At 39.9% G+C, this 72,089-nt stretch overlaps 2 protein-coding genes across 2 annotated transcripts in view; both read right to left on the bottom strand.

Moving 5' to 3' along the window:
* Window positions 1–8,829, bottom strand: part of GHRHR (growth hormone releasing hormone receptor) — a gene marked incomplete at its 3' end in the record, with an annotated part of 17,127 nt that extends 8,298 nt beyond the window's left edge. The window contains exons 1-6 of the mRNA XM_082306647.1: window positions 8,730–8,829; window positions 8,158–8,265; window positions 6,842–6,942; window positions 3,407–3,504; window positions 1,524–1,656; window positions 472–625 (exon numbers count right to left, since the gene is read on the bottom strand). Coding sequence (XP_082162773.1) covers window positions 472–625; window positions 1,524–1,656; window positions 3,407–3,504; window positions 6,842–6,942; window positions 8,158–8,265; window positions 8,730–8,802 — 667 coding nt within the window. The 5' untranslated portion in view covers window positions 8,803–8,829. The remainder of the gene's footprint in view (window positions 1–471; window positions 626–1,523; window positions 1,657–3,406; window positions 3,505–6,841; window positions 6,943–8,157; window positions 8,266–8,729) is intronic.
* Window positions 8,830–45,133: 36,304 nt separating this feature from the next.
* AQP1 (aquaporin 1 (Colton blood group)) lies at window positions 45,134–65,583 on the bottom strand. The gene is made up of 4 exons (XM_082330207.1): window positions 65,113–65,583; window positions 49,017–49,181; window positions 48,524–48,604; window positions 45,134–46,982 (listed from the first exon to the last, which is right to left on the bottom strand). Exons 1-4 carry the CDS (start codon window positions 65,500–65,502, stop codon window positions 46,803–46,805), a joined length of 816 nt encoding a protein of 271 aa, XP_082186333.1. The 5' UTR covers window positions 65,503–65,583; the 3' UTR covers window positions 45,134–46,802.
* Window positions 65,584–72,089: the final 6,506 nt, after the last annotated feature.

Genomic DNA, 72,089 nt, shown 5'->3' with positions numbered 1-72,089 from the left:
GGTTAGAGCTCCTTTATTCACACAGTTGTCCAATGCAAGAGATGGGCTGTAGCAATATCAGAACTACAAAAATGCCTGCTATGCCTCCAGATAGACCCATTCTAAGAAGACTATGTAACTATATTCTTGCATGAACTGAGGCAAGGTACACCTAACTTAGGTGATTGGGATAGCTCCTTAGAGGAATCTGTGTTTTCAATTGGGAAAAGAAGGTTAAGTGGACTGGATCTCTCTCTATGGGTTCCCAAATGTACTTAATTTTGCACTTCTTTCATAGGGACTTTAATGCCGTATTTAAAAAAAAATTATTTCTCCTCATTAGTATGCATGTAAAAATAAAATCAAAGCAATGCCCAAGTTGGGCACTTCAGTTAGGCAGACTAGATTCCACATCCGGTATTTTTAATGGCATGGATAAAGCCTTTTGTAACATCTTGCCTTTTATTAATTTCATGTAAAAGCCTTACTTACCCCAGCCAAAGAGAACAAGCCACCAAAAATATCTTCTTCCATGAGAAAGAGATGAGAGTAGCAGACAGTTTAGGTAAAGAGCCTCTACTAACAGCCACATGAAATTTGTCATCATGAAGTAGTGGCAAAAAACAACTGAGATCTTGCATTCGGTCTAGGGAACAGGAAAGTCATAGTTTTGGCATTATTTGTGCATACACGTGTTTGATTTGCAGTAGCAGTAAGCATCTGCAATTCTGGCTGAGATCTACAAAGATCTCACAATTACATGCATGTTTAAAGGGAAAGCTTCAAATGTAATATGGCTTTCTGAATAGTAAGGCTTTAACTATCATAATAGCTTGGAATCTCCACTGTATTTTAGTTTATATCTTTATACTAGAAATATAGCTTTGTCTCCCAAGCATGTGATTTCTCCCACAAATGCACTCCCTTCAGTGTAGCTTATACAAGTAGAGTTAACTGCTCCATAGCCCTTGGACAAAAAGGACCCATCATATTTCACTTTCTTACTTAAGCTCAGTTTTAAATTTTTGTGTGACCACGAGCAATGCGGAAGAATCATCCCATAAACCTCTGTTTGAAAACCATTGTCATGTTGCCGATATTAGTGGCTGGACCAAAGCTAAGTTGATTTTCTAGTACCATGTGTGTCTTGTGGTTTACAAGTCAGAGCTTCCAGTCAGAACATGAAATCCAAAATTTCCAGAAGAAACACCTTTTAAAAGTTGTGTTATGAGGTACTCGGAGATCTTCAGTTTTAGGCTTCAGATTATAGAAGCGTAAGAGTGTAATGATAATACTTTTTTCTATGGCAAAGTCTATATCTGATTTAGAGTACTACAGGATCACAAATTGATGCATTCATATAAGTTCTGAGGTGCACACTTATGGAGGTAAAACATACTGAATAAAAGAATTATGTGATTTTCACTACCAGGTGAGAAGAAAAAAAAATTAAGTAGTAAAAAAGAGCAATGGAAAGTGAAACCATATATAGATGGTATGCAAAAACATCAAGTACCACAGTATCCTGCTTTTCATGTGCTTACTGTAGAGAAGCTGCAATGATCAATGTCTTCCGCTTGGAAAAGGACAGCATCCTTAATGAAAATGGCAACAGCTTTTAAGATAAAAGTAAAAAAGAGCTGTACATGGATATAATTTCTGGGACAGCGAAGCCTCCTGGAAGAAAAGAAGAAATGTCCTTCTGAGGTAATTAACTGACTTGTACTGGCAGTAGTTTAAATATGCAGTAAGTCCTTGTTTCATCTCAGGTACTTCCAGGCACGTATAGAAAGAACGCTTCCATCCACTCAGCTCTTTCTGCAGGCAAGCAGAGATAGAAACCTTCCTCATGTAAAGCAATTCAGCCACAATCTACATCTCAATCTCCTTCCTTGTTAGGTGGTACCCTGGTGATGTTTCTGCAAAATTCCGGGAACTTCAGTTTTAGTTTGTGTTCAGTATACCTGAGCCGGGCTTTTTGTTCACATTATTTTGGGGCCAAGAGAAACCTGCATTTGAGGAATGATCTTTACTGATACAATTCTGACTGTGGCTAAACCACTCCCAAGAACAAGCACGCAGCGATATCCTGGACTAACCAGACAGTTTTCTCAATGAACAGGATAACAACTACTTCACAAGTTTTCTATACAGCAAAATGCTGTGGGTGAGTTAAATTGTGTTAAATCCCTGTGCAGACAGCCTTATCCAGAATTAAAGAATTCTTCCTTAATTGACCAAAGTTACTCTTATAACTTAACTGAATGCAGATAATTGCTTTAAAACAATTTGGCACATGCATTTTAAATTCTCATGTTCAGTTAATTCAGATTAAATTTTTTTACTGTTATTAAACGCAGACTTTTGGAGGAGTTATACAGTTTCAGCTTTATGTTTTCATTTGGAGCTGAGGACTTTAGCTAATTAGCAAAGAGCCCCCATTAAAAGCTGAATTCCATCCAGATCCAGTAATCTCAGGGTCACCTAATCTTAAAGCTCACTTAGAGTGTGCAGAATTTTATTATTGAACTCAAATGCCAACCCCATTGTTAACTAGAACTTTTTCCTCCCTATTGCTAAGTCTCCTTATGTCCATTGTTTCTTTCTTTCCCCTTATTTGGGCTGGTTTGTTTTCCTGAGGTCAGAGTGGGTGTCAATAAACATATCTGTTGACTTCCAGACATGAGCTAGGAACCAACAGAGGTCAAGAAACTTTCCCCAGAGAAACCTGATTCTCACAGCATACTAATAAAACTCTTTTTTGTCCTGCACAAATACAAGAAATAAACAAAGATTAATAAAATAAATCCTACATGGCAGCAAATACCAAATCTACATTAAATGAGAAAATAAACAGTCATTTTTACTCTAGATAATTAAATTATACCTTAAAATGTCTTATAGCTCGATAGTTCAGTAGGAAAGAAATCTTACCAAACATAGCCAAATTCAGAGCCTAACTTTCAAAGCATGTCTTTAGTTGTAAATGTTTCAATAGTAATATATACAATGCCACAGGAAAGTTGATTGAGAATCGAGTTCTTTGTGTATATTCTTCTTATTAATATAAGATTCACCGAAGCCATAAAAGGCAAGCACACATAGTTTATAAAAATATATCTTCATTCCAGCTAAAGCAAACAAATTTATCTATTGGTTATTTAGGATCAAAGTGAGTTGCTGACTTTTACCAACAGATGATCAGGGTTTATTTCCCAGTTCTGATTCTTCTTGTGTCTGGCCCACTCTCATCACTTTTCATTTCTAGCCTTAATTTATTATTATTAAACCAATATGGCCAGAAATTTTTCTTTTTATTCTTCTGGATTTCTATCTATATTACTTTGTTATGTCTAATGTTGTCTCATACAGTCTAAGATACTAAGAACTATTAAAAGAATCGAGGCGAGAGGATAACTTTACATACCTGAATGCAATAAGAACTGTCACAGCAATAATGAGTGAAGTGATAGATACACTGTATCCTACAGTGTAGATGATCTTTATAGTAGAAAAGTAGGATTGCTATAAAAGAAGAGAATTATTTGTCACGTAACTTGCAGCCAAATGACAGCTGTTTTACTGATTCTGACAGTTTTGCTTTGGTTGGTGCTTCCAATCTGTTCAGAACCTTTTTTTCCCCTTTTTAATCCCACAGCAAAATTCAACTGAAATCACTCATTATATTTCTTTTGTGAAGATCCATTCCATACCTATGTGGATACAGCCCAGTTTGATAATGACACAGGTATTGACTAGGATGCTTTCCAGCTCATTCATAAACCCATAAAAAACTAATCCAGTCTTCCAAGAAGGCATTGTAAAAACTCTTATGAATTTTTATAAGCACTGCATTTTATACTGTGTTTTCTCCACAGCAATAGTAGGACAATCCTGGTGGCAGCTGGCTGCATGATGAATACAGAATTCTGTCAGCCTTCCCTTATGTTTCTCCACTTTCCTTCACTCTGCTTCCTTACTTACAATTTTGCCATCTATTCTTCTTTTCCATTTTTTATTGTGTTGGTGTTTTTTTTCCTGAGGTTGTTTTTGTCCTCTTTCTTCTTGCTTCCAAACTCAAACTGTTACTCAGTCAGAATGTCAATCAAAATCCATTTCAATTTAAATGGCACTTCTATCAGACATGATCTCTGAGTGAGGATACGCTGACTTCAGCTATCACATATGGAAACAGAAAATAGAATGAATAAGCTCTAGGCTGAAAATCTTTCTCTTCAATCTAACATGGTCTGTCTCTTGGGTCCCATTTCAATGTTTTTATACCCTAAAATCTACACAGCTATGAAATGCATTGCTACAGTTCACTGTGGCGAAAGGCAGATACTTGTTTTGAGCCTTAAGTATCACTTAAAGCATTATAAGGCTGACATTGGGTAGGATTCATTTCATTTATTTTAGGTGCTTAAAAATTAGCTGCCTAAGTATGAGCAGCTGAGTCTATAGTAAAATGAGCAGTGTGAGAGCATGGCCACAGGACTGTAGTGTTTAACTCTTAACACAATCCTGTTTCTTCTTATTCTGTTTCTTTTCTAGTTAATGCAGGGAAACAAGCACCTACAAAAGTCAATTCAACTCATTGTAAGATGGGGCCTTGCCACTTTCTGTCAGCAAGAAGAAGGATCTACCACTACACCTGCCTTAACACGTGCAGGTCGATAGGTCTGGCTTAGTAGAGCAAAACCTTTGATGCTGAGGACTCTACACCCATGTTGTGTGCGTTTCTCACTAGCCATAGTCTAATCCCGTGGGATGAACTTTTATTATTGGTCAGAGCACACTAGGTGCATCCTGCGTTTGTGTCCCAGGTTAGTTTCATCCATAGGAAGCCAGATCATCCTTTCTGAGAGCATTCCTCAGCGTAAATGCAGCAAGTGGGGATAATCAGGAGATTGCCTTTAAAAGCTCACACCTGACCCCAATCAAAGCACTAATATAGATACACCATGTAGTGATTAGCTTAGACTTATATAATAATTTTTTGAGATCAATGAAGTCAAATGATGTGGAAACCATGCGTAGCAGCCTTTTCTGTCTGGTGGATGAACTGTGATTACCCAGGTACCTGACTACGCACAATTCCAGCCAGAGCTCAGAGAAGTCCGTCAGAGCTACAAAGCTAGCCAGTAAGTCTGGAAGGCGCCATTCCATAAGGAACATATCAAAGCTGTGTTAGGCTGACCTTAGTTGGCAACCTCCACTTACAAATCAGAGATGAAAAACACAGAAAATAATCAAATCCTTAGGTGAATAAACCTATAACTGCAAAGTTTACCTTGTGGTAAAATGTAGGATACTATTAAAAGAATCCATAGACTCATTTAAGATTGTTTTTACACCAGAAATGTAAGGAAGCAATAAAAGAAGGAAAGAAAGAAAAATGTTGCATTTCAGTGTGTTTATTTATAGAGAACAGCAGGTACTGTGGCTTAGAGGCTGGAAAGGAAGTTTGAGTTAAACCGCGTGACAGCAGGCAGTACAAAAAGTAGTGGGAAGATGAGAGAAATCTGCCCATGATGATATAAACTAAATTCTCTCCAACAAGTTGATTGGACTTCATCAACTACAGTATAAATGTTATTTTCATTCTCTGTACCGTGGACAAAAAAGCATAGTATTCACCTAACTTGTACAAATAAAGACAAAAATGCAGTGTTTAGCCTCTACAGAGGAAGGGCAGAGTTAGACTAGAGAGGTAATTTTTAATCACTTACAGTGATTTCTACCTCCTTTCTATCAGTTTTAACTTAGTGGATATTTCTTCAGATTCTTTCCACCGAGTTACTCCTCATTTTCTCCACAGTAGCTAATAAGACAGCAAAACCTGATCACAAAAGAGGCTTTATGTACCCATAAGAGTTTTCAGGATTGTGATATTTTTCACTAAAATACGATATAGTATTTTGGCTTGCTTCTTTTCTCTGAAAGAGGAGTTACAGGAAGCTAAACACATCGATACAATATGTTTGTATCCTTATTAGTTAGAGATCAAGCACTATTTTTTTCCATGTACAGATAAACTTTAAATATCACCAATTGTGCAAATCTAACTGAAGCAATATGTCAAATACCGACCTGCATTACAGAGATGTAGATTTTGAAACACTTTTTATTTTTATTTCCTTGTTGAATTAGATATTTTATGCTAGGCAGGATGAGAAGCCAGAAAACTCTCCTGTTCTTAAATATTGCTGAGTTTGGAATAGTGGTGTTATGACAGCGCATTTGCTGTACTGATGCTGTGATGCCACAAAATCATCTTGATCACTGATAGGCTAGATATAAGGAAGGATTTCAGACTAAATATAAGGAAGAAATTTTTTACAATGAGGGTGGTGAAACACTGGCACAGGTTGCCCAGAGAGGTGGTAGATGCCCCATCCTTGGAAACATTCAAGGCCAGGCTGGATGGGGCTCTGAGCAACCTGGTCTGGTTGTAGATGTCCCTGCCCATTGCAGGGGGGATGGACTAGATGGCCTTTAAAGGTCCCTTCCAACCCAAAGCATTCTATGATTCTATATTATTGAAATGTCTTAATTCATGTTTTATGAACATTGCGTGATGTATCTCTAGCTGTTATATCTGCGAGCAAGTTCAACAGAATTGCATGATTATACAGAATCTGCAGATGGCTTTATTTTTATTACACTCTTATACCTGAATAATAAAACACCCTTAGTAATTCTCCAAAATAAGTGACTACAGTAAAATTTGAGTTGCATTCCATACTTGGTAAGAAATTTCAGCATCAGCTAAGTTTCCCTCCCCAGTGGTCTTCAGGAATAGAAAGGAATCCTATAACGTCAGCACAACACTCACATATATTTATTTAATTAAACTTACTTCTTCAAGCGGAATCTCATCTTCTACTGGACAAGCAATATGGTAGGGAGGGAAAGGGTCAGACCAGCCTTTCTTTGTGCAGTTCCTTTTTACTATCCCAGCTGAAACAGAAGCACTTATTTTTTCCGATGAAGAGCCACATACCACAGAAAATAAAAACCAGGAGAAGATCTCTTGCTGGTACACAGGTTATACCAGGAGGAGAGGATCATCTCCATTAGCATCTCACAGAGTTGATAGGACATTTTACATGTGTAAATTCAGACAGTCAGATACAAAACTTTTCACTTTATCTGGAGATAAACAATGGGAAGAAGTGAGAGAACCAAGGTGACAGAGGTAGAAGTAGGAAGGAGTAAGGAAGAAATCATATCAGGGACAATGAAGTCCACTGAAGAAGATTGGGAAGCACTGTTCCATCAGACTTCTGCCTCATTTCAGCACTCACCCCTCTAATGTATCCCTTCTCACTCCCGCCTTCCTTGGGTCTTACTCTTTCTTTGCAGATGAGAAGCTGGAATAAGCAGTTTGTTCTATGAGGATAGCATGTTTCCGTAAAAAGATTTATGGTTCAGATGAAGGATAAGTAAGAGAATCCGAGGACAGGAAATGAATCTGCACAGATGAAAGGGATCTTCCTTATCCCTCATTTATAACTAGCATGTGTTGGGTGAGGCAGAGGTTGGGCTTTGCAGGTTTTTTTTCTTGTGGAACTGCCAAATCTAGATCTTTCCTGTAGGCTCGTTTCCTCCTTATGGGTTTGCAGTCTGTTCCTAGCCATATTCACCCAGAGAGAATAAGCGGTCACAAAGGCATTAGTTTGCACAGTCTTGCATTTGACCCAACACATATGGTACTTCAATGACGAAATTCTGCTTTGTATCTCCAACCTTGGTCTTAAAGAACAACTGCATTATTCATTCCTTTGCCTTTCATTTCATCCCACACTAATCAGAGCATAAATCTCATAAAGCCCCATGCTTAAGTTCTGACCTAGACAACCCTCATATGAGCTCTAGAAAACTCACGCAACAAGTTGATCCCAAAGCCTATGGAAACCAATGGAAATCACTCTATGGATTTCAGTGTCCTTTGGCTCAGGGACTCATCACAGACTATGGGATTATATCCAATTGTGGATAATGCTTAAAATAAGAACTAAGGTCCCTCAGATCCTACTGAAATCTTTGCAGTAATGGTCTGCTCCAACTAGAGAGCAGGTACTTGAAGTATTCTGTCTTCACCCCCCATTTTTAGAAATGCTCTTTCCAGGCATGCAACACAACAGTAGGAGTACAACCATGACACCACATCACCTGGTTCCTTCATGAAGTGAAAGAGGATGTTTGGGCATGGCAAGGCAAGAGTCTCTCCAGCATCTGCCTCTGGCCAGCACAGTAATTTGTCCCAAGTTCTCTTGCAACCTCAGACAGAAAGTGAAATATATTTTTTAAGCATAATTATATTTGAACAACATTAAAAATAATTTTAAAAAACTTTTTAAACTTTGACCCTCCACCCTTAACATAGCATAAAATAGTTTAGCCACAATTTTTATTCTATAGTGAGAAATAAACACCTTCAGAGGACTGTTTAATCGGCTTTAGTTAGACTGGGGTGGAGTTTTGGACATAATGCAATAAATGAAAATGTATTGTGGAAATGGGAGTAAATGGAAGAAGATGAATGTAAATGGAAGAAGAGCTGACCAGAGAACAGAAGATGAATGTAGCAGAAGATGAATGTAAATGGAAGAAGAGCTGACCAGAGAACAGGGATGTGGGACAATAAGTAAAACACTCAAACATGCATTGGCAGCATGGCTGTGTCCTGACCCTGGCAGGGTGTTGCTTCTCTGTCACTCTTTTCATCCCCCACACATGGATACCTGGTGGTGTTGCATTCCCATGTTTTTCTGAGTCCTCCAGACATTCAGCCTCTTTTTTCTTCAGCTCTGTCATAAAATCACATTCTGGGTGGACATTCCCAGCAACCTATCAATGAGAGGAGTTTCAGCTGATTAGTAAGAAGGGGTTGGGTAAGATCTCATGGGCCATTAAGTCCAGACCCATTTTTGCAACTAACAAGGCTGGGTTAAGGACATTGAGCACTAACTTAGGGTTTAGCAGTCAAAGTGTGCCACTGTCTCTGCACAAATTGGAATGCTTTCAGCAGAGGAACCCAGCTGAGCTCTGTCAAAGGCAAAGCAAATCCTAAGGTGTATAGCTGTTGGAAGATGATAGCTACAGTTCTGTACTGGAAAGTTTATAAGATTTTCTGGCTATTTTCAAAGTGAAAGACCTCTTTGCTAGGGCCCAGGTTTGAGAGCAGGGCTCATTTTCACCCTGACTTTATCCCCTGCCAAATCTGGGCCCAAGGAGACAGAGTACACTTGGACGAGCTCCTTTTCTTAACAGTGAAGGGTCCAGCACTGCAGGGCATGCTGCAGAGCCCCCCTGCTCCTCAATATAGACATGTCCCTGCCAACCTCCAAAGAAACAACATCTTGAAACCACATACAATTACTGCAAAATTGTCTTCTGAATGAGCTCTTCACTCCAAAAGGAATGAATCTGTTCTCTCCCTTCTACCATCTGCCTTTATTTACAGAGTGTGGGAGGCAAAACTCCTTTCTTTGGAAAAAAACTCTGTACCAAAGCATTTGTTGGTTTGGTATGCTTGTGTAAAGAAAAAAAATGGCACCAATGCTTTAACAGCAGGAACCTTTTAGTTGCTTTAGTCCTTATTTAGACTTGTGCTTACATGGACACCACAAGAGAATTAGAAGGGATCCATAATACATTGGCCACCAAAGGACTCAGTCTGCAGCAGGCTGTTACACACCACAACTGCTGTGGGTGTAGCCACTGTGCAGAAGTGCACACATCTATTTTTCACAAAGAAAGCAATATGTGCCTTGTCCAACCATAGCCATTGTCCCCAGTCCCAGGAGGCCAGTTGTCTTCAAACACTCTCATCTTAGCTCTACGCCCTGGCCACTGGTGCCAGTGTGCTCTGTATGTGTGAATATAGATATAAAGACACAGATACACACAACAGAAAATAAACTCAGGATGAGACACGCATGGTGAACAGGTGGCTGGCATATGGCTCAGTTTTGTTCCACCCAGGGAAGAGTAATATTCAGGGAATTTGGAAAATAAATAGCTGGCTTTCGGTTCATTCAGAGGGCACATCGTATCTGTTCCAATAAGTTGGTGTCTCCCCTCCATGTTAATGTCCATATCTCATGTTGGTCTGCAGAGCATTTGAACTGCATATTGAGGCTCTCAGGCTGCTGGAGAATACTGGATTAATTTTAACAGCTTTTGCTTTTCTGGGGTTTGGACTCTTGCAATTGAAAATGGCATGTATCCACATGTATGCCCTTCAAGGACATATTCTGCTTCCCATTTACTGCACTTTTAGGAGAATGTGATTTTCCTGCCAAACTGACAGACAGCAGTGCCATGGACCAGTTTAAAGGCAGCAATGAAAAGGAGGGCCCCATACTCAAGGCTGAATGAAGTTTGGTGTATGTGAGAGGAACGTAACTATGAATGGGTGGAGCAGAGGCCAGACATTGCCTTAGCCCCAGGGCATGGAGATCTGATGTGTAGAATGCCTCAGTGACATCAGCCCTGATCAGTAAAAACAGGTAGTCTAGGGAGCCCCTCAACTCCACTTCGCTAAGGTATGCAATGGTAGGCAGGATGACAGAAAATTAGCATCCATCTTGAACACCTTTTCTCACTTGATGTCTCTTCTCATGCCAACATATATTCTTCCACCCTTATACTCACTGTGGATAATGAAAGTCATCTATGCTGAAAAGCTCACTACCCATCATGTATGGCAGCTATTACAAAAAATAGCTTTATTAGTCAGTAGAAAAAAACAGTCAACCCATTTACTGAAAAACTATTTTACAACATTCTCTTGGTTCAGTGAACTGTGCCCAGAAAAACCTCAGTAGGCAGGAAATGTACCCATTTGCATGGACCTAAATTATTTCTCCTGGCAAAAAAATGACTAGATTTTGCCTGTGAAAACTCTCTTTGCTCATTGAAGTGTGCATGGCAAAAGCAAACCTTGTTTGGCTTATTCACCGCTCCAGGAAACCTTTTTTTTCTTTTTCTTTCTAAGTCTCCAGACTTGTGAAAACACTTTATCATATGTATCTCAAATAAAAAGGTGAGGCTGATCAAGTGCTAGGTATTTAAATTATTACCTCTTCCTTCAAGAAGACCTGACCTTAAGAGATGCTCTCACAGTTTATATTCCAGTTAGCACTAACCACTGCTTGAATAAACACTGAGGGCAAGATCTGCTATGATAGAAACTCAGGTAAAATAAACTAAAAAGATTTATTCCACTCCTAGGCTGTGTTCTAGATATATGCATCCCCCTAGGGCATTTGACTACATCTAGCAGACCCTTATACTTTCTGAACAGCTCTGAACACTATTCCCAAACAAGGTGTAGAATCAGGTTCCAAACTACTCTGAAAACATCTATAGACTTACTTGTTTAATCTCATTTTCTACCTTCTTCGCTTCTGCCCACTTCTGGAAGCATCAAATAATGGGACAGAGGTATGAGCCATTCTTTAAGACAAGAATAAATGTCTGTGTATTTGATTCAGCTCCCTTTGGTGTCTACATCTACAGAGGCATCATTATCTGATCTAGTCATCTTAGGTTCCTTTTATGAGGATAACACAGAGAAGTTAGCACTTTTGTGCATAGATCAGTTGAATTATTTTATACATTTATTTTTGGATGGAATGAGCTATGATCTAGACTCAATTCACTAGGATTCCCTCGACTGTTAAATCCATGGTTACTTTCCAAAGAAATTAAGCTCCATAAAATCTTTTAGTTTGCCACTTTGGTAATTCACTTGTCTTAGGAACCTCCCTACAGCAACTCCCTCTATAGCTCACAGATCACAGAATCACAGAACGGTTGAGTTTAGCAGGAACCCCTGGGGATCATCTAATGCAACGTTCCTGCTCAACACAGGGTCAGGGCTGTGTCCAGTCAGGTTTTGGATATCAACAAGGATGGGGACTCCACAACTTCTCTGGGCAGCTTATTCCAGTGTTGGGCTACCCTCACAGTAAAAAGTGTTTTCTGGTGTTTAAATGGAATTTTCTGTATTTCAGTTTGTACCCATTACCTCTTGTCTTTTCATTGCATACCACTGCCAGAGGACCATCCATATTGCCTAGGAGCTGAGCTGTCCTCAGGAGAGATGTGTCTCTCGATAGACTAGAGGGAAAGTCCTGAATAAGTGCCATCTTTAGGGTCTTCAACAAAATGTTTTATATTATGGTGGCTAAATGTGGGCTCTTCCACCACAGCTAGCCTCTTGTGTTGGGTAGATGAGGCAAAACAGGAATCCAAATTTTGCTTGTTTCTTTTTCTGAATTATAGTAATTAGCAGAGGAAACACGAAGCAGAGGTTCTAGCAGTTTTCATGGTCGTTTACATCCATGAAGATGGACAGGTGTAAAGTACCACTTTGCTGAGAGCCACTTAACATATAGCAGGTGAGATCTGCAGGCATGCCAGTACTGTAGGCCTGGCTGAGTAGCTACAGCCATTTCACAAAGCTGAGCAGAACATACGTGTCTCCTTTTAAAGACTGTGCTGTCACCAGTTGAATTGCTCACATTTGTAAGAGTCTATTGGTTGAAATGTTCATGTGGAGCACAGTAAACCTAGATTCAATTCGGTGCCAAACCTGAGAAGTTTCGAGTTTTTGTTTCTCATTTTTTGAGGAAACCAGTATCCCAATAAGGCTTGTTTAGGGAGAAGTCCCCAATGATGCAGCATGAAGCCCTTCTGCATCTGCACATGCAACTTTCAAGCAAAAAAATAGGATGTGCCTGATGAATTTTGGTAACTGTTAGCAGAACTTGAAGGAGGAGGAAATGGAAGGAGAAAAGAACAGATGGATGGCAATTTCAGAATGCTGCTTCCCAAGTCCATGCCAATCTGAAGATATCAAATTTGGATCAGTCTTTTAACTGATGCCGTGATAATTACTTTTTGGCATTACTGATGGGCAAATCACAGGGCCTCATAGTGGGCCCTGATTTTCCAACAGCTTTGCATTCCTGGAACTTCCATAACAATTCACTAAGGCAGAGCAAATTGGACAGCAATTTCACTGGGCACTAGATACCTTTAAAGGACTTTGATGTGTGGAAGTCAGCTACACTTTCATGATGCTTCCACTACCATGAGACAAAATAAAGGAATAATGGCTTAACTCCAAACTGAGTTGCTGTCAGGGTCCTGAGGGGCTTCAATGATCCTACTCAGCCTGCGCTGGGGCCTTCCCCTACCCCGCCTATGAGTCCAGACCCCCTTTTCAGCTCAGTCTCTGAGCTGTAGATGTAGGATGTGGGAGATCCTACAACGCTGTAGGATGGTGGTTGCAAGGTCCACCACAGCTCCACCCTGCACAGCTGTGGGCCCTGCTGATGTCTCAGCCTGACCTGAGCCCATCCTTGTCCCCATGGCCCTGTCCAATCAACCTCGGCTATATCTGACCCTGAGTCCCCTCACCAGGCCTGATCCTGACAGGTTGATATGCCCCCCAGTCTGCTGTGCCCCTTCATTGGAGATGGTGGGATGGGCTCTGGCTGGCAAGGTCCGGCGCTGCTGGTATAGAATCAATATAGCTTAGAAAAAGTATAAGTGCTTTTCTTGTGGTCATATTTGCACCTCATTTGGAGTTAAGATAAGGAAACAGGTATTTCCCCAATATTCTTTTTAGAAGGGCAAAAATGATAGGAATTGTGCAAGAGGAGCCAAAATAGAAAATCTTCTTGAAAGGACCATAGCTAGTATTTCAGGTTGCCCTCTTGAATAACTTTATACAAAAATCTTCTTGCTGATGAGGAAAACTAAGTTACAAATGAAATAAACACTATTCTATTCCAAATAGAATATGAATTTGCAGTTGGTATATCCATCAGTTAATGTACTAAATAGAGCTATGGGTTAACATAACCACTGAAAATCAAGAAAATCTTTACCCTTGTCAGAGGGCCCCTGCTGAATATCTTGTTAATATGATAAAAATTAAAAAAAAAAAAACAAGAACAAAAGAAAACCCTCTTCGAGATCAGACTCTGAAGAGGGACGTGAAATGCACACATAAGAAAGTAAATTTGTCTTTTTTTTAAATTATTCTTAGTATTTTCATAACATCATGCAAAATTTGCTGCTTGAATGATGCTTTTCCTCTGTTTTCTCTCATATACATCAGAATGGATCAATATTTGCATTCTTTTCACATTACAGTAGGCACCATGCAAGCAATGACAGCAAAAAAACCTCGGTTTATGGAAGCTGAGAGTCAGCTCCTTAAGCATTTAAAACCTCTCCAAAAGTTGAGTTCAGCTCTTCCTGGGAAAACATACTATCAAGTTACATGAACAATGAAAACAGATGTCCGTTTTTCCACCATTTTCTACTCAAATAAGAGTTGTTTACCTATCCTCTATTATACTAAAATATGTAACACACACTCGGAAATGTTTATTATACACTTACACATAAACTTGTTTTTGATCAGTGCATAATCATATTATAACCAATCCAACTTTATAGAAGAAAGTGTTATTTCTCTTGGGTAAATGGGACAGGTTCTTACAGAGACCTTCAGTGATATTTTGAACTATTAGCACTGGATCCTGATATTCTACGTATCAGCAATCATACTTATCTGCTCCCGCTACAGGGAAGTGGAGTTTGTCGCACAGGTGATACAAAGGAAATCATAGCTTCACATCAGTAAAAAGTCTTTTTGGTCATTTCTCAGTGTTTTATTTCTCTTGACCCAAAAAACCCCAAGCTGCTATGCCACCCCTCATGAAATGCTCCTTCAGGGAAGAGATTCCCAGGGAAGAGGAAAGGATATAGCAGAATGATCACAAACGAAAGATGCTGAAAATGCAATTTCTCTCAAAAGCAAAGAAAATATCCTTCCCCCACTTTTCACAGACCATTCCTGATACCTGTGTGATCCTGAATGCTGGTTTACTAATTATTGTCCAAAGCAAAATACCAGCAAGACCTTTAGGCTTTTTAATGCATTTGGGTATTTCTAATTCTTCCATAAGCATCCCTGCTGGTTCGGCTCATTTGTTACCTGTAGCATCTCAGTTGCTCATGTATTAAATAACATTAATGCTACCAACAAGGCAGATGAAATTGTAGCTAAGAAGACTGTGTAACCTGAAATTTAAGAAAACTCTGTCAAAACTCAGCTGCTCTGAAGTAACAGCTCTCCTCCAGTTTCTTCTTCTTTGTCACTGTCTTTTAAAGCCTACACACAAAAAAAGGGGGGTTCTGCCAGTTATGTTGTTTCTCCTTAGTGAGTGTGTGGTAAGAAAACAGTGAAATGCATTGATATATGGATCCTACAACGTGCGTCCCTTCTGCCGCTGTTCACACTTCTCATAGCATCTTGCCTTGTTTAACTGGAATCCAAGGCAAATACAGAGAAAAGAGCTCATGCAAAAAGTAAAGCTGTAACTGACCATCTGCTCCAAAAAGAAAATGAACAATTATTGAAAAACAATGAAGTAAAAGCTTTTTTTCATGCAATTACTTACAAGCATTGCCAGACTCAGGGTGTAGACAGCACAGTGGTATAAAGCACTAGAGTTCATGTTCCAAAGCAAGAGTCAGACTTCACTTCTTTAGCCTTTCTTAGCATCTTTCATCTGCTTTTTGACTCCCCTTTCTCCTGTCAGTTGCTGATTTGAAGCATTTATCTTTTTGCACAGAAGTGACGTAACAGTACAGTGAAGAGGGAAATAAATATTAACAACTCTCTAAGCTGTATTTAACCTGCTTTCCATCTCTTTGACTTTGTTGCATGCTCAAAGACTGGACTGGATTAACTGAGTGATCCCAAGATTATGGGAATCCTGTACCTCCTGGCAAGACCCTTATATCTTTCTTTGTAACACAAAATGATTTTAGGAGGGATGGACAGCTCTAAATATCGCTAATCCTGTATTAAAACAACAGGGATGGCATAAGAGAAACTCTCTTCTAACAGCTAATGTTAATGTCAATTTGTTCTAATAAAACACATTTCATAGTGTGGCTTCAGTGTATCTGTGTGCGGGTGTGTTTGTATGAAGTATAATGACCATGGTACTATATTTTAAAATACAGGATAAAAAACTACTCACAAGCATGTGAACGCAAATTCTGTTGGGTACCTGTTGGACATGGATTTGAAGGCAAAATTCACTCACTTTGCTTCAGTCTTCTGAAAGTTCAGTGTCTAAATCTGAACAAGTCAGCTTCTCTAGCCAAAGTATAGAAATATGTACACTCAGCTTATTCATCTCATCCTAAGCTTTAAGACACGCCAGATGAATCCCACTCCAGAAATACCCAGTCTCACTCAGAGATAAACGTCTAATGTCTAAATGTCATAAGGTCAGCTGTACTCCAGCCATGCTGTGTATATATGAAAGCTTGTCTATCAATTTATACTATCTTGAAGGACTTCAAATTCCATATCAACAAATTAAGCAAATGTTATCATTGCAAAATCAGAGGCACAAGATACGAAATACCTTTAAAATATTGTTCTCCACTCTTCTATCATGCCATTCCTCAAAATCAATTCTTAATCCCAGCTCTCATCTTCCCACAATGGTCCATCCTACAACCCTGGTTTTGCCTCTGATGCTGCTTTTTGTCCATCTTCCCCGCTCATCTTTCTGCAGTTACATCAAATGACCTCTTACTTCTTATCTATACAGGTTAAGTAGGGGAATGGGAAGACCTTGGAAAGGAGCCTTCCAGCTCCTAGAGTCACCACAGCTATGAGGAACTAAAGTTGTACTTATGCAGGGCTCAACTACATTTGGAAACATCTGTGGGGAGGAAGCCTTCAGGGCTTGGTTGTAGGTTGGATCTGCAAGGGAACTGAGTATGTGCAATGCAAGAAGGTGTCTTTGGAGAGCTGAAGTTGGCAAGCTTTCCTTTCAGTGTATGCATAAGGATTTATTTTTTTTCCCTAAAGCCTTATACCTTGCCTAAATTAGGCAAGCTTACACAGGTGTGTCTAAAACAAAATTAGAGCTGTGTTCCTGCCAATTTTCATCACCTAGTTCCAGAGGATGAAGCTCTAGACCTTGTAAATGAATGCTTATAACTGTATTTATCATGGGCAAATTCTCATATTTTTCCTAACCTCATTTCAGAAGCTGCAGAATCTTGAGAACTGAAAGATTTTCTTGTAGAGGTATAGCATGGAAAAATTTCAGCCCATAGTGTTAAATTTACTTTTTAAGCTGGTAAAGTTATGAAAAAAGCTGGTAAGAGAACTTAAACCTACAGAGTCTTAATTCACCAGACCACGGGCCTTCAAAATAATATCTGGCAACAGTATTCAATTCTTACCAGTGTTTTGCTGATTACCTTATACTACCATTTGAGGAGGTAGACAACCTGAATATTTATACTACCCAAAGTGCTTTCAGGAGTAAGACTACAACAGGGAGTTTTAGCTGTCTTACAAATATTTAATATTGTTATATTCCTTGAAAATCGTATAAAACCATAGTGACTAGTGCTGTCATCACAAGCTCATGCCAGCAGAGGCCGTGTTACAGCACTTGGACACATTCCCTCTTCTTTCCTTCCCAAACAGATTCCAGATTAAAGAAAAATCTTTGGCTGAGCATCCATCATGTTTCCTGTAATGTATCAGTGCTATCGAGGTTAATAGTCTTTAGGCTATCCCACAAATGGTCTACAAATCATGCACCCTGCAGCCATCTCAACTAGTGTTTGAAAAAGAATCATAAACAGTCCTGTTTCAAATGAGTAACACCTCACATTTCATGGGGATGCACTTTTTTGGTCCATGTATTAGAAAAATATGTTGCCTATGAGTAAGCTTTTGGTTTACATATCAGAATTTTCCATTTCAGCCACCACATCTGAACCATCATATGTGTTTATTCAGCGCTGTTGAAGTCATGCCTATAAAAACTGCAGAAGGCATTGCTTACCACTTTTCAACGTACCAGAGCACATAGAGAGCCCTATGTAAGACATTTGAAAAGGTTTTCATTTTTCAGGGAGACTGAGTGTTGATATAGAGGGGTCTCATGCTGAAATCCACCACCTAGGAACTCTGATGACCATGGGTCATTTTGGAAAACCTGGCTTTTCTGTATTTTCAGCCTTATTCTGCCAATCTGCAGCACAGACATTCCATTAAAATGAGTTCCTTCCTACTGTCGCTGTTCTGTGCAAATTTCCAGCTGTTTGTGGTTAAGAAGGACATTTCTAAAAGAAAGCAATGAGCTTATGGGTCTTTTTTTCCTTAAAAAAACCCTATTTTTTCATTTAAACAAAAAAGTTACCTCAATAACTTACAGAACTTTGAGCTTGTTTTCACCATAAAAGCACATCTGAAGGATCAGTATTCCACAGGCACAAAGTTATCACTTCCTACCAGTTCTAGCCAAGTTTTTCGGTCTTGAATACCACCACCCCTGCAGGTCTGCTTCCACACTACTCTTGAGCAGAAGCAAGTATTTGATAGATCAGTAATTACTACATCTTCTCTCCACTCATCACCTCCACGATCAAAACACTCCCTATTGCATGCAGCTCCTCTGCCAAGTTGTTTTTAGTGGTGGCAGTTTGCCTTTAGGAAAGCAGAGCTGCAGAAGAGAGATTGAATATGCAGCGGAGGAAATGTGCTTCTCCCCATGGGCTCTCCAAAGGTGAAAGTCTGACATTTTCACAGCTCTCTCAAGGATTCTCTTGCTGTTCTTTGCAGAATGATTTTAGTTTGTGCTACCAACTTGCGTAGTTTGTAAGATGCTGGCTGATTTCACAACAGCTTGTTGCCTCCTCCCAGCCTTGCCACCCCTGTTTCTGCACTCTTCTCCCTACACATAGAACAGCATCCCAAAACTTACCTAAAAAGTCATTTTTTCTGCCACTTTTTCTCTCTCTGCAAGATCTCCTCCATTATTTTAGCTACAAGGATGTTTACACAGAGATTAATCTTATACAGTGGAAGTGTATTTATTTTATTTATTTATTTTATTTTATTTTATTTTAAACATTTTTGAAAATATCTTCAGAAATCTGCATTGTTTGGACACGATTAATCGGATTTGGTTGCTGAAGGTTATGTTACAGTGGGTAAGCACAAAAAGAATAAAAGTAAGCTACCAAAGCTAGATGGCCTCACTGAACAGAGTAGTTGGATTTCCCCAGGCAACAAGAGTAAGGTCGTAATTATTTTAGATTACTCTTGTCCTCTCTTCATAGACTTGAAGTGCTCAGATACACCTGATTTACCTTAAGCAAGCCTCAGGTTCATATCTCCTTTTACCTTAACCACCATGCTACTGCAGCTACATGTAAACAGATGAGAGTAAATGTCTCTTCCACCAACACACACAGCTGGACACTGTCTGACTCCTAGAGCACAAGGTGCTGGGTGGTGGTGGTAAAGCTAAATTTCACCCATGGTATGAAACATATACTCCAAAAGTTACGAAGAACATTTCCACAGCAATTAATAATATCTAATTGTCTTATGATGATGGAAAGCTGGAGGAAACAATACTATAAAGAAATATTTCACAATCTTACTATTTACCTAAATCTTAATCTTACTATTTACCTAAAAAAGAGAGTAACAACAACTTCTTTTATTGACATAAAAAAAAACCAAGGCGCTTCCAAAGTTTAAAAAGTAAACAATTTGAGTTAAATAGCCAAGGCTTCTGAGATGACATTGCTACAGCTTCATATTTCCCAAGGATCATGCCCAGAAAATGGTATTAGAATTCAGCATTAGAATTCAGCATTGAGAAAAGGGCTACAATTAGCATTTTGTCTTGAACTTGTTAATCCAATCGCCAGGGTCAAAAGTGAAAATGGAGTCAGGACTGCTTCTGTGGTCTACCAATGTCAGATCTGTGGGCACACACTGTCATGATGAAGTTTGTAATACAGAAGGCAAATCTACTGTGGAATAAAGGGAAATTTCAGTCTCTACCATTGTCTCCCAGAGGCTCTTATTGCCATGACAATTCTTTAAAGCTATTGAAATTTAGAGGAAAGGTGTGGGAGGGGAGGGGGGGAGGAAGGCTGGGTCTAAGTCGTTTAACCACAGCTCCAAGAATAGGCAATTTTGTTGTGCAGACGTGACAGATAAATGTTTAGTTTCTGAGGAAAAAAGGAATGTTTGAAACAGGGCAACTTTAGACAATCCAGAGCTTCAAAAAGTTTTATAAATGGGGCCTTGAATTATCATTTAAATACTGAAGATCAAAAATATGCAGAGTCATAATTATGCAGTGGAATTAATTTTTCTTTGCAACACAGTGTAAAAGGGTGATCATTATGCTCGCACCATGTAAGAAATGAGTGGATGGATTTTAATTAAAGCTGTTTAAACGTAGTGCAAAGTGTAGAGAATTAACTCTTGATCACGTTCAATTACGTTAAATCTGTTTAAGCGCCTGTATACTAGGAGTTTGCACCAGTGTGCTTGATTAATTTTGTTTCCACTGGGATAAACTTTCTAGCTTGGCGGTAAGGCTATGGCACAGTTACTTGACCACAGTACTAGCTTCAGCACTTCTTTCCTTTCCCCTTTCAACTTTCTTTGGGCTGCTTACTCCCTGCCAGAGCTATTTGCGGGCATAGTGGGGAACTGGAGCAGGGAGCTGATCCAGACTAGAAATAAACATTTTTTTTTGCCTGGGAGAATCAGTTCCCCAGGCCACCTCACCATATCTTGTAAATGCTGTCAGTGTAACAGAGAAGGCAGCCCCTGGTAGAGGAGACGGGGCCAGTTTTAGGAGAGGGCAGGCGCCACAGAAACAAACGTGTAACCATGTCTTGCGGCTACCTAGGGAACATCAGGTGATGTTTTCAGACACACATCTTGTCATTTGAGTGCTGTATTTAAAACTTCTCTTAAGGGGGGAAAAAACAAAAGTTTTTGCATGCAGGAATAGGAAAACATAAACTCATGCACATGATTCGTACAAATGATCGAAATAAGCTGCTTAGCTTTTTTTAATGGCAGCTTGTTACTAAAAAGCTATAGATTGAAGCGGATTCTCATGCACATTTATTGCCTTCATCTTTGGTATGGTCAAACGTTTAATCAGTGATATTTAACTTGATTTCCTTATTTACAGGTAAAAAGATTCCCCTCCCATTTGCTTGTTACAAAAAGCTGAGGCTGCAACTCAATCGTGGGGCTGTCAGTATACATATAGTAACGTAAGAAGTACTTTTTTGTTCTGCCAGGTATTCTACAAAAGTCCTCACTGATACAAGCACATTTCATAAATTTATATATCAGACATTTCTACAATCACCCAGAGCTGGACAAAGTTTTCTATATTTTTTTAATAGGGCCAACAGATGTTTTGGAGGATGGTGGTTTTCTATTTCAGAGAAAAAGCAAAATTGAAAGAAAAAACCCCCCAAAACAAACAAAAATACCCCAAACCAAACAACAAACAAACAAAAAGCTGAACATAAAATTAAAATACTTTTTTTTTTAAATAAAAAAAAAAAACAAAATAAAAACAAAAATATAAAACAAAACTTCAGGTTGTCTTGTAATGATAAGTAAGAAAAATTAAAAGATTGTTCAGCTCTAGTAGGCTTATTTTGGATTTTGAGGTGGGAACACCATTATCGTCTGAAACAGGTTTGAACGATCATTTGGTTGACTTGTCCATTGATTAACTATTGTCTAATGTTCACCATTGGTTGTCCATCATACCACAAAAATTACCAAAAAGTTTAATTTAAATTTTAATAAAAAATAATTTTTAATCAAAAAGATCAACACAAATGTTCTTTGAAGCATCTCCATGTATCTTATGAGTTCTACAGAAGATAATTTTTGAATTTCTGGTATAGTCCATGAGATATCTTCTGTCTTTAATTGTTTATGGTTTTCTCTTGATTTCTGTTATTTGGGCTTGACATTGATAGAGGAATGCAACAAACACTCACTTCTAAATCTAGTTGTCATCTGAAATCAATATAAAAGGCTCTGAAATATTTCAGTTAAGGAAATTTTATTTCCTTCTTAAGTGAAATGTTGTCTCAGCCAAACAGAACATTTATTTCTAACACAAAATATATCGATCATTTTTCCCAGCTGTACAGACACATGATTACTGTGCGGTCCAAAACGGTGCTCTCTTTTGGTTCTCGTTTAATCCAGTGCTCATTAAGACCTTGCAAGATCTAAAAATGGTCCTTACATTCATCATCCGTCATTATCTGCTGGTCATACTCTACCAGTGCCTTACATCAGAGAAGGAAAGTAATCCACTTTCTCCATTAATAATTTCAGGCTATAGTATAACAGAAACAGCTGCAAAAAGCGATACTGGCCTGGAAAGAGTCAAGCACACAAACACAGTCTATGAAGCTGCTGTTTACAGAGCAGGCCTCCAGGAAAGCATCTGAGGATCAAGGTGGCTAACAAGGTGAGTAAATGATGTCAGTGATGTTATAGTACTGGAGAAAGGCAAAATTATTACGTGTATAAATGAGGGTATTATTTATTTCCTACATGAATCAATACTTCATGATGGTAAGCAGTCAAATTGCTAGAGCAATTGCTAGAGCAATTTGACTGGTCTATGATGAGGACTATTTTTGATGTGTGTCTCAAGAAGGCTTTGGATCTGCTGGAAGTAATCTAGAGGCAAGCAGAGGGTTTGAGGAGAGGCCAGGAAACCGCAGCGTAAGGGGAAAGGTCAGAAGGAAAGCAACGGTTTTGCCAGAAGAGAAGACGAGGGGGATACATGACATGTATTATAAAAAGACCTTTGGAAAGGAGACAGGAATAATTTTGCTGATGTCAGAGAGGACAAAAAGACATTGGCTAAAGCTGCTGGAGTAAAACTGTGGATGGGATGTCGGGAAAAATCTTTCTGGCAGTAAATTTGGTAAAGCCTTTGATAAATCAAATGAAGAAAATGTGGAATCTCCATCTTTGGAGGGTTTTTGGAAAAGATCAGACAAACATTGATGGGAGTGATGACTGAGACTGCCTTCGGGCTGGACATTGGATTGGCTGATGTATTGAAGTCTCTTCAAGTTCTGTTCCCCTGTACTTTGATGGACTTCCAGCAGTCACAGGAGATTGATCTTTGAAGTGCACTGCCAACAGAGCTGTCTTCAGGGGTGGGCAAAGTAAATGGCCTTTGAAACAAATGAGAATTTGAGGGGCAAAACCAGACAGTTTATAGAAGTGTAATATTTTCTTTTCCATACCAGTAATTCATTTCCTGGTCAAACTGGCAAGAACAATGGATTTAATTCTTCTACTTTCTTTTCTTTTTTTTTTTTTTTTTTTTTTTAAGAGGTTCAGAAGCTAATGGGAGAAAAAAGCCAATTTGCTTCCCATTTTTTACTAGAAAACAGATTAAAAACTGCCACTACCTCCCATGCCCTTGAGATTAACTTTAGTATGAACTTCATTGTGCAAATGTTACAAACCTTGTAAAATCACAAAATGTCTTCACTGAAGAGAGGAATAAGGATAAAGTATAAACATGATACTACTCTTCTAAGTTAATGGAACAGTTCCTCGCAAAAAAAGTGCTAGTCAGGGGGAACAAGAATGTCAGTCATGCTCTTAGTAAGGAGCAAGCCCATGTGCACTTGATAGACAATAATCTGAAAAGCAGCATCCTGTTCTTACCTCTCCCAGAGTTGTTCTCCTCTCCTAGAGGTTCATCACCTAATCTCTTTCATGTAGTGAATGTGTATAAGGGGACCTTGTTTGGAAAAGTTCAACGCGACGATATTGCTAATGGACACAGAAGATGGTGCTGTTCTTGGGAGAATTCTGCTTTTTGGCCAGGATAACATGACTTTTCTGCATTCTAAAAGATCTTGTGGGAGCTCAGGTCGATATACTGACTGAGCTTGCTCCTAAACCCTTGCACAGCACATTCAGGCAGGTATCAAAAATATCTGTGCCTCTGTTCTCCCTTTTAATGGTGAGAATAACAGTGAACATGAAAAGTGTGGAGGAGATATGATGTCACATTATGACGAAGAAATTTCTGTGTTAATGGAAGTGGTTTATGGATTCTTTATATACATTATTAATAGAAAATGTGGGAAATAATGAGACAATTTTCTATAAATTTAAGACAGATTTAGGAAAAATGTAATTACACTAGGCTTTTTGGAATGTTAAATACCAAATAATGGCAGAAGATTGTGCAACAAAAGATGTCCTAGGTATTGAATGCTAAAGCCTAATAAAGAATAGGACAATTATTAGTACAGTCACATATGATACAGAGAATCACATGTAGCAGTAGGATGTTAATAATAAACTAAAAATCCTCATAGAAACAGTTATTAGTTGCCTTTATATTTTCATTGAATAGGCTATTAGTGAGGTATTATTTTCCTAATTATGCTCTAATAAACTGCTGCTGTCCTTACCAGGCACTAAGCAAAAATCACTGATGAAGGAACATGTGTATGTAATTAATCAGGTGGATAGTTATTTCATTACCAGACTCTAATCACTATTAAAGATTGTCATTACTCTTGTCCATGAAGAAATTTTGTCAATTAAAGCTACATTGAAAAGTATAGCCTAAAGTATAACCCATTCTTTTACAAAATTACATTTGTTTCTTTCTAGCCATTGCACAGCTTATTTTACCTTGGGAAGTTCACTGACTGTTGATTGTATTTTTGGCCAGAGGTTAATATAATAATCAAATCCCTGATCATTCTAATTATGGGAGAAAGTGAGAAAAAGTGGACCAATGACCAACACCTGTAAGGCTCTTTTTTTTGTCTTTGTTTTTTTCCCTGACAAATGGCAGAACCTGAGTACTATGCATAGAAAAAAGGGATTTAGTTAACCATGGCTGCTGGGAAAGGCAGGACTCTGTCATTCTGCTTTAGTCTCTGTGTTGCCCATTAACAAATCTTATTCTTTATATTGCGAGCACACAGAGTACTGCTCTCTCATGATCTGGAGTGAGCAGCAGTGTGATTGGACTCTTGCCTATTAGGGATGGTTGAATATCTTTCTTTTGGCAGTGATGGGGTTTTTTTCCTTCTTAACAGAAAATTGCCTCCTGACACATTGAAAAGGTCTTCATGGACTTTAATGTAAGTTCAGACATAGAATCATAGAATCACAGAATAGTTTGGGTTGGAAGGGACCTTTAAGGGTCATCTAGTCCAACCTCTCCTGCAATGAGCAGGGACGTCTTCAACTAGATCAGGTTGCTCAGAGCCCCGTCCAATCTGACCTTGAATGTTTCCAGGGATGGAGTATCTACACTTCTCTGGGCAACCTGTTCCAGTGTTTCACCACCCTCATGGTAAAAAATGTCTTCCTTATATCTAGTCTAAATCTACCCTCTTTCAGTTTAAAACCATTATCCCTTGTCCTGTCTCAACAAGCCCTGCTAAAAGGTTTGTCCCCATCTTTCTTGTAGGCCCCCTTTAAGTACTGCAAGGCCGCAATAAGGTCTCCCCGCAGCCTTCTCTTCTCCAGGCTGAACACCCCCAGCTCTTTCAGCCTTTCCTCACAGCAGAGCTGTTCCATCCCTCTGATCATTTTTGTGGCCTACTCTGGACCTGCTCCAACAGGTCCATGTCTTTCCTGTACTGAGGACCCCAGAGCTGGAGGCAGGGCTCCAGGGGGGGTTTCACCAGAGCAGAGCACAGGGGCAGAATCCCCTCCCTCGCCCTGCTGGCCATGCTGCGGGGGATGCAGCCCAGGAGACGGTTGGCCTTCTGGGCTGCGAGAGCACATTGCCAGCTCATGTCCAGCTTTTCATCCATCAGTACCCCCACATCCTTCTCCGCAGGGCTGCTCTCAATACCTTCATCCCCCAGCCTGTATCTTGGACAGGATTCAGTTACCTGAACATATGTGGCTATTGATATCCGAGATGTTCTGGTTCATCCTACTTAACTTCGGAAGCAAAGTTAAGCCCAGGAAGAAAGGAAGGGTGGAGGGAAGGTGTTTTTAAGATTTTATTTCTCATTGCCCCACTCAGATTTGATTGGTAATAAATTACACTAATTTCCCCAAGACGAGTCTGTTTTGCCTGTGATGGTAATTGGTGAATGATCTCTCCCTTTCCTTATCTCAACTCACGAGCCTTTCATTATATTTTCTCTTCCCTATCCAGCTGAGGATGGGGTGTGATAGAGCGGCTTGGTGGGCATCTGGCATCTAGCCAGGGTCAACCCACTACATTAATTTAAAAGTCTACTTATGATATGCTGCTTCTAGAATAAATGAAAAGCCATCCACCTCCAGAAGAAGGGTCAAACCTTGAGTGAGTTCAATGACCTATTCTGCTTGCTCTGAGATCTTAATCTCTAGAGACTTAGAAATTATTAGTTATATTTATACAGTGCCTAGCAGAATGGAAGCTTGAACTGGAAGAAGAGCTAGCCCTGAGCACAGTCAAATAGTTAAGTCAGTGATACCCAGGTGGTGGTGATGGTGTTGACTATGCAGTGTTAGCAGCAGCACAAGATGAGTTGTCAAATGTTCACTCTTGGTGGTCCATGGACCACAGATAAGCCTGTGCCTGTGTTTATTCTGCAGATGGTTTAACACTGTAAAATGCTGGGCCGAAAAGTAGGGTTCCTGGTTGCATCGGTTACAGTAGTAATGAGAAAAGTAAGAAACATATTATTATTTTGATTGCACAGTAGTAACTGAGTAATTACAAGACGTGGTAATTCAGGAATGACTAAAGAGAAAATGGAACCATAATTAACTACTCTATCTTGCAACATAGACCCTTATTTGAGGAAATGACATAATAACATGGAAGTAATCTCTCCTTACAAACCTAAGTACTATAGAAACAGTTCTCAGCTCAGACAATTTGTTCACCTTAGGGAAGTACTGGTGTAGTAACATTTGAAGGAAAACAACAAGAAATATATACATATGAAAGTATACATGAGTGTGTAAATGGGCTAAACTATGATGATTATGATACATTTTCAAGTTTTTTGGGAGAATAAATTCTGACTAACTTTTTTCCAACTAGGCATCAGATTCAATGTCTTTTCATGTACAGTTTTGAACTGCCTTTCTAGAAAGCTCAGGGTTTATTTTAATTTTGAAGACTAGATATTTTGAAGACTAGATATTTAGAATCCTGAAACCATCTTCAGGACTCAGTAGAAAGACCAAAGATGAGATTAACCCAATAAAAAAACCCCAAACCTCTGTTTTAGCCATTCCAGCCTCTTCAGAGAGTTCAGGATATCTATGATCTAATTGTTATACTGAGTCTGACCCCTGACTAGCTCCAGCATTTAACCGGGACTCAAGGGTTTTCTCTGTGAGAAATTATTTTTTTCTACAAATTCTCTCTTTTCCCACTCTTTAGCACTATCTTTAAAAATCAGAATTGGTCGACATTGGTTTTTTTGCTTACTCCACAAAGCTTCCAGTACCTTCCAAAAATATGTATCTTCCTAGACTAAAGCCCTGAGTGAGGAAAAAAAAATCCATACTTGCAACAAGGAAAGGAAGAGACATCTGTCAAAACAGTGCTATTTGTTAAATTAGCTCAAGAAATTTACCCATGGACAAGTTTTGAGCCTTGTGTCTTTCCCACAAAGTTGAACTGTCACATCTAAGTGAATCTCCTCAAAAAGAAGTTGTCCCATACCTGATGAATTTCTTTGAAGTATCTGTCAGCATGTTGTTATATGAGTCTTAAAGATCCTCTTTTTTTATCATCTCACACATGTATCTCCTCTCTTAAGATGCTGCCAAACTGTGACCATTTGGACAATACTGGATGGTAACCACGGATAAACAGAGAAGGGACACCTCTCCATGACATATCTTTCCACTGTCATTTGGACTAACAAGGCATATCTGCATCTCTTTTCCTTACAAGGGAGTATCAGATTGCCTAGTTTAGTGGGGTAAAAGCAGATTTTGGAGGTTTACTGAAATTACCACAAGATATATTCTCCACCTACCCCAGTATATTTGCCATGCTGGCTTTCAGTGATGGATAAATAGGAGGAAAAACAAAAAGTACCATTGTTTTATTACACAGTCCCTCATAGACACAGGGCATAAAAAAACCCCAAACCAAACCAAACTAAAACAAAAACCCAAACAAACAAAAAAAGCAGATTTCTCTTGGATTATCCATAACTACAAATACCAGTTATGCAAGACTCACTCTAGCTACAATAACTGAGGTAACTAAGTATTTTAACCCTAATCTAACACTACGGCAATGAGGATTTAATTCTATGACAGATGGCTTTTTAGCGACAAAGATCTGTGCTGATAGTGATTCACATCCTCCCTTGGCAACCAGCTCCACAGCCTAGTTTTTTCTTGTAGTTATGAAGTTTTTCCTAATATTTGATCTAATTCCTCCCTGCTGTCTTGTAAACCCATTTCTTCTGCCCATGATGATGAGAAGGAATAACTGATGCTCATCTCTTATGTAACATCTTTTTTAGCCATTCTCAGTTAATCATCAGTCTCCCTTTCTCTCTGGAATCACACGCCCAGTTCTTTAAGGTTTCTCTCTGAGACCTTACTTGCCCATCTTCTTCCTTCTAACAGCTTTCTCTGAGCTCCTTCTGGTCCCTCTGTCTTATTTAATAGCAAACTCGCAGTGTTTATAAGCATATTGTGACAAACAGAAAATATAACAGAATTTTAAAAATTCTTTTGGATGCCATGTAAAAGCCAATGTCATGTCCAAGGCTTCTCTTCCATTAAGACCTAAATGTGACCAACAGGGCCATGACACTTCATCTAAAGAGAGTAAGAAACAACTTGGAGAATTTTATGCATTATTTCAGAATACAAACTGCAGCTACAGCTCTGCCCAACAGACACAGAGTAGTTCATGCAAGGATTCAACGCGTACTGCACATCAGTGCCTTCATTCATGCGAAGTCACTGAACTTGAATCTGCAGTAGCTGAGGTGTCGCAAAAACTGACAGAGAAACTTATGCTCAAAAAAGAGGAAATGAGATGCAGCCTCAGGTTTTTTATTTCTTTTAATGTCACGTTCTCCGCAGTAGTTATGCCATCAGGGATTTGGGATGTAGTTTAATGTGGATGAAGAGACACTGCCTGGGAAGAATCACCAGCTTCTATCCTCCACCTACAAGAATTTCTCTCATTTTGTTCCCTAACATATCTGGGGTTTGTGGCCAACAGATCTGCAGATCAGCTGGCCATACCTGTAGCATCATGGACATCAGCTGACTTGAGCCTGCTGCTTTTCTGCATCTCCCTTATCCCTCCTGCTCGCTGAAACGATCAGTTTTTGTAGAACTATAGAATTTCAAGATCAATGACTTGCCTAGAAAGATTTGACATTTTTGTTGTAAAGCAAATGACTCTACCATTATTTTCTCCTATCTGATCAAAACCCTGCAGGAAGTTAAACTGAGGCCATTATCTTGATTTTATGCTTGTCTGAGCTTTGTTCCTCAGAAAGACAAAAGGAGAGGGTAGAGGATGACTGACCCATAGTACTGGGAATGGACAGTATGACCAATTGACCTCTGAAATAGCAAAAGTCATCAAACTTCCCCTTTGTTCTCTGATCCGAAAGGGGGAAGTGTAGTAATTTCCCTCTCTCATTCCCCTCTCGTTGTGTTAGAATACCCACATGCTAGCACAACACCACTTCCATATCAGGGTGGGGGCAGAGACTTGTACAGGAAGAAATAAACAGCAAACAAAGCAGAGTTGTGAACTTATCGAAGAAGTCTTGCCAGAAGCAGGAAACCATTTATAAATCTAGTCCACTTCTGGGAAGTTGGTGGTGTAGGATATAGGGATGGCAGAACTTGTGACAATAGCGATTCTCCTCTGGCATGTTCTGGGAGGATGAGCAAGGAGGCTCAAAAATTTCCTTATTTATGTGTGTCTTGCTCATGACACGCAGCAATGAGGTGCAGTAACCAACGTGAACATGCAATAATTTAAGATTCAGTATTCATTGTGTAATAACAATAAACATCATTTTGAATGCCTGGCAGTTACAGTGAGATGTATTAGTTTGCCCTGCTGAGTGCAAAGAAACGCACATTTCCCCCTTACGTGAACAGTAAGGAAAAAGCAGAAATCTGCCTTCTAGGCTGATTCACCATTTCTGTTAATGACACTCTGCGTATCTCATTTCCCGGGAAGTTCCAAGTAATGAAATCATTCTTGACACCTTGTCCCTACACAAGAACTAAGTGTAATTTTCACACAAAAGAGATTACATGATCTGAAGTTTCGGTGAGGGTTAGAGGGCAAAGTGTCAGGAACAACTTGATTTGTATGACACAGGATGCTTGAATGACTGGAATGAGTGTCTCCAGAACTGTAGACTTTGGTGTTGACAGCAGGCATCTCACCATAGTTATTAGATCACTGCTTGCCCCTGATCACACACATTTACATGGTGTTACTGAAATGCTGAATGAGTATCAGCAGAGAAAGAAGTTGTCTCCAGATGGTAAAATGTGCAAAATAAATTTTGAAAATCTTCTAGATTAAGGGTTTGGTTTCTGATTTTGGTGTGGGGTTGCCTCCTTGCCGCAACACACATATAATCAGTTTTAACTTGGGGGGGGGGGGGTGTTGGTTGTTTTATTGTTTTTGTCTTTTTTTTAAGGAAATATTTTTTTTTTCCTTTGGGTGTTACCATAGTATGCGTTGGCCATACTCCTTTATAAACCTTTTTCCAAAGACTGTGTGACTAATAATGATTTTTTTTTTCCAGTCTATTTTCCACTTTCTATAGAATAAACAGCTTTTTTTTTTCTTTTTTTTTCTCTCTTTTGGAATCTTATTTGCCCAAAAAGAAAGCAAGGCTTGACCTTTCAGCTGCTGCCCTGATAAACTACACCTCTTGCTTTCATATCACTTCATTGATAGAAAAGGGCAGCAATTTACTCTTAGGCCATGTCACTGACCCTCACCTCTATCATAAGGCATTTCTTACTCTTTGAGTGAGAAAATCTCAGAATACCCCAGTCATAGTGTTCTGTGAATTCTCACTAATCAACTGGAGTCCAATGGTTTTCAAGCAGAAAAGGTTCTCAAACTTCAGTTGTCGTACCAAGCTCTAGTCCATGGGCTAAAAGGTTATTGTGCTCATTGACCTTTGTGCAAGATGCAATCTGGTAGATGTGTTCTCACCAGCTATGAGTGCGAGGTAACTCACTCTTCGATGTGTTGATCTTACTCACATATATGGGCAATTACTAGTTATTGGGTGACAAATTTGCAGCCCTGCCAGTTTCACAAGAACGTGCTTGTTTGTGCGTAAGTCCCTTACTACAGGATCTATCTTCTAAGCATTTGAAAAGGTCAGAAGTTCATTCCACTTGACTCAGGCAAAAAGGCAGACTTGTGACAAAAGACGAGAGTTTGAGCAATAATTCTCAAAAGGGTGAAGAGGAACAGTTATGAAGGAAGACAGAGAGCTGTTTATACAACATGATCTATTGTAAACCATTGGTGAGATCAGAGCAATGCCAGCTTAGTTGTAAAAGGGCACAAATGAGTTGAAAACTGTATTTTAAAAGAACAAAACAATATAAGAAGTATCTTCATTTGCTCTGAAGCACTTATAACATTATGAAAGTGAGAGAGTTATTAAAAAAATCTTCAAAAGGCTCAAAGAGGGCAAAAGTACCTGAACAGAGAAAGTCAGGCATCTTAAATCCTCAAATATATGAACTTTATTGGTGTTTATTTATTTTCTATCCTTCCAGCTTGGACAAGGAAATTAGAGTAACTCAGCTACATACTTCTTCAAAGCAACATTGTCTTGTTTCTTCTTTTTTCTTCCCTGATAATAGCTTTCAAGAGAAGAGTGGATACGACATTCAGCAAGTAACACGTTGTGGTCTTTTGTCTACAGCCACTACGCAGAACACTTTTTGAGTAATGAAAAATTATAGATAGGATAGCTGAATTTTTTTAAAAAATGAGTTCTGCACAATGTGGAGAGGAAAGAAGAAATCTCGGATCAAGTGGGACACCAGGGTATCCTTTTAATGAGTTACACGTTATATTGTATGATGTAGATCTTGCTAAGGCATTGCCCTTATCTTTGCCATACCTTTTTATAATATCAAAAACACCTTCACAACTACAGTGCAACAAGGACCATGTTTAAAATCTCAAAACCAAAGAGATTGATATTAAGCTAGAAATACTGGCTATAACTTCATCCTGTGTAATTATGTCAATAAAATAATGGCAATAAACATGATCTGAAAACTATACCTCAGAGTATTGGCAAGTCAGTAAGTAATTAAACTTCACAACACCTTTGTGAGGTAATAAAAAGTAATTTTTGCAGTTTTAATATTAAAGTATTCAGAGAATGCTTGCTGCCAATGCTGTAATTGTTGTAATTAATTTCCACACACATACCTCTGCTTCAACATAGAAGTTCTGTCCAAGTCAGAGGGAGGGAAACTGAGGCAATGACATATCATAGGCAAGGTTTTCAGAAATATGAGTGAATTAGGAGCAGAAGACCCCAGAAAACAATGTTGAGATTTGAGTTCCTGATTCAGACCAATGTCTTTGAAAATCTCACCTCAGGGGAAGAAAAATCAAACTTGGGTGTTGGTTTTCTACATCCATACTTAGGTGCATGTTACGGTTTGACACTAGAGTACTCAAGTTCTGCAAACATCCTCCATTTTTTTTTTACCAGCTTTTACTTCGACATTGCTTCTTTTTTTCTTCAGGATAACAAATATTGCCTAACATGATTTATCTGAGATCAGAAATGGAATTGGTGGCTGGGCCAGAAGCAAAATCCAGGGCCCTTCCTCTGCTCCCATTTTCTAGACATTAGCTCATGTTCTTTGAAAACTACATGCTGCAACTTCATTGCTATCACAGTCTGCATTAAGCTTTAATTTGGGATGACTTGGCTTCTGTTGTAATTAAATTGAACTCTTATCATAATCCAAATACAAGCTCTCGTTGTGTGTTTTCCCAGAACACAACAATATTGGCTTAACACCAAGCTGGCACTCTGCACCCTAGACCTTGGCTAAGAAATTATATCTGTAGATAAGTACACATGCACACACTCCTATATACACATGCACGCACACCCTCACACGCGCACATCCGCACACTATTTCAAGCACTAAGATATGACAATGACAGAGGACACTAGAAAATCTCCAGAAGACATACGGAAGCTGCAAATTCCTTTGAGATGTAAAAACCACCTTGATCCAGTTTGAAACACCAGTACCTACTCCTGGTGGCTGTGAGGCAACTGAAGCCTTTCAGAGACCAGCATTAAGTGAGTCCATAGAAGAGAGTTGTCCAAGTCTTTAAATGAAATTTAAAAAATCATTATTCTTCCTTTTATTTGACCACAACCCTGGTGGTACCCCTTCCTTCCCCAGCTCCTTTCTTTGCTGGCTTTAAAGGCAGGCAGTTCCACTTTCCAACACTTTGCGAGTAGGGGTGGAGAAACACACTGGGCATCCCACCCATCTGAATATTCTGGCAAGTCTCTTGGGTCTCACTGTCTCCTTATTCTGCTTGTTTGCAGGACCTATTTTTTTTAAAGAACAGAGCCCTTCAAACTGGTTAGCAACAAGCTGTGTCTCCGGATGCCAAAGGGACAACACAGAGACACTTTGTAAAGAAGTAGATTGGCTGTCCTCCCCGCTCAGAGGGAGAAGGGCCTAACTGAGAAATGTACTTGGATGGCACTGAAAGCGGTTTGTCAAGTCGTCAAAGGGTCTCTGCAACTCGTCGGAGCCGGCCTTGGGAGAGGGAGGAGAGAAATCTCCGTCCCAAGACTGTCTCTGTCACTCTGGGAGATTGAGAATTAGCCTTTGCCCTTGGTAAAAGTCAGGTTGGGGAGGGACGACTCCTGGGAGAAATCTTAATGTGTCCAACACACTTAGGCCAACATCGTGGCAATTTACCTTGGCAAGCCCTACTGGTCTTATCGCCTCCCACTATCTTCAGGCCGCTTTTTGATTGTCTTCAAAGGGCATTGCTCCTCTGGTGAATCACAGTACGTTTTATTCATCCCTCTTTCCCAGACAGTAAAAAAGATACTTTTCAAGAAGCACCCAAAGGAACTAAATGTTATAAATCCCCATGATGCAGGAGAGCAATTGTCTCACAGGGCTCTGACACACAGCAGCTGTGAAGTCTGAATACAATGCACTTTCCACCACAGTAAGCCTTTGCTTGGCAAAGCTTTTCCGTCAAATAACTTATCTGCGTGGGCAGCAATACTTCCCTGTTGGTCTCATTCTTCCAGCCTCCCTCTCCCACCTCAACCATTGTCAACCTTTCAGTCACAACTGCAACCTAGTCTAGCAGTCGTCAGTTCTTTTGGCCCCATTTCAGACAAAGACTGTTTTTAAGCTATTTGACAAAGCTGTACTAGGTTCACAAGGCCTTGAAATGACTTAATCCAAGGAGAAAATATCTGCAGATTACATTTGCTGGAGTAAATACTGGGTTTAGATTTCCTGCCTCTCTTTTAGCTCTGATGAGGAGGTGTGTTCCCCAGCAACATAATGCCAGCAAGCCACAGACTGAGTAATGTATCCACTGTACGGTGTGCCTTTCTGCTGCTCACAGATCACATCGGTAACAATCTGCAAAAGGCTCACAGGCTTCAAGTCCTGCCCTGACAGACTGGGGATGTGGTTTTGTCTTTGTGTTTGTTTAACACAAATGTTCTGCAGACCTCCATCATCAAAAGGATCACTTGCATGTCCTTCACCACTGCAATTTCACTGAATATTTGCCACTTACTGGACAAGATGGGAGCTTTCCCTTTAGACAGCTAAGCTTGTGCTATGTCTCCATTTGTTTATTAGCCTAATTTTCATAGGCACTTCAATTTCTAATGAGATGGCTGGGTAAAAGCAAGAAATGAAGATATTTTCCAGATATTTTCAACCAGCTGTGAGGCAGCTAATAACTTCTACAGCATACTATGGAAATGCCCTAGATAAAAATTAAGAAGTAAAACCAGGTATGTAAAATGCGTTAGGGCACCTTTTTCAAACCTGATATATTTAAGGAAAATTGTTTTCTTCTGTGGCAAAAGAAAGTATAAAGCAAATCCAGATAAATAGCATAACAGACACAAAAGAAAGGCTCCATCATTTATGGTCCCAGTCAAAGTTGTACATCTGGGAATGTTACTGGATTTTTTAGCAGGGAAAATGAGACAGGGGGCTGATACAGGATAAATAAATGCATAGCACCATCAAAAAATGTCTACAGCAAAGCAGAACCCAGATAGAAGATACATATATTCACATGTATCGTGTGTTTTCTGGAACGCTTTAGGAAGCAACAGACGAACTTCATAAATGTAAGCTTTGGGTTACTTACCTCCTGCCTCCGAAGAGGTTTGTCTGTCCACTTTCCTCCTCTTAGTCATCTCTTTCCCCCCATCTCCCCTGCATCTTTTACCTTTAGTAATTAGATAGCACTTATAAGACAAATCTATTTTTTTCTTTTTTTAGGAGGAAGGGATTAGGGGGAATTTTTCTTACTGAAATATCCATATTATAGCACACTGTTATACCATGGTACCAAGAAATCAGGGATGGGGACTCAACCACTTCCCTGGGAAGCCTGTTCCAATGCCTGACTGCCCTTTCAGTGAAGAAGTTTTTCCTAATATCCAGCCTAAACCTGCCCTGGCACAAATTGAGGCCGTTTCCTCTCGTCCTATTGCTTGTTACTTGGGAGAAGAGACCGACCCCCACCTCGCTACAACCTGCTTTCAGGCAGTTGTAGAGAGCAATAAGGTCTCCCCTCAGCCTCCTCTTCTCCAGGCTAAACAACCCCAGCTCCCTCAGCTGCTCCCCATCAGACTTGTGCTCCAGACCCTTCACCAGCTTCGTTGTCCTTCTCTGGACACACTCCAGCATCTCCATGTCTTTCTTGGAGTGAGGCGCCCAACACTGAACACAGCACTCGAGGTGCGGCCTCACCAGTGCTGAGTACAGGGGCACTATCACCTCCCTGGTCCTGCTGGCCACACTCTTCCTGATACAAGCCAGGATGCCATTGGCCTTCTTGGCCACCTGGGCACACTGCTGGCTCATGTTCAGGCAGCTGTCAACCAACACCCCCAGGTCCTTTCCCGCCAGGCCGCTCTCCAGCCACTCCTCCCCCAGCCTGTAGCGTTGCCTGGGGTTGTTGTGACCCAAGTGCAGGACCCGGCACTGAGCCTTGTTGAATCTCATGCAGTTGGCCTCGGCCCATCGACCCGGCCTGGCCAGGTCCCTCTGTAGAGCCTTCCTACCCTCTAGCAGACCAGAAATCTTGCCCAACTTGGTGTCGTCTGCAAATATATTCCAGTATGAAGCAGAGGAGAGGCAAATCATATTAGGGTAAGTGTTAAAGAAGAAGATCTGAAGTGAAAAAGGATGGACATATTATGAGGTGTGGGCAGGAGAAGATATGCAAAAAAAGATGCAGCATTTTGACAAGGGATGTTCTTCATAGTGCAGCAAAATCAGTCCCATCTCCAGTCTGCTTGACTGAAGGGAACAAAGCAGAACAACCTTTCTAAAAGTGTCTGAAAAGAATCAGAAAACAGTTCCTGCTGTGGCTCATTTTTCAGTCTCCAGTTCAAGTACATCACGGCCTGTTTGTTCCCACAGTGCAGGGCTGACCTTAAAATCTTTCATGAGCTTTTGCTAACTACAGCCCAGCTGGTTGCAACGTTCCAGCCATCTGCTTCTATTTTAAAACCCCAGGTTGCAGACAGTTTTCTTTAGCTACCACTCCTCTGGAGATTGCCTTAAACAGAATTGCACAAAGCAGCAAGGCCCCCTGTAAACATCCCTGGGATCCTGAGGGACTGAAGTGCAGCAGAAAAGGAGGCAGGACTGATCTTGTGCAAATGAGGGTGTTTAATGGAAGATCCATTCCTATGAAATCTCAACTCCAGAGGGGCTGGGAAGATTCACACTTCAATACGTAGCCACCAGGCAGAAGTTAGGCCAACTGAGTGAACTACCAGCTGAATTTGGGTAAGGAAGATGTGGAAAAAATGGAAATTTTGTGTCACCTTCAGAGAAAGATTTCTTGGCTTTAGGTGGGTGTTGAAGACCGTGGACATGAACAGAGAAAGTTGACTATTCAGAAAGTTCACTTGCCCTCCTGTTAGAAATATTATTTTATATACCCAAGTTCAAGGTTTCTCCTATAGCCTAGCAGCCCATAGGCTGCCCTTCTTACTTACATCTCCATTAGAGCATGGTTTGGCTCCAAACATTCCCAGGGAATGGCCCAAGTTTGCCTTGGCTGTCCTGTCCCATGTCTCATGAAAGACTGAGATCTTGAAAATCTTTACAGAACAGTCAGACTGCTTCCACCAGCCTAAGGGACAGATTAGTCAGACAGCTATGTACTAAAATGTTACTGTTCTTCTGGATTTCTATTACAGTATAGGCAAATAATTTCTATCTAAATGTAGATGTGATTGGGAGGCAGTTGACACATTTGAATATAAAATCCTTCTTTCTCACCAGACAGTCTTTCTTGACAAGACTACATTAAATGTCTTGTCTGGTACTTGACATTCATGCTGGCAAGGAATTATATTTTATTTTTGGTAATTTATATATTTGCCTTTTAGATGTTAAACTGAGATATAAGTTCAAAACTGGAACGTAAAGATTAATGTCAAGTATTGAAAATGCTTTTATTTTTGTTGAAAATGTTATGGGTTTTTTAGATTTTATTTAAAACTACAGGTCCTGTCTTGGTGTTCCGTTTGCATACGCATGTATAGGCATATACAAGGGAGACAGGTCTCTGCTAGAGTCGATCAAGGCCTCATCAGTATTGTCAGGAAAGTTTCCAGTTACTCAGATAACCCTAATTTTGTCATCTGAATAGCTCTTCATGTTTCACTAGCTGAATTCAGTAGACCTGCACTGACTTTAATGGGTGCTTAGAAAATTACCTCACATGTGGACTCTTACCTTGCCAACACTTAAATTTAGATGGCTTGACTTGTGAGTCAAAAAACATCTTCTCTGGAATAACAGACTTACAGTGCATCTCAATATTAATAAAAATAATAATCTGATTCAAAACATTTGCACACTACAGTATGAAAAGACAATGTTTCCCTCCCCTATAAATGCACAAGAATTAAAAAAACAAAACCAAACCCAAAACAGTAAAATAGATCTGTCCAAATCATGCCTATGAATATAATATCAACTGCAATTTGAGTTTTCATCAAAACTCACACAAGAACTGTGTCACATCTTCGCTGGGATAACAGGAGTTGCAAAACTGTGTTCCACACAGACTCATTAGTAATTTTATATAACTCTGGCCTACATACATGCTTTTCCATATGTAAGACTACATGCATAAAAGTTTATACACCTACACATACACACTTTTTAGTGAGTCACGTGAAAGTCATACACTAGTCAGAGAATCTAGCTTGGCACAGTGCGCTTACCACAACGGAGTGTGTGATCCCACTGTTTTCTGTACCTCAGCTATCACTAAATCCCATCCCTTGCCAATAATTAAATCTGCAGACCTTGCAGCTCTTCCATTTCTATTCCATTTTCTTTATGTATGCAAAACATTCAAGTGAATTTACTAAGCTAAGCTCATAGGACTGGGCACCATTTAAACCATTTACGCTGATTTATATTTGGAATAGATGTGTACTGGTAAAACCCTACAGTTTTTCTGAGGCCATTATTAAAATTTAACAATGATTTCAATGATTGAATGGGCTCAGGAAACAGCTATTATTTATCAAGAAGCCAAAGTCAAGGCTTCTTAACAATATTGGACAAACCTGACTAATTGGACAAACAATCCTTTAGGGAAAGAAAGAGGTTATTGTTCATACAGTGAAAACCCTAGCATAATAATTAACCACTCTGAAAGTTTTGACAAAAGGTCAGATGCAACAGAAGCGCAAAGTACTTGAAAAAGTCATGTGAAAAGTCCTTATGTTACACGCCAAAGGACTTGAAACAGAACTCGAACACGTAAATCTGAAGTGCCTAAATCACTTAAATGTCCATACAGAGCCTAGGTTGTCTTTAAGGTCGCTCAAAGCCTAAAGTTCAAGTTCCGAACAGATCTACAGTTTCACCCCTGCCAAAGCTCAGCCAGGAGTCAGAAATCAGTAATTTCTCTAAGTTCTCTGAAAACAGGCATTCCCAGGTTGCATTTGATCCATATCAAGAGGACCAAGACTCTTACCAAGGGTGTCATTCACCTTGTTTGATTTTAGTTTTCTGAAAGCTCATTTCCATGTACCCACTGGACAGAGATAGGTGACAACTGAGTAAGTAATTCCGTCCTAAAAATGTCACCAAGACATATTCAGTTATTTCAGGATATGTTTGTATTAGTAAATGACATTGTTCAGTACCTGTCTGCTAGGCTCAAGACCAAGTAGTATGATATGATTTGCAACAATACAGCTAAATTCTCCTTCTCCCAGTCCAAGGTGGTTTCACCCAAACTGCATCTTTGGAACAACCTAGGCACATCCTACCTTCTGACCTGCACTGTACAGAACAGAGCCAAGTTGTGCCTGCTAGCAATTAAGATTCTGGGCAGTAGCAGGACAACGCTAAAAAGCATGCATTGGTCTTAGTTTGTTAGTGTAGATGTAGTCTGAAAGAACAGATGTAGATCTCTAGGAGGAAGGGAGCACCTGGGGCAGTCCTGAGTTGGGTAACAATGCACTGGTGCTGGGCAATGTTTCATGCTGCTTGTGATGCAGGTGGTTCCAGCCTGAGTTCTGGCACATTCTGCTGGGCTGGTGAAGGAGAAGAGAAGGACCTAATTCAGGGCTCTGAGTGCCACATCTGGAGTAGTGTGTTCTGGTTTTTTTTGATTTGGCTTGGTTTGGTTTGGTTTGGTTTGGTTTAAGGAACAGCTTAGATAGAAAGTTTTTCTTCCAAGTACAATGCACTATGGTCATCTTTGGCTAACATAGCCAGCAGAATACGGCAAGAGTTTTCTTGACAACCACAAGAGCAGGTGTTTTCTTAATTTTTTTTTTTTTCAGTACTGAAGTACAACTTTCACATTTCTTCCAGTCTTTTACCTACAAGCCATGTAAATGGAAATGTGAACCTAGATTCATAAAGCATTTTCTCTGCATTCAATAGATGAAGGCTAACGTAAAAAGATGTAAATCTGTCAGCCTCAGCAATGATAAGAATGAAAACAAAACTCACCCTAGAGCCAAAATACCCACCTGTGGCAAATAAATCTCAGTGTGTCAGTTCATGTCTCCTTCAGCAATAACCTATACAAAGAAAGACTCATTGAAGTACGCTTTGAAGGTTAACAGAAATGGACTAACATGGATTAGCAAGGAATAAGACCTACAAAAAAAAAGAGTCTCACTGCATAATACACAATTCTGTCAGGACTTTCCAGACTTCTCAGCAGACAGGTTAGTGCTGCTTAGACACAAAGGTGGTGTCAAATTGGCACATCATAGATCTTTCTGGCTCTCACAGATTGAAATAAGTGTTTGAGATTCACTCCCATGCCTGGCTAATGACCAGCCGGAGCTGAGATCAGATCTCTTATAGCAGACGTGAAAGTGCTAGTGTCCACTCCCTAGTATCACAAAAAACATTTTACACTACCATGACAATGCAAAACACCGTAAAGCCAGATAGGAATATAATTTAGCTCTTCTTTCAGTCCTTGAACAATACTAAATCATTTCTGAGTAAATCAGGTCTGGCTCCAAAACAGAAAATACAGACACAGGACAAGAGGCCTCTCTTCCCACACAGCACTGATAGGATATAAAATTGGGCAGGCCCATCACTTCCCTGTCTCCCTTTTAATTCATGCCAGGTTCTTCTTGATTAAGTAATAATGTGAAGTGGTGAAACAAGAAAAAGTTGGAGATCCCCAAGGGAAACCAAGTATGTGCTGCAGCTTGTTGTTTTTATAGTCACATCCGTCTTTTGGATAGATTGCTACCTGCAAGTGCTCCATTTACTTTTCAGGGAAAAAAAAAAAAAAAAAGAAAAAAAGTATGACGGTTTCCAGCAATTGCACTTAACCGCCACTTTTTGCCAAGACTTTCTGTTTGGCTCCCATGCTTCCAGGGAACATTGTTTTGTTTCTTTTCAATGGCAAAAAAAAAAAAAAAAAAAAAAAGAATTAATAGACGGTCCCTCCAGGTTTTTGTCTAGGAGTAAAGATACACCCTTTCAAAAAAGGAACTGACCACAAGCTAAAGCGAGAAGAGATTAAATGGAGGGATCACCTTTAACTGTTAGTAGTCCTTCTCAGGACCTTGAAAATGAAGTGTAAAGGAAAAGATGAGAAAGGGGAAAGAAATTTCTAGAAATGCTACAATAATGGGGAAATAGTATCACTACGTTGATCATTTTCCACAAGTTTCTTAATTCCTGCTCTAAGACAAGAATAGTAACAAAACAGAGGAAATGGCACAATGAGGGCAATTCATGGCAAATTTTAGAGCATGACAGATCAGGAAGTTCAGGAGATCATGAAAAGGGCAGTGTATTGAGTTTCTGGGGTTCTTTTTTATCAAAATCTATAAATCTCATAATACAATGATTGAAAAAGTTGAAGACCTTTCGTTCAAACAGGCATGGCTCAAGGGCAGTAAGGTATATAGTTCAACCAAGGTGAAAGGAGAATGAATACTTTTGAATGCTAATAAAATCCACAAATCAGTTGCCTTTTATGTGGTGTGTCCCTTCCCTCCATCCATTCTTCGTTTCTGTGTTTATTTTGTGCTCAGCCTCTTTACCAAAGTCTGAAGTATACAGTAATTTATGACAGTATTACAGGCAATAGGGCTGACGTCCACATCTGAAGACCATTATAGCTGAGATGATAGCTAACTGGTTCTGTCAGTTGCTATGGCCTGCCCATCTCTCCCTTCAGGATTAGACAGGGTGTAGAAGAACAGGAATGGCCATGGGCAGGCATCCATGGTTACATGGAAGTGGTCAGCAGCACAAGTCCCTAGAAAGTTTCACTCAGAAGCAAAGACACACGGCAACAAATAACAGATCTGCTGGTAAATTGGGTTTTTATCTGGTGATAAATAGTTGGGGTCAAATTCTGCTTTCCTAAAATAAATAACAGACAATGACTGTGACTTCAGCAAGAATAGGATTTCACTGAGAGGGTTTAAGTGAAGTCCCACTACTGTCAAATCAGAATTTAGTGTGGTAACACCCTTTGAAGATCTGAACATATTAAATTTGTCCAACAGCACAAGGGAATCTTGAAGTCAGCAGGAACTGTGCCTTCTCAGGAGCATCATTCATAGCCCTATGTGCCATATGATTTCAAGAACCTAAAGCAGTGTGATCTCATAGATGGCTAATGTCTAATTATCAATGAACCTATTTAAACAGAGGTTTGATTTCACAATTCAGCTTTGGAAAGTCTATAAAATGATACATTTGTCCCCAGAAGGAATTCTGGGCTAAGTAATTTCTGTCATATTGGACAACTTATATACAAAAAATATGGCGCTTTCAAGGACATCAGGCTTGAGTAAAATGAAACCAAGAACCATTCTTGACACAGATGTTTACTAGAGCCCAGGCTTCAGCTGAATCATAACAGCCATATTCTTAATATAATTTAATTGTGTGACTCTTGGCACGTCCAAACTTCAGCTGGGTAAAAGGAGGGAAAACATTGAAATACTATGAGAAACTCTTTATTAGTATTATTTTGTTATTTTAATTTTTAAAAACATTAAGCTGTGAATTGTGACTGGTGCAGCTGGTGGATATGGAAAGACAATGGAAGCTTCCTGGCTTATTGGCTGTCATTATGTTATGTTTCAATCGCCTTTCTTTCCTTGCACGTGTTAAAAGTCGAAGTAGTCGAGCAACATGAAATCTAAAATTAAATTGCCACAGTTACAATGGGGAAGCAGGGCATGTTTTTACTTCTAAAGATAGATGACTAAAGTTAGGACCCATATCTCCTTAGATTGTCTATAAAATCAATGGAGTGGCAGGGGTTTCTCCAGGGACAAATTCAAAGCCCCTTTCTCAGACTTCTTCTAAGTTGTCTTGTGCTGGTGCATGCAAAAACCGGATGGCACTTTGTCAGCTGTCTAAACCACAGAGTGAGTACGTCTGCAATGATGATACTGTCTGTCCCTGGGATGACAACTGGCCCTCAGACAAAACAGAGCAGAGTAGATCATCTTTGCATTGCTCAACTTTGCCCAGAAATGTTTGGCAGAATGTTAGTTGGGATGTCCTATACAGGCACTGACAACTGTGTTCCTGTACTTGGGAATATTCCCTTGTGCTTTTTCATTTACTAGCATCTGTGTAGCCACTCTCTGTGGGTATTTGGTGTGTTGTGGGCTACCTGACACGGTGGCTACTGAGACCGTGGCAGATTTTTTTTTTTTTTAATTCTCTCAGTGCCAGGAGGCACACAAGGCGCGAACATCGTTCTTCCACTTCGATCGGTCTGCGGCTGCGTGCTCTGGAGTCCAAGGGCCACAGCGCAGTCTTCTGTTGTTTTTTTCCTCAGGACATGACCAATCCAGTTCCATCTCCTCCTCCTCACTTCATTACTGATTTTCTCCATCTCCGAGTTGATGCTCGTCGTTTCTGCAACTTTTTATTTTTTTTCCAGGAGGAGGTAGTTGGCCTCCTGCCCAACCCCCATGACTTGGAGGGCCAGTGGTTTTTCTGTCAGGGTGGCCTTCCCTTAGGCTGCGTTGGTTCGCGGCACCTTCTTCAATTTTATCCGGTGCACCCTCCAGAGAGGGATCCCCTATCCACCACCCAGGGGACATGCCTTCTAGCCGTGCAGCCCCAGCCGAAGGACCATGGCAGATGGTCCCCAGCTAATCTATGAAAGCATCTACCCTTTATCATCTTTCCCTGTTAGAATGTGTGATAAATACAGAGGCTTGTCCCCGGGAATCACCAGGGCACAGACATGGTCTGTTTGTCCATAGGTCAGGAACTACTAGTGCATACATCACGGGAGCTGTTTTAAACAATTGTGTTCCAGGTGTCCTCTTGATGTCAGGGAGATTTTGTTGAGTTTCTGGGTGATCACATCTAAATACATTTGCCCACTTGACATTTGTTAGTGGGTTTCGATATTTGCTGCTTCATGCATTTAATTCCTTTGCTGGGTGTCTTCCAAATATTTTAATGAGACGATGATAAGATTTAAGTGTGCTTGTCTAGCACAAAGCAAAACCATTTGTGCCAGGAGTGGGGAGACCATTAGCAGCTATGTCCTTGCATTGTTTAGAAACTGCTGTTCTCAGTTCAGGATCTAAGTACTACAAAAGCACTTTAAATGTGCCATTAAGCTTTTCCTTCTTTAAGAAGAAGGTAGAGGTTTAAGCCTGGAATTCTGTTGAAATATGTTTTCACTTAATTTCCAAGAGCTTTACTGTAAATTGTTTAAACATTATCACTGTGAATAAATACGATGACAAATCACACTTTATTTACTCTGACCAGTTTTTTGTTTCTTCACTAGTGAAATGGTTAGTGCACACCTTTCATCTGTTTTATTTATTACTGTGTTGATCATGAGCAGCAGCTAGAGCAGCTAACATGATGTAGTCCTATTACACACAAAATGGAACAGTAGTATTGCTTGTCTGCAAAGTTTTGGATTTTGAAGCGTAGAAAATAAATAGGCCAAGATATTGCTCTTCACAGGGTGTAGACTAAGGAACAAATTGTGACTCTCACATTTTCTCCGTCACTAAAGGTGTTAAGTTACCTCAAGTTTGTCAAACCAAACTATTTACTGTGGGTGACTTCTGCAACTGTTCTGGCTTATAGATTCTGCAAGGCAAAAAAGTGTTAATTTTGGGTCGAAGGAAGCACTAGGTCACTAACAAATAAAGTTGAAAAAAGATTCTGGAAAGTGGGCATGAGGTCCTGGTATCCCACTTCATTTCTAAGTATAATTTAGATAGAGCTTACTTTCAGGTGAGAGCCTGCTTTGCCTGCCATACAAAGAAAGAATCTTCCTTGCCAAAGGCTAGTATCAAATCAAAGGAGCAGTCGAGAGTGGAAAAGTGGAAACTGTCTTAGTCTTACAGGTGGGGACCTGAAGAATGGTATAGAAAATGAAATCCGTTGTGTTGGAAGGCAAATAAAAAATCAAGAATCATGAACAGTTCATGTGTTAGCACAACTGATTTTGTTTATTTTTAAACCACCCCAAAATCCAATCATGCTGTATGTACATTGACAATACACAGGATAGCACACCAAATGTAGACGAGAAAGATGAAAATGTATCCTGTTTCAGTTTTCTGGTAATTTTAATTTTTTTTTTCATTGTTCATCTGCTCAACTTCATGAAATGATCCAAGCTATATGGATTCCCATGTCAACCCTCTCTCAATTCCCATGTCCATACCATCTCTCTAACAGGAGACATCCATCATATTACCTCTGGGTTGTTTGTCTGAATGGTAAAGTATGCAGCTTTTTATGTAGGTTCCTCTGGGCCTCATTTCTTATGTAAAACTGTTTAGTGCAGAACAAGTATATCAGCATGTATCTGCTTTAACTATATTCTGTAGTTAGTAGGTAAGACCAGCTAATGCTTTGGGTTACTCAGGAATTCATAAGTAGCACACACACAAAAACAAAACCAGAAAATAATCTTCCATTGTTTAGAGTGTTATTTTTCTTTACATTTCCAGTGTCATTTATTTTGCTAAGCACTGCTGCAATTCTTTCCACTTGTCTTATGCTCTTATTTTCTTACAAAACAGTATACTAGGCTTTCTGTATAAAACATATATATAAACATTTATATATATATATATATAAAAACAAAGCAACAACCCCCAAAACGGACTTACACACAGGTATGTATTTGTCCCTCATTAGAAAATATACTGTGTGTATATCTATTCATTGTCCCTAAATGTCACAGCACTGGCTATTAGAGTGGGGTCAGGAAGAAAAGGGCCTTTTTTTTTCCTGGTTTGCTTTAAAACATACAGTTAAATTACATAAGATGAACGAAAGCAGAGTAGTCACAGGAACAATCAGATCCTGTTTACGTATTGGCACCATGTTGTTCTTCTTGCTGTTGTTATTACTCTCCAATTTGTCTTCTAGTTATTACTTCTCAAGAATTAATATATCTACACATTTTTGTCATATATTCTCTCCCCTCACAATGAGCTGGATGCAGGTTCAGGGAAAATCTAAATGGATCCCGGGAATCTGGAGATTCTTGCCCTGCTTAACTTTTCTGGCCCTCTTTCTCAAAGATTACCAATCATTTAGAAAATTATGGTTAATTCTAAATAACAAGGAATTTCTAGTGGCCTTTCTTTCCAAAAGATGCTTTTGGGCAATGATTTGAGATATTTTTTCACATGCACTACTGGCATTAGATACCAGCCTTGCATATTTGTATAAATACTTTTTCTGGTATAAGGCCCCCATCATTGGTACAGATGGTTCTCTGTCCTCAGTATCTATTCTTTCAGCAAACAGACTGATCATTTGAACTACTTATCATTACTGAGTGATGTGCTGGGAGAAACACACACACTAAATACACAAGAAAATTTGGTGGTGGCAAGGGAGGGGTTAAATTTCAACCCAATTTGTTTATCTCACGCAAAAGTGTCTAATGACTTCTTGGCCTGAATACTTTGTAATTGAAAAACCCCAGATATAAAAATACTATTAAGATTGGGGGCAAAAAATGGAAAACCATATTGAATTAAAAAACAAAGTACTGCTTGCTGGTTTACAAAGAGTCTATAACACTGATAAAATCTTCGGAAACCACTGTGCTCTTTTTTTTTTTCCTTGTCCTTCTTTATTTTGGCTTCATTTCAACCCGGGAGTTCATATCATCTCCTTCCAGATCATACTCTTCTACTTGGCCGCTGGTCCACACCTTCATGCGGTCAGTCAGGTCGCTGCTTCTGGGAGCCAGGATGAAGTCGTAAATCAGGGCAGCACTTGCTCCTCCAATGATTGGGCCAACCCAGAAGATCTGAAACACAGTTCCAGGCCCAGTTAATACATCTGGTATTACTGTATTTGAAGCTGTTCTGAAAATCTCCTCTGAAGATTTTCTGCACAAAATTTACAGTGAAAACATTAAAAATAGAGTCTGTCACCTGAATATTTACTTAGCCACATGGCAAGAAACCAGGAATTTCTCACCATGAATTGGCAATAGACCCAGAGATGAATAACTGTGACCATGTTATCAAGTTCTGATATTTAAAATTAGGTATCTACTGGTAAAACATCTCTGTTACTCCAGGTAGATTTTGCAGGGGCACACAATTTCTAAAAGCAATGAGGACATAGGTTTTCATTCTCCCACTAACTTTCAGTGATAGGTGAATTAGAAAGTAATACTTAGTGAGGACCTAATTAGGGGCTTAATTTGCTACTAGCTGCTATTTAGCTAGTGATATTGCTGTAATTGTACTGGTCCAGTCACTTAAGGCAAGTAAAGTTTAGAGGGAGAGGTAATAAAAGTATTTTAGTAGACAGGTTGATTTTATTAGAAATAACAGATGATTTTGAGGGATTTGCATGGCCAAAGAGTTCATGAGTCTAAAAACACATTTTCTTTTATTTAGCAATATCAGTGGTTTAATATGAATTATTTCCTCTACCTCCTTCTCTCTCTCTATAAAGCAAAATATTTTTTCTATGAAATTCTGAAGATACTAGCTACTAGCTTAGTTACATTACCTTAGTATCCCAATAGAAGTATTTAAGTGGGACATAATGGCAAAATTTCCCCTGTGTCCTCCTTTTGTGTTTTACTCTTTAGATTAAAATGTCATCTGTATCCAAAATTTTCACAACCCATTGTACTATCACTAAATTCCCATGAATGCCTATGCAAACGGCTGCCAAAACCATGAATAGGAGATTTGGAACAAGCTGCTTTTTAAATATTCAAGAACACATGCTCATTTAGGGCTTTTATATTAGCCTTCTTTATTGAGCTTTAGTGAAATAAGTAAATTTTCTTGAAGTTCCTCATTTTAACCACATTTAACCACAGGGAATGATATAACATTTATAGTGTTTCCAGAACACTTTATCCATGAAAGCACATAAGCAGACACTTCAGTTCAAGAAGATGAACATTTTATTAGCTTCCAAATATTGGATGACCCACTTCAGTTTATAGACCTGCTTAAGAACCTTCTTAAATTAGGTTTTACTAGATAAAGCGGTAGCGTGTTACAAACTCAGTTTAAACAATAAATACTCGATAAAAGACCCTGTGCAATGAGCCTTTGAAGTTTAAAATATTTGAAATAAATAAACATAAAGGGAAATAACCAAAGAAAATCTTCTGTATTACTTGAAGATACACACTCAATTTGAGGACTTTGTGATCTCCTGAGGCTGGTCAGGAGCAAAAGGATATTGTTCATTGTTATAATGATATAGAAATGGCAACTCACTGACTTAGTGTTAATGATATGTGTTTAAATGTTTCTGATCTTGTAGATTATGTATAAGCAGAGACTCTTGTAAGCTAAACAAATTTATTCAACTTACCCAATGATTTTCAAAGTTTTTGGCAATCAGTGCTGAGCCGAAAGATCTGGCTGGGTTAATTCCACAACCGGTGTAATCAATCTAGGAGGTGGAAAGAGAACCAGTGGTGAGGCACTGATGCACATGTGGCATCTTCATTACACAGGAGGGCAAGTGGTAGCCTGCAGCATGGGTCAGATGCTCACAACAGCTTCATTCATCCCACCCACTCTTCCTCAGAAAAATGGGAAAAGACTGTTTGCCTTGTGCCTGTCCTGTCCCACCAGGGAAACAAGTCCTATTGCAGCAACTCCTCCCAGATGTGCAACCTCATCATTTACTGTCACAGCCACATGGCCCAAGGGAGAAGGGCCACGCATGCTGCAGAAACAAGGTCAGTCTCTGAAGAGGAAAGAGAAGGAAGAAACTATCATTTGCCCATCATCTACCTGTCTTCACCGGCCCATCCTGAGGTAGCACATTCTAGGTATCAACTGAGAGAGCTAAAACTTACAGCAAGAAGGTGTCCCAAGGCAACGGAGAGGCCAATGGCCAAAGGTGCTGATCCTGAGACATCATTCCTTCTCCGGTCTGTCGTGGCAAGGACACACAACACCAGCTGGAAGGTAGCAATGATTTCAATACCTAGTCCTTGGCCCGCATTGATTCCCTCTGAAAGCTGCATGGAGACAAGAAGGAAAATGTCACTTGATATTCCTACCAGTACTACAAAGTCTCACAGGATCTACTTTCTCAACAGGAAAACGCAGACCTGCACAGCCATTTCTCTCCTCAGTTTGCTTTTGCTTAAAAAAAAAAAAAAAAAAAAAAAGAACAAAAAATGTGAACAGAAATCAGTTTTGAAACAGTCACTGCTGTACTCAAGTCTAGGCGTAACCAGCTTTTGTTGGTGATTCAACACGGTTGCATGGTTGCTGCATGCAGCCAAAGTGAAGGCTCAACCACTAGACACAATGAGAACGTAACTGGTCTATGTGTGAGAAACAAATGAGCCAGAGATTTGCCTTCAATAGCGTTTACCCATGGACTTTATCCAATGAGTTTACCAAGTGAACTGTGGTGTCTTGAGACATTTATTCATTGCTTCTGAGAATGAGGATGCTGTGGTCATGTTAAACATTGCTCAGCTTGCCTTTACCAACAATTGCTAAGCAAACAGGGGCAGGAGGAGGAAGGGGCAAATAATAGAGAGTAAGAAAGGTGCATAGCTCTGGGTAGCTTGAAAGTACCTATCTATCTCCACTATTGACAAGTCACATTAATCTTTTCCTCTCATCTCCCACCACTGCTTATTTTCTGTAGTTCAGTATGAACTCTTCAAAACAAGGATTTCATGTGGACAAGGTCCTGCAAAATGCTGGCCTCATGGGCAGATTTCCACATGAATATTAAGACACCCCTCCTGTGATCCAGTTGTCTAAAAATGTCACTCTAAGGCCATTTGAAATACCCTGAGATATCCACCATGTGCATGTGGGGTTGGTAGATGTGACACAAGTCCTACAGAAGATCAAAGGTATTTAAAATGTCTCTCAATGCTAATGTTTAGGTAGTATATCTCTAACTTGGATAGGTGATGAACATAGTCAATGGAGGTGTTATCCATTCAGCTGATGTAGGTGATCATTTGAGAGTCAACTGAATAGCTCTGTCTTTTATTTTGTATTCACCAGATCTCATTGGACTACAACAAGAGCTTAGACACTTAACTCACACATAGACCAATTTTAAATGTCTTTTACACTCAAACTGAATCTGACTCAACTTCTTTAGGAGCCAGAAAAAAACCATCCCCAATTCAGGAATCCTAAGGGGCTTATGGGGGAAGAATTTCAATTTCCTACTGAAGTAAAGCAGATTCTCTAGAAAAACTCACACTGGCAGACATAGATATTCCAACTGTTTTATTAATCATGAAATCAGCAGAGTTTCTTATTAATGTAAATGCTGTAGAACATATTAAAACCACAGTAGTTCACATAAGTGAACATTATACAATAGAAATGCTGTCATATTTCAAGAGTACTGTTAGAAGCTTGTGCTTAACAAGAAACTGTGGGTATAAAGCATTCAATGTTATAACAAGTTTTGAATTCTGCTTCTAATTGCTATATTCAGTGATATCTTAGTTAAGACAAGACAAGCCTGTATCTGAGCTGAATAACTTGTTTTTAAGCAGAAGTAACTACATTGCATGGATACGATGAAACGTGGGCTTGGACACAGGCCAGAGAAACTGAGAATGTGAGTGACTCAGAGTAGGAAGCAAACTCTGCAAAACTTATGTTCAGGAATAGTGCTGTCAGCAGGTTATCCCATCTGTCATAGCCTCTGCATTAAAAGTTGCTAGGTCATACATGACAACAACATAATTAAATGTTATTGTGACCTGTCCAGAACAATGAAACTATGGGAAATCGTGCTTTAAACCTCTTTTTTGTGGTTTTACATGCTAATTTCCCCAAAACTAATATTTGAATAACCTTGAAGATGTTTAGCTTTCCACCTTTGCTATTCACTTTTCTTGTTTCTTCTGCGTAACAAAGCAGCATAATATCAAATTCCTAAGCACTGAAAAAAATCATCTGTCTTCTGCCAGCATAAATCTGATTAGCTCCATTAAAAACAGTGAAAATATATTGATTTCTAAGACCTGCCAATCTGAAGCTTAATAATATATTTTTATGTCTTGTTCTTTATTACGCAGGACTGATATCCTTTGAGTTAGAAGTTTATCCACAGATAGAAGGGAATTCTGGTTGAAATGGTGGGCATTTTGGTTCTTTCGGTATCCATACAGTAGAAACTGAAATCAGTTAATGAAATCTTCAGCATTAAAAAGACTTATATGTGAGAAATGCAAGTCTGACATAAATATATACAGATGAGCCGGCAGTGAAAATGACATGATCCAGAAATTCATGCTGAACACCTGATATATCACTAAATTAATATTCTATTACTTTTGTTATCCCCTTTTAAAAATAACCACTTTTTTTGGCAGCAGAGACAGTGGGATTTGTGGCTCTCAACAAATTAGGTTTCAAATGCATCCCATTGATATCAAAAGTAATAGTATCCCTTTAAGAATCTAGACTATAGACTCTCTGGAAAATCCTGTTTCACATTTAGAAGACCAAATGGCCAAACATAAAAGGCAAGTGTATTGGCAAATAAGTAAGTGATATGCATGTGCCCAAAAGTGGATATGAAACTAAATTCTCTTCTATCATAATGCAACTGTTAAACCGCAGACAACCTGGATCTGAGGTCTAATACATTGATGTTAGTATTTGACAAAGCCTTGGCATTTCAAACGATTAAGGACTGACCTACCATTAGTCTGTCCCTTCGTTTGAAGGGCTTCTATAAACAAAAAAACCACAATAAGAGCAAAATTATGCTTTTAAAACCTGTGATAATCCTTATCTTTGAGAAGCGGAAATCATATTCTTCCTTTTCCTCCAGGAAAACACATCCTACAGCTGACGTGACTTGAGGTCATTCTCGCTGCTAATCCACACTTATTGATGGGCTGTGTGGAATCAGAGAAAACCTGGAAATATCATAGGAAACCTTTTGCTTTCCTCTAGCATGTAATTTTACGCGGCCTGCCAGGGACATAAGATTCCACTGTGAGAGCAAGGACTCTGGGCCATGTTCCAAAATGAGGCAAACCAAGGCAAACCTTGGATGTTCTGCTTTGCTGTGGTCTGTGGATCTGCAGTATGTAAGTGTAGTATCACAGACATTTGTTATTTGCCTACTTGTCAGAGCTATAGTGTCAATACAGCAGCAGCCTGGACCCTGCAGGATACAGCAACAGCATGAGTTTTCACCACCCTAACCACATCCCAGCCAGAGCATAAGATGGGTAGTAGGAAGGCGCATTTCCTAGTATCAAGTTAAAATGTACGTGTGTGTGTGTGTGTGTGTGTGTATGTGTTTGTGTGTGTATTTATATTTATAAAATCCTTGGTCACAGCGGATTTGCAAGAGCTACTGAGTTAATAATGCAATATAAAACATGTTGCACCTATTGAATCTGCTGGTTTAAGCTCTTGACAGAACCAGGTAGGTATAATCAATGTGAGTTGGTTACCCTCTCATTGTACTTCCCATACGTTATGCATTTTTTTTAAGGAGAGTCTGAATTTTTGAAGAATACCTGGCTCCAGAAGCTTCAGCCTCAGGTAAGGTCAGGGCTCTCTAAAGTCTAATCTGACTCTAGCAGGAAGTAGTACTATACATTACAGAGACCTGACTACCTGAGGCTGTCAATAAAACAAAGGCAAAAATCACACACTGGTCCTCACATCTAGCATTCTGCTAATGAGAATATCCAGAATACAAAGTGACCATATCTCTGGTTCTTAAACAGAATAATGCCTTGAAACATAAGACACAGTCACTTCTACTGTACTGTTGGGGTGAAGGGGTCCTTTTCAAGTGACCTGTACCCACACTGCAATGACTTTCTCCCCTGCATTGGTAGGCTGCTTACCAGTGGTCACAACAAGGTATATAGGCAGGGTATGTGGGCTGACACTGCATTTGTCCTTGATGTATCTGTGGGGAAATATCTGACCTCTTTTCAGTTTAGTCCAATAACTCTCACATGCTCTGCATTTTACGTGATGCTCATTAAGGCAACAGAAAAAGTGTGAGAGGGCAGGGAACAGCACAGCAACTCCCTGACCTTTTCATGCTTTAGACTTGTGAGGCTTGAAGAGTGGATTCAGTGCTCTAAGGAACCAAATATGCTCTAAGGGATTAAAATGAAACACGTAAGCCCACATTCATCTCCAACACAGTTTCCCATACCACAGGAACTAATCCAGACTTCTCCTTTTTTTGTTCACATGAATTGTTCCACTAAACTTCACTTCTCAGTCACTACTTTGACAGGAGAAACACCAGAAACATATCCAAGAAATGGGTTACGTCATTGGCAAGAGCTGAGAGTTATATGTAGACACATTGATCAGCTGAATCACTCTCTTGGCTGCATTAGCTTGTACTGAGTAATTCTCCCTTGACTGTAAAAGCATCTAGACGAAAAGCAGAAGCCTACATGTAGACACCCAAAGTGAGGTGTATCCTTCTGCAAGTTGAACCCCACCATTAATATTTTTACCTGAGTTCACTGGGAATCTGAACAAGTTCACGGAAGAAAAATCCACTGGAATTCAGCAAATCTATAGAAATTGCATGTCATTCAGAAAGCTTCTGTGCTGCAACTGTTTGGAAGCTAAGGAAGCACTTGGGGCATACCAAATGCCTCTGCTTTGCCTTACTGGGCATAGAGATGAGGTACAATACGCATTCCCCATTCACAGATTAGCTTTATCTGGTAATGCTACTGCTGCTCCTGAGCAACCTGGTTTGAATTCAGTGCTGGCTCTGCTTTGAGCAAGAGGCTGGACTAGAGACCTCCTGAGGTCCCTTCCAACCTGAATTATCATATGAGACCTCGGTTCTTTGGAAAGGTTCTTCCTGTGGGAAGGTCTGGGACAGAATTGCCTCAATGCTGAGTTAATGTCTAGAAACAGCTGGTGATGTATGCAGATAGTGGAGACACGGCTGATGGATCAATCACTGTGAAGGCTCCCCATAGACGTAGTCCATATTGGTGAGTGAGCCAAGAGACATGTAATATAATCAAATGAGGATCATTAAATCCAAGGGCAAAATTAATAGAAAATCATTACCTAGTCATGACTATGAGAGTAACTAGTTGAGATGAGCACCCGCTTTTTGGTCTTAGGAAATGAGTAGCAGTCACATTGCTTCCATTTCTCCACAACATCAGACAGGAGATGGGAACCTCGGAAGCTTGTTTGTCGGAAGTGCCCTTTACTGTCATGTTTAGCTGACTGACTTCCACAGCTTCAAGCAATAATGTGGGTAAATTAATGGTATGTTTTCTTTCCTTTTGTGGTTTTTCTTTTTTTTGGTTGGTTGGGTTTTGTTTTTTTTTTTGCTTTTTTAGAGTAGGATTTTTATTAGTTGTCTGCCTTCAGAAGAGAAATGAGGACAGGAAATTAAACAGGCCCAAGGTAAACCCAACTGTATACTTCTCCAGTGACTTCATATTTTTCTCATTAGGAGTAAAAGTATATCAAGTTCAAACCTGTTTCCCGTTATACGGATAAGACAGTTTGTTATGCAAGGAGGTTTCATCACATGGTGCTATGCTCCATCTCATCCAACAAACCCTTAGCCATGGATTGTATCTTCCAGGGATACAATCGTATAACAGTGATTGGTTTCACATTGTTCCTGAAAAATGATAGGCCTCTGGAAATGTAGAAGTCTATTTTTCAGTAGGGCAATATCAATTTTCTCCATTCTTCTGAAATGCTTCACTGCAAGCCATGCTGTCCGATGTGTTTTAGAGAGAGAAAAGTTAAGTCACAGCAATTTAGTGATACAAATAACATCAATGATGGCTGGGACTCCTCTCTTTAGCATATCCCAGCCATCCCCTAGGTAAGGCAGCTTTTGCAGAACCCCAGCAATATCATAGCTAGCACGTAATAAGCAGCATGTTGTGGATCAACTGTAAACGTATTACCTTTTATTCAACTATTTTTAATATTTGTGTTGGAAGAAGAATTATGTTCTTCTGTCCACACAAAATCTAGCATTTTAAGGAGCTGTGCTGCAGTAAATAATGTCTTTATATCAATCAGACACATCTCTTTCCATGTGTGTTGAATTCAAAATAAAAATTTCCACCAGGACTGCTTGAAAGGTGAATTTTCAGCATTCCAAATTATTAGCTTATCTCTGCCATGGAAGACTTTTTTCTTAAATGAAGACTTTGAGCATTTTATTCAAGCAAATTTGAATCCATTTCCCTGGTTATATCACTGGCTGACTATTCAAAAAAAGATCATCTCGTTATCTTACTGCGTTTTATTCCTGTAGCTTAAACTTTCCCTTCTTTGATTTTCCTTATTTTTCTTAATAAGAAAAACTCTTCACATTAGTTTAAATGGTTTATGTCCTCTTCTTCATCCCTATACTGGAAATGTTAATTATGCTGCTTTATACCAACTATCATTTAAGTGTTTAGCTGGGCAAAGTTCTTTAATGCAATGTTCTTCAAATGTAATCTCAGAAATTAATCTCCCTGCTTCCCTCAAAACCATCTTCCACTATCTGGCCTGTCACTTTGTCTGACTCTTCTCATTCTTTCAGCTCCAGCTCTGTCATGAAAATAACTTGATAACTTCCGTCTTGAAAATACACCTTTCTTCTGCTAGAAGTCTGTCCCAGATCTCCATAGCTATAAACCTTCCTTTAACTCACAGTCAAAATGCATTCAGACACTTTATCCCCAGCTATTTAACTACAGTTATCCTTGTTTCTCCTTGCTATTTAACAGTGTCACTCTGAAATAGATGTTTCTATACCCATTATTTGAGTGTTAGGGATTCAGAGAGTACAAAAGTCTCATTTCTTTAGTAAGTAGAGACAGGCAAGGATCTAAAGAGTTTTACTTAAAATTATACAACAGGAGCACTCAGAAGAAGCTGCTTATGAAGCAAAGAATTAGCTTTGGATTGTATCCTAGATCAACAATAGAAACATTCAGCAGAACCTAGGGACAAAACATATTGTCCTCTGCTAGATTATCCTTCCTATAAATACAGCCTTAAGAGCTCTAAAGGGGACTCATTCAATTCCCAAAGCACAAATCATATTTTCCATTCTTTGGACAGCAGACACCCTCCAGGAACAAGACTAACCTCCCTCCTCCCACCCTATCTTCAGGCTGAGAAACTAGTCAGGGCTTTGTGTTGCAGCAGCCTGGTATGCCATAAAGAGAAGAGTGATGGTTTCATTTATATTAAACCAGAGCACATAAAGTTTACATGTGAGGTCAGCGACAGATAGTAAAAGTCGATTCCTCTATAGGACCTCCATTTAGCACAGCTAGTTAGAGATAGACCATTTGTCTCATTTACACTTTTACTTTTTGATGTGCCTCTGGGAAAGTTGCTTTGGGGAAACATTTTTTTATTTTTTATTTTTTTTAATCTTGCTCCTGAGAAATAAACAACTTCTATTCAGAGGACGAGGAACGGTGTGTTGTTTTTTCTGTTCCTTACCCAGCAAAACCCAAGTAAATAGTTCATTTTCAGTAACACTTTTGAAGCACTCATTTATACCAGGGAGCTACTTATGATCTCCTGTACTGTCAGCCCCGAAGGAGATGGTCTTTCAATGGGGAATTTGGGGCATATTTGAATTTTGAACCTAATAAAATTTTGCTTTCTATGTTGCTGGAATAACCAGCTGGATTTGCAGAAACCTCACAGTATGGTTGTTGGAAATTGCACCAAACCGATATTCATTTTATACTTCTAGACAAACACTCCAGCAAACCTGTGAAGTTTTCAAACTTTCCAAGTCTGAGGTAGTTATACAGTCAGTCTTGTGCAAAGCATTGCAGATTTAGCATTTCCATGGATTTAAAAAATAGCTCTGAATACATGCAATAGATTTCAGGAATTAGGGGAACAATTCCAGCTCCTTCATTTCTCTACCTTGTTCATCAATTAAAAAGTCTTATCAAAGGAAGGAAAAGGGGCCAAACCTGACTTTATTCATTCCTCAGTCCAAATACAGTCGTCATTAACTGCAGGAGAAGTTGTGTGTATATGTGTAAGGAAACATGTGCCACAGTTCTGCATTGAAAGCATTCACTGACTTTACTTGGCACAGAATTAGCATCAAGAACCTGGAAAAGTATGGTTTTCTGTGGTATCTCTCAGTGGTTCCTGGAGAGGGGATGCATGGGGCTCTACCAGGAAAGTACACAGAGGATTTCTTTGCTCCTTTCTGGTCCACAAATGCCAAAAGAGGATCCCCTTGCAGAGATTTCAGGACACTTTTTGCTCTTCTGCTGTTTACAGAGTTTCCTCCAGGATGCCTGTCAGGCCCTGTATATTTGATTTAACAGATTAATGCTGTGCTTTATGCTCAGACTTCAGTGGAGTTGCAGCAGTTAAACACCAGCACTGACTTTGGCTCTGGATGCCAGAAAGAGCAGTACTTTCCCATTAGGTTGCATATTAACAATTACACAGGGCCACATGCTGCTCCCAGCCAGGCCAGAAAAACCTCCAGGAGGCATTCATTTGCTCCCTGACATTGGCATTAATATTAATCTGGAGGTACTGAGGAGCACAGCCACAGACCATGATGTCTCATTGTGCCATGGGGCTGCCTCATCAGCCCACAATGAAAAGGGTGCCTCTGCCTCTGCATATTTGTAATAAAGAGACAACAGTTTAAAGACAGGGAAATATAGAAACTGAGAAACGAAGACACATAACATACAGGTAGTTTGCTATTTATGAAGTTGAGCACAAGCACAATAGTTTGATCTGGTTTCCCCAACTCCGGAATGGAGACTTTTCTAGGAGTGAAGATTTCTTTGACATTTTCAATTGTGATACCAGGTAAAGATCTCTCTGTTATTGAATTGTCTCAATTAAGCTGGAGAATGGACAAATAAGCAAAAATGTATTACTGCTCTAAACAAAACAGGCAATTTCCTCTTGAGACAAACAGGAAATTTTTCAAGGGCTATTTTTTCTTCCTTTAGTACTTGTGATGTGGTTTAGTATCTTTGCTTTAAAAAAATGCTTCTCTTAAAGGCAGCTATATACAACCCAGATACTGACATTTTTTAGGATTCTCTGATTAAAGAAATGCTATTCTTGACCCACCCAAATGTTCAAATTATCTGCTGAAGTACAAGCCCTGCTACAATGACTTATATGTTGCTTTTACGATTGTATCAATTTAACCAGAAGAGATCCATAATATTCATTCTCATGTTTGCTGTGGAAATTTCCATTTGTCCTCAGGTTGTGGTTCTTGCCATGCCAGATCTTGATTCAGAATTGACACCCACTAATAGATATTTTTTTTAAATTTCTAGTGAATTTAAATTAGGACATGAAATTTGGGTTTACCTCATCTGAAGAATCTTTCCATCTATCTATCTATCCATCTATCTGTCTCTGGGGTGTGAGTGTGAGTATGTGCAGAGGTGTGTATATACATACACACAACATATCCAAATACATATGACATAATACATAGCATGCTAAGAAAAGGAAAACAATTTTAACTGTTTATTCACCAGTCAGGAAGGGTGGTGGCAAAATGAATTTCCTTAGATTTCATACTTAATCCTACTTAGCTTGACAGCTGGTCAAACATAGAAAAAAATTGCTCTCCAAAAAATTCCGGTGTGACTCCATTTGAATTACAATATTAACGAATCTACCAAATTAATAATTTTTTTAGGTCTATTGCAACTCATTATTTTACAACCCTCTGTGCACCCCTTTCATCAATTTCTATAGTTTCTATTTAAAGAGGACTTTTAATCTGAGGCTTGCAGAGCATTTTTCAGACAATGCACCAGTCATCCTTGGATCCTCTGGATGTGGACCCAGTTCATCATATAAAACCCACTTGAACCACTCTGTTCTAGCACCAAAAGACCGGTGTGCAGGTGGATGATCACTGACGGCCTTGCCTTGTGCCAGAAATGGCCATGCTGCTGCATCCTTGAATGCTCTCTGCCAAAAGCTCCAGGCATGGCTATGTGATTATGGAACAGAAGCACTAAGTAAATCCTCGTAGAAATCGAAATAACTTCTGAGACCTGAGATAAGGATTAGAGCTATAAGCCCTGTTACCTCCAAATGTTCTGGAGGATAGGCGATAACCATCAGGTTTACATCTCAGCCCAGATGTTTCTGCTGTCACTCTGTGAACACATTAGAAAGCAGCCAAGACTATGGCCAGTTTTGAGCAGGTGCCTTTCCTGTGTTCCACCTCGCCAGCCTGGTGCGATTCAATACAATGCTGGCATGCCATAAAAGACTGCTGCTGCAAAATTGAAATTGAATAATGAGCTATTGTTGTGGTACTCTTTGTTAAGAAATAAAAATCCCAGACTAATCTCATGTACAGGAACCATTTTGCTCACTCTGAAAATGCAGCAACTTCTGGTCCCTTGTAGAAGCTCGAGTGCTTAAGCACGCAGATGTCCCAACTGAGGCAAGGCTGGCAGGAGAAGCCTACATTGGATCTAAAATAGGGAGGGCAGAGGGCAGTAACAAGGACAATGAAGCTCGCTGTATTGAAACTTGAGAAAGGCGCAGTATATAATCTGCATTGAGAAAAGGCATCCAAGGATTTTCAATAAGCGCTAGAGGTCAGGAACTCAGCTGCATGTCTTGTCCATCCAGCGGCACCTCTGGAACTGCAATTTTCCATACTGACTCAGAGGAAAAGCAGCATCACTTACTCAATTGTCCACACACACTGTTGAGCTCTCAGTTTATTTTGGAAGTTCTTCCAACTCAACATGACTTTGTTTAATTTGAGGTTGGAGGAGAACAGACTCATAGGGCGCGGGCACAAAAAGAGAGGGAAATCACAAAGTAAACACTGAGTCATCAAGGCCAACCATGCAAGTCCCACTCCCTATGGTCAGAGGGCTACCACTGGTGCAATGGTTTGGACCAAATGTGGGGAGTCTGGTGATTCCTGTCCATGAGCCCCTCTGAGGCAACTTTCTAAAGGATGGGAAATATTCAGTGAGGAATATGAGGATAAAAACATCAGTACTGACCCCCCCACACCATTTAAAGGTGTGGCAGGTCTCAGCTCTGTGAAAGGGAACTCCCAGTGCAGGGGACAATTTTATGTTTGCACTATAAGTCTCTGTGCCTTGGAAATTTGTTCGGAGAAAAATCACCGGCATTGATGTCCTAGAGATAAGATGACATATCTGCAGAAGCTAAGGATCCACACATCATATGCCCCATCCTATGCTCAAGTCTCCTGGAGACAAGCGATTGTCCAGCCTTCAGCTTTCCCAAGTAGCAGAATAAGGCTGGAACTGCAGGACACATAGGCAGCAGAGAAAAAAAGCCAACTCCAGCATAGGGGTTCAAAGCTGCTCTGCTGCTGCTGGACCATAATCCAGCTAAGTGGGATTACTTAAAGATAGGGGACTCATTCTGTAGTGTTACTTTGGTGAGGGTGGAAGGTGTCTCAAAGTAGCAGATATTGCCCTGGTATGAAGAATCAAGGACAGCAAAGGGCTCCTTTCTCCCTGTCTTTGAGAAAGGATTTGGAGTTGGCCACTCTGTGTTTATCACTAAAGGGCATTGAACCCTTATGTGCACCAATTCCTCTGCCACAGCTGATCCAACTTTGGGGACACTCTGCTGAGCAGTAGTGACAGAGGCACGGCCAATTGCACTGGAAATCCAAAGGGTGTTCCAGCAACAAGGGACTTTCCACACTCCAGGAGTGGTATCTATATGACTATTCACCTGTCTTAAGAAAATGCTCCAGACTTCTGAATCCACTGAACACAGATCTCTTCTGGCTTTTCCAGAAAGCTCTTCAGTTTCGCAAACAACATTTATCACTGAGTGTTTTTTTAAAACCAAGTCCTTCTGTTTGTTATTCTTGGTTGTTTTTCTTTTCTCTTTATCTACACTACCTTCAGGTCTGTTTTCCTTGCCCACAATTTTTCATCCACTTGTAACTTTTAAAATAATATCTTTCATCATAAACTTCAAGCTTTCAAATAGTTCCCAAACTGTAGCCCTGAGACTTAGGGGACACATTTTCTGGCACTCTAATCAGTATGCCAAAATACAGAAATTATGAAATTGTAAAGTAGCGTCTGCATTTTTCACAGACTGATTATTTTCACAAAAAAAAACAAAAACAAAAACAAAAACAAAAACAAAAACAAAAACCTGAGCTAAAGAAATTTTCTTGGCATGTTTTTGAAAGCTTGATAAAAGTTCCCAAGATAATCATTGCTGAACGACAAATATTGTGTTACCTTACAGTACAGAAGTCTCCTCTCACCCGCCTTTCCTGCTTGAGCTCTTTGTTGGTCATTAACTGCCCGTGATGAATAGCTTCTTCCATTATCCAAACTACAGATCTGTCCTCACTAGACAATAGCCAGCTATGCTGGCAGATGAGTGCATTTTGGATTAGGTATTCTCTATTCTTACAGTTTTACCTAATGGAAATTTGTAACATGCAGTAATCTAATAACCAAAAAAAGATACAAGATGATGTAAGGAAAAATATTTAAATTTTTAGAACAACAAACACACTGCACACTCCTCTCTCAGCTTTTCCAATTCTCAAGGCTTTTACTTTGGTACCCACAACACTACTAAAATATATGGGAAGTTAAGCGTCTTAAAAGGATTCAGTAATCTAAATACCTCTCTGAATATTGTCCAGAATGTCTTATTTGGAACCAGCCAAGGTAACTAAAAATTTTTCCATTGACTTCAGTAAAGTTTGGATCGAACTCTTCATATGTGACAGTTTTGTTTGTCTTAGTACAAAACAGACCTTAATATTGAACGTGTTAAAGGAGCATCATGCTTTTTCATTCTCCCTTCCTTCTCTTCAGCCTTGCACCATCCATGGATGTTTTTTGTGCTTCATTTGCTTGTGTTTCCCTTCTTTCCTTGGGCAATGAGAAAGGCACAGATTTATCCCCACTTCATTTTGGATACTTAACAGAGGCTCCCAAACCTAGAGCTTCATCATACCAAAGAAGAGCTGGCTGTCTCTGGAGGATAACTCGACGGATCTAAAGGCTAAAGCGCCTCGCTTTGTCTCTCCTTCTCTGTGAGCTAGAGAGAAGCCTATGTAAATGGGCTCCTCCCTTGGCCCCTCAGTGCAGGACCTACAGCTGGGTGGGATACACCTGAGTTCAGGCGTGCAATCCCACCCAGTATCCACTGGGGACACTGGATAGCCACTGACTCCATTAAACTGCTTCCACCATATTTTTTTTTGTAAAAAACACCCCTCCAAGAGCATGGCAGGGTCAGAACAGAGGACACAGTCATGCACATACAAGCCCTCTTCCCAACCTTGTCAAACAAACAGCACTCCCTTTCTTTCTATTTTTTTTTTTTTTTTTTTTTTTTCCTCAATAGTGAATCTACACCTCATTTTCCACAGGAGGGGCAGAAAGACAAAGCAGCTGGCAGGGATGCCAGCTCTCTCCCTCCTCTGCTTGTCCTCAGGTTAAAAAGCATGACATAAAAGGAAATCTCTGTGGTTTCTTCTTATCATCTATTTGCTGAAGGAGGAAGGGTGCTCTTGGTGTTTGGTTGTGGTTTCAGGATATGCTCCATTGTGATCGGCTCTGCACAAGGACAGCCGTCCTGCTGTTCTCCCCTGCATGGGCTCAACCCAACTCCCCCCTCAACCTTCACCTCCCCTTCCCAGACAGTCCCAGCTTGTCAGTGGGAAATGAATGGATTTGCTTTCCTCTCTAGTTCTTTCTTGCAAGGGAGAAGAACAGCTGCTGCCCTCGCCATCCCCTGGGAGGTCTTCCCACTGCTCCTCTAGCCAGAACATTTATAACAACTGGATGTGAAAGAGAAAATAAAAAAAAAAAAAATCAAAATTCTGAGTATTTGACAATAACAAGCACTGAGACCAGGTTTTTTCACAGTGTTTAGGAACCATTTTATCCATTAATTCATGCACAAAAAGTGTTACTAGATTTGTAAAATAGGCATGATGGAGACTCACACTACCTGGTTTTGCCCACAGTGTATTTGATGGCCTTGAAAATGATGTATTTGATTGTATTCCCAAGGTGTTCCTGGAGGGGGAACAAGGCTTCCACCCTAACATGCAATTTTTGAGATTCATGAAGTAGTCTCCTAACCTTCCTAAAATCAGTGACTGCACTGATCTTTCCCGATCTTTCCATCTGTCCCTATAGTCTCTTCTCAGATGTCCTTGTGCAGAGCTCTGAATTATAGCTTTGTAGCTTGGAGAGTTATTGAGGAGCAAGAAGAGTCTGGGGTGATCATCTACACCCCCTTTACAAATGTTCAGTTTCAGGACTTTTGAACAGCGGAAGGAGCCAGCCATCAGCATTTTGTGGCAAGCAAAAGGGGAAGACCAAACGCAAGTGCTACTGAAAGCAGACCTCCCGTGTTTAATGGCAGTTGGACCTCTCGAGGAAACCACTTGGGCGGATACCCTGTCCCATGCGGTTGAGCAGTTCCCTCTGCCAGTGGTTTCAGAGGAAAAGATCACATATCACACGCAGCCAGAGCCTTCTGGAGTTAATAAAATGATCTACTCTTCTTCCCCAAAATGTTTTGGATTAACCTATCAAAATTTCCAAAACAGTGGCACGATGGAATACCTGCAGGCACCAGGCTCAAGGGAGGTAAGCAGCCAACCCGCAGAGTAACAGGAGGGTGGATGATACTAAGCTGCTCAGGAATCACCTTCTTAATATCAGATTTTATTTTGTTTTTAAAAACTGCCTCATTTTCTGAATTAACTGCAATGCCACAGCATGCAAAAGCATATTACTTTATTTGTTAATTTAGTTTTTTTCATCCTTTCTTCCCCTTTTGGCTAAATGATTTCTGAAGAGATATTGTATTTGCAGCTGTATGTCCCAAATATCCCTGTAACTGCAAATGGGTATAAGATTTCAAATTAGCTCAAGTTTCAAACTGCAGTCAGGAATATTCTGCAAGAAAGGGGCCATAGAAAGGATGTGAAACACTTGTTCTTAACAGAATCAGGTGAAATAAGTGACTAGAAGGCAATTTCCATTTATAGTACTCTGTGTACTGCAGTGGCTGTAGCACTGCCTCTGACAGTGGGATGATTTCAAGTTTAAAAGTGTATCTGTCCTTTTTTCTCCTGTTATGGTACAATGAGAACAGTAAAATAACAATATTTTGAGGAGGATGAGTTGTGGCCAGGCAGTTTTTAGGTAGCATGATGTGAGCACCTGGCTGGGAGAGGGCTGGAAGTGCACCCCTGTTAAATGTAACTGCCTCACATCTTTCTCCAGTCTACACCTGAGAATTCAGGGTTTTTCACGTTTTTGCACAGCAAAAGGAGAAACACACAGAAAGTGCAGCTGGGATTCTGTGTCAGGCGGGATCTGAGCACTCTGCCTAATGCAACAGGTAATGTTCACATCTTTGGTTATAGGGTTTCACTTGCTATACATCTCTCTCACTGTTCCCATAAGTTTTCATTGCAGTCATCACCAGGTTACACAAACCATTAATTAGGTATTGAAAAAGAACCACACTCACAGAAATGAAAACAACATTGGTATATGCACATTAATCAGCATGTTACCTGAGTCCTTCAGAACCACAAAAGGGACTCGATCATGCAACTGCCAGTGATTTCAACGTTAAATTGGTGTCAAAAAGCACCTTTCAGCAACTTGGATGTACAAAACTGAACATAAGAAAAACTGATCACAACCATAATGTCCTAAAGATTCGAAATGAGGGTGGGGAAGAAGGACCGTCCCTATGACATAGATCCATCCTGGTAACAGTCAAGACTGGATCCCCTGTTACAATAAGCAGCTGGGTGCCTGAAGTCACCATCACCATCACCACCACCAGCCCCCCCCCCCCCCATCTTTATTAGATTACAGGTGTTACATTTCTACCCCAAAAAAAATGAAGGAGGAATTAAAAGTTTCTGCTTACCGAGTTGAGCCCCAGGAGGTTGTTTGGGAGAGAGGAGGTGATTCCCGACAGAATAGCTGTGGCCACCACTGCTCCCAGGCACTGGGCAATGATGTACATGATCGCCTTGAAGATGCTGATCTGGCAGCTCAGCAGGAGGCCCAGGGTCACAGCTGGGTTCAGGTGTGCACCACTGATGTGGCCCACACTTTGTGCCATGGTAGCGATGGATAGCCCAAAAGCCAGGGAAACCTTCACGTTGTCCTGAGACCTTGTTGATGTTTTGTTGCCCACCACAGGGAAGCTAAAACCCAGAGCTGAGCCAATGCTGATAAAGATAAAAAGGCTCATGGCAAGGAACTCAGCCACCACTGCCCTCCAGAACATTTTCTTTTTGAATTCACTAGCCATCTTTCCTCTCTCTCTCTCTCTCTCTCTCCCCTCCTCACTTTGTCTTCTCCCTCTCTCCTTTCCTTTGCCTGATATTTTTCCTTTGAGGTCTGAAGAGAAATCTGGAGAAAAAATACAGTCCCTGGATTATTTATAGGGCTTTGGGTGGTCTGTAGGAGGGAAGGGGTGTTGCACAAAAGGAGGAAAGAACATCTACATAGATGCTGACTGCTAGATTGATGTAAGACACTGTATGCCTGCCAAAGTTTTTTCTTCCTTTTTTTTTCCCCCCTCCCTTAACAGCATTCGATCTCTGCTGCCGTTTTTAAGAGGCTTTTTAAAATTCTTGGAAAAGTCTTTAGGAGTGCCTCAGGAATTTTACCCTCACTTCTTTAACTCCTGTATCATCATTCAGCACACGGACTGGAATGAAAGCTTTTATGGGATTTCTATCTCGAGCTGGACCGAAACAAAAAGCAAAGTTATCTTTGCAGGCTGGTAAGTTATTCACGCTCAGCTTCACCAGTGGCAAATAACATCCGAAAGTAGTAAATTAAACTGACCACTAAATCCACACTCTGGAGACTTAAGTAACTCTGTTTCATTTGAAAACAGGTAGAAATGTCTCTTCTGCTGGCTCTGTGGAGACTTGGACTTGTTTCTGATGCCAAGCCTGACGGCTGTACAGACAAACACATGTATTTACCCAGGCTCACACAAGCTGGTGTTAACTGATGAATGGTAGGGATCAGTTTTAAGCTCTGTGACCGCCGTGTAGATCTGACATAACACTGCAAGTAAGCTGGAAGCTTTCTATCGATGCAATTTGGATGCTGAGGGGCTGATGATTTGGGGGGATTGGGTTATTCTTTAATTTTTTTTTTAAATTTACATCATTTCTTCACTTTTTTCTTTCAAGCACAGAGGTGTCTCAGGGTTTTCCCGGGCTTGCTCTCCGCAATCCTTCTGACCGGCATCAAAAAAAACCAATTTGGGGGCTTCGTAGCCCACATCCTGCAGTGAAAGCGTATCTCACACCACCCTGCTGAAGGTCAGCTGTCCTGGTTGTCACCAGGGAGACTGGCTGCTGCCGCTGCGCCACAGGACTGGCTGGAGACAGAGAGAGAAGGGGACAGCAAGGGAGAAGGGAAATTACATGCTTGATTTTGCAGACAAAATGAATCTCCCAGCAGTGCCAGAGTGTCTTTCCGAGCAAAAGGTCTAAGCGCCTCTGGTTTTATCACAGCGGGACTTGTATACATGCCTCAGATTAACCCCTGTGTTATCAGATCTCTGCCTGCTTTAACGGCTGGTGATAAATCAGGGGGGTTTGCTCTGGCTTCAAACTACACAAAATCTGATCCGGAGTCAGAAACTAACTCCCCAGACACAAGTCTTGAAAGATGGGTATTTAAAACCAGCCTACTTCTCTGCCTCCTCTTTTTTCTCCCTCTTTTTATGCAGTGGTGTCAACTTCTAAATTGTACTTCAATTAATTCAAGGCTTTTTCACTTGAACGATATGTCAGCATGAAGATAAAATCAAATACACACCTGGATAGTATTAGACAGTCAATAAAGGTTTTTAAAATATATTCAGTTTTCAAAAGATGGTTCAGATACAAAGCCGAAGACTGTTTAAATAAAAATCCAGATGTCTGCAGCCTGTCATCCCCAAGTTCTTATTCTTTCTAGACATATGTTCTTGTTTTTTCCATATAAACAATTTTATTTCCTTCTGTTTTATAATATACTTACACAACAGAACTGTACCAGTGAAAAAAGGAAAAAGCAAAGAAATGGGAACAAATTAATTATTGGTTTTATCCTTCTAATTACAGTGGGACTTCAGTGAGGAACCATGTGACAGACAAATCAAAAATCAGATTTAGCTAAACATGGTACGTGGTTGAATTTTAATATAAGATACAATTGATGCTAGTTGTATTCTGTTCAGCGAAACTTTTTATTTACTGCAAACTGTCCCTGAGACTTGAAGATCTTAAGTGACCAGCTTCTCTGGTCCTACCAAGCAGATGCCCAGGACACGGGGTACATATCACACACCTCAGGGAACTAGGGAAGGCAGAGCTCTATGAATAGTTTACAAGAGTTTCCATGTGTCCCAGATTGGCACCTGCGGGATGGAGCTGCCTAGATATTCAGCTGTGGCTACAGGAAATTCCCTCTTTACTCACTTCTTCCTAGAGTAAGGATCTGGATGACCAAACAACCTCTGTACCAGTACTGATAAGGTGAGAAGAAATCCCTCAAAGGAAAATTTCTAGAAGCCAGGAAAACAGGCTGGGGAAGTACTGCAAAATGCTTTCCTGATTTCTACAGTCTCCTCTAGGTATCCCTGACTGCTCTGTGCCAGAGACAGGGTACCAGGCAAGCAAGACCTTTAGTCTGGCCAGTGGCATATGTGAACAACACACAAATTAAATGTGCCTTGAGAGCAGCAGGTTGGTCACCCCCTTTGAGTTAGTTAATACACTTATGTTTTCATCCTGGGACTCTCCATTGGTCTCTTCATAACTACTACCACTTCTCATTTCATATTTTGGAACTTGATGCCACAATAACTCAATAAAATTGTCATTCAGACAGAAAAGAAAAAAAAAATCATCTGAAATAAATTAAAGACAGAAACTGTTACATATAAACAGGGAAAATACACATCTAAAAGAGATGTGTGGAGATATTAGGCAATCTCTACCCATCTATGCTCTGATGTGAACAAAATCCTGATCATCACTGCTGTGTTACTAATTGCTTGCATGGTGACGATACCCAGGGCCCCTATGCCCTCAGTGCTGTGCAAAGAGAGACAGCAGAGACAACTTTGTCCCATGTGTAGACGAACCACCAAGAGGGGAAACAAAGGAGACAGCAACAAAGCACAAATATTCTACACAAGTAGAGGCAATTGGCAGTGGACAAATTAAAGCAACAGTATAAATGTAATGAGGAAACAGAAGCGAGAAGTGAGTAGAGTAGCAACACATCAGTTGGACCTCTTCAGGAATGTCCACCACAACGTAGATCTAATTGGTGCCCAACTCATTATGCCAGTTCCACAAAATGAGCTCCATCTCATCTTACTCAAGCTAATGGCAAAGACCCCAGCACTTGGCCAAGTAATCGGAGGCCTGTATACCCAGTCCCCATAAACCACCCAGAACCAAAAAAGGGCAAAATCCAGTGTCCTGCATATCAGATGAGCTAGGGTTTGTGCAGACAGCTTTTCTAGGCATGGTTTTAGCTTATATGCCAACTCACACTTGAAGGTGGGGTTTGTTTTCTCCTGGAATTATGTATCTAGAAATAGAGAGAGACGACTGCCAACCTTATGTGTTTAGGACAGGCAATGAAGAACATATCTGATGGGAACAAGAGGAAGAAAGTAGCTTTTTAGCTGAGGGGTGATTCTTCACAGATGATTTAAACCAGTGTACTCTCAACAACTCTCTAATTTAGTTACCCTAGCGACAGTTGAGTGAAAAATCAAGCTCACAGTACTGGATATTTAGTTGCCAAGATCCCAGGACCAACTCATTTTTTGTCTGAAACAAGTCAGATTTTGAAGGGCTATAGCGCAATCCTCACTTAACATTTCAGTCTGAAAACAAATGTACTTGTTTAAGTGGTAGACTTTTTGTTCTGTGCTCCCACATGTCAAATTGCTCAGTATCTCTCTATTATTTGAATAAGAAACAAATGTCAGTGACTGCAAATTTGGTCTTGGCTAACATGACTTCTCTGAGAATTTTCCACTTAGGTGAAGGGACAGTCAAAGTCGAAGGGCAGAGGGAATGTATGTCAGTCCAGTGGCCAAATGATTGGAAGAATCAGGGGAACTTCAGTAAACTATAATTATTCTTCTCTTGTGAAGAATATCCTGTGACCTGCCAGCCAAGTCTTTTAGCAGGCAAGTGGCAATTCCTAGGAAAACTGTATTGCAGTTTCAGAGACCACAGCAATTCCTACTTTCTGCCCATAGACTTTCACCCCTCTGAGGCATCACTGGCTCTCACCACCACGGAGAAGAGCAATGCCATGAAGCAGGGAAGAGCTAGAAGATCCATGTATTCTTGCCCCAACATCTCAGAAATGGAAAGGAGTCAGGCACTGCTGGCTGGAATGAAAATATTTTCCCGTGTTTCTGTTCAGTGGTGTCCATACAGAAAGTTGGAGTTGAGAGGTGGGGTTTCCTGTAAGAGCACTGCCACTGACTTAAACAGATTTACACCAGTATTCAGGAGCTGCTTCCTGGGTTCAATTCACTTTTTGGTTAGAAGAAGAACCTGTCCCATTTTGCTAATGTAAAAAGTACGAGGTGGGAGTTGAGTCAATGTAAAGACACTTGGGAATTTCTCTGCATGAGAGGTCCCTGAGAACAACTGACACCTGGCAGCATGAATAAGGTATCCAAGAACTGGCAGGGGTTTTAGACTGAATCCCTGACTTAACACTCCTAAATCCAGGAAAGATGGAAGATTTCAGACACGTCACCCTCTTTAGCATTTGCTAGCCAGTCTAAGCACCCACTTTCTCCATATGCCGACTGCTGAAAATTCCCTCCTTAGCTACTCAGCTGACTTTGTTCCCTGTACGGTAAACTCAGAGCCTGTAATATCCTCTTACAGAGCTGGACACTTAAATCTCTTTGTGAAGCTGGACCTGAATTCTCAGAAACTCATCTGGGAGGATCAGCAGTTATTTATCAACCACATGAATCACCTGCTGTGCCAGCAGTCAAGATGGTGTGTCACCCTCTAATGAGCAAGATTCAAAGGCATAAAGTTCACATGATTAATTCTCATTTGGGTATTTCATGATTCAGTGAAATCAAAGCAGGTTCTAAAGACTGATCAAGTTTTTCCTTTTCTTAGGAACAAAAAATATCTGTACATTCCTCCATGTTCACCTAGTTATCATGATTCTCAGATTTTCTTTTTTTTTTTTTTAATTTTCACTACAGATATGTGTGCCTCCTTACTACAGCATTTCCCTGTTTCTGCTCTTCATTTTCCTTTTTCTTTTATTCTTTCCCCTCAGACCATAACAAGACAATAGAACAGAAAATTTTACCAGTGAATATACGACAGGACAAAATCTGTGCTTGTACAATTAAATGAATGAAATTCAATATCAGCAGAGGCAAACCTATTTACAGCAATAACCAATTTAGTCCAGATAGATCGAGAAGATAATTAAAAAATTGTTTTGTCTTCAAGGAAGTATTGAAGGCATCTGAAGAGAAAATCACTCATTAATGTCCTTGGAGAGTTTGCTTCAAATTTCATTTCAAATTGTTCTCTCCTCTGAGAGTAAAAGACCCTAGTGCACTTCCTGGAAACATATATAACGCAGTGATAAATGTGTTAGTACAGCATGATTTTTCATCACAAGTACAACAAAGCTATGTGGTGGCATTTGTCTCCCCTAATTGCAGGTATCTACCATGAAAATGGCTCCAATTGAGCTCATGTCCTTTGTCTGCCTCTTAGTCAATGCATAGTGTGCGCATTTTCATAATGTGATCACAGCTCTCGATTTTAGACATCTACACTCCATTGGCTCCATTTACACAACTATTTAGGCTGCCAAGCTCCAGAATCAGCACTTACCTTTCTCTGGAAATGCCAGTTCTATGGCCATAAGAGCTGTGCAGCTGCCAACTATGTCAGTGAAAGGACTGTTATTACCCTTTTTTTGACACTTCTGGGACATGAAATAATAAAGATGACTGTCTTCCAACTGGGACACAAAAGGAAATTTCCCAGACAGCTGCTAAATCAGCCTGCATCAGGAATCAGATTTTACTTTCACCCTGATTCTCTTGTACCACCAAGTTGACAGCAATGTCTCTCCAAAGGAGGTAACATTATGGACCATGAAGTCTTTACCACTGCCTGCTCTCCTGACACACAGCATGTAGTGCTAGAGAAAGGGTATAGAAAAGTTGGCTCTCATCAGGATCATCTTTCATCTGAAGGCATCTTCCAAAATAGGCATTTCTTCTCCCCAGGCTTATGCTGGAGAGAGAAACCACACGCTCTGCTGCTTAGCAGCAGGCAACTTGAAGCAGCATTAATATACCAAGCAATGTCCCTCTTACACTAGCAATGGATGTTAACCAAACAAATGTCGATGCACTTTAGGAGCAAGCCATTTTTGTGAGAAAGGGGGTATGAATCCCTTACCATAAAATGGGAGAAAAATCTTATGTCTTTCTCCAAACAAAACTTCTCATATATGTGTTATTTAAACACAGTTGTCTTGTGAAATGGTTGGTTTCTCTGGCAATCCTAGAAAATGCCACCACATTGAGGGTTAAATTCCAATTATTATTTTTTTCTAAGTGAACATATTTAGCAACAATTGTCCTTTTGAGTTTCCTGTGCCCAGTGCATCACTGGGAAGCTGACCAATTTTTTTTTTTCTTCTTTTTTTTTTTCTGCCCTGCACATTGTGTTACATAAAATAACAAGTCTGCCAGGAATACTGGGCATGACACATCAGTGACTGTGCTAATGAAAGCCTTGGTAGTTCATTACAAACACAAGAGGTGAATAAACCATTGTTATTGCTATAGGAAATTTT

This window comes from Platalea leucorodia, assembly GCF_965183815.1.
Source record: "Platalea leucorodia genome assembly, chromosome: 1".
NCBI lineage: Eukaryota > Metazoa > Chordata > Aves > Pelecaniformes > Threskiornithidae > Platalea > Platalea leucorodia.
The sequence above is the reverse complement of the archived record's forward strand: the minus strand, read 5'-3'. Positions and strand labels throughout refer to the sequence as shown.

Excerpts from the sequence above, each read along its gene's own strand:
- AQP1 (XM_082330207.1), bottom strand. The coding sequence starts at position 65,502 with ATGGCTAGTGAATTCAAAAAGAAAATGTTCTGGAGGGCAGTGGTGGCT. Across the intron at positions 49,182-65,112 it reads ACCTCCTGGGGCTCAACTCG|CTTTCAGAGGGAATCAATGC; the intron begins GTAAGCAGAAAC and ends GTCTCCATGCAG. Across the intron at positions 46,983-48,523 it reads AAAACTTTGAAAATCATTGG|ATCTTCTGGGTTGGCCCAAT; the intron begins GTAAGTTGAATA and ends ACTGTGTTTCAG.